Source organism: Lichenostomus cassidix, chromosome Z (genome assembly GCF_008360975.1).
Source record: "Lichenostomus cassidix isolate B80296 chromosome Z, HeHo_3.0, whole genome shotgun sequence".
NCBI lineage: Eukaryota > Metazoa > Chordata > Aves > Passeriformes > Meliphagidae > Lichenostomus > Lichenostomus cassidix.
Window position 1 is genome coordinate 48,222,233 of NC_139511.1, and position 71,508 is coordinate 48,293,740.

Here is a 71,508-nt window from a genome sequence, read left to right on the forward strand (position 1 = left end):
TGCACCCAACTGCTTTTGATACTAGAAATGTGTATGAGAATACTGTCATTGTTTAAAATATATTTCAGCCTATCTTTGACTGCAGTATGGTCATTCTGTTTCTCTGGCTTTCAGTCAGAGAATGGAGCAATCCTTAGGACTGCAGCACACACTTGTGTCCTGCATGAAGTACATGTTTGGCTTTGATCTCTTGGCTGAGATTCTTCTTCCATTTAAGACCAGAAATGAATTGCCCAATAAAAGCCACATTAAATTTTTACTTCTTTTAAAAACCCACACATCTTCTTGCTTCACCCTTATTCTGTAGCTATTAATTATTAATGGATTAACTTGGGGCAATGTTATACAAGCTCTTAAGCTGTACTTAAGAGCTTGTGAGCAATGACAGATTAGGATCAGTATATGTGATAAAAGAATGAAAAGTTAAGTGAAAAGATTTCATTTTCTGGCTGACTGCTCCTAACCTTTTTCTAGAGGACAACCTGTATTAAGTAATTTTGCTTTCTATACTTGATTTAACTTTCAAATATTTCCATGCTGTCTTAGTTCAACCCACCCAAATGAGCAGTGCAAAAGAGCACATTAAAATGCATTTAGCTTTAAGAAAAATAAAACAACCTCTAAGCCAAAGAGACTCCCCTTTTATTTTATATTAGTGATTAATTTCTGGACAAAAGGTATTGTTTCTTACTTGAATAGAACAGTCTTTAATAGGTGTGTGTAAAATATACATCAGGTATATTAGTGGGTCTTGGAACTCACATGTTCATGTGTGAGTGCTGATTTCCTGGTATGTTTCTGCAAGGGTATATCAATAAGTTCTGAAATGCACTTCTGTTTATTTATGTTGATAAATGCCTTTTATTAGACTTTGAAATTAGAATTGGCAAGAATTTAGAATAGTATTTCCATTGAAAGAAAATGGACATGTGGACTTCTGTTTAATTTAAGAGCTGATAGTATTATTTTTAATATAAAAAAGGAACCAGAAACTCCACATCAATTAAAACAGTTGAGAAAATGGTAGACTTATGGGAACTGACTCAAACTATCTGCTGAGAAGGCCTCCAGCTTGGAGTAGGCAACTGTTAATCAGCAGCTCTCTTTGACCTGTCTACAACTCTAAAAGTTCTTTATCTTAACACTTTGAAATCTCAGTGAACTTGGCTCCCCATAATGCCTGTGTTATCCCGTTTTTGCTGCTGTTGCCCTTTTCAGTATATTACAGAAATATCTCTTGGAAGAGAAAACTAGGTATAGGACCCCCTTGGGGTGAGTTACTTAAGGATGAAACTGCTATTGTGAAGAATTAAATTGTCACATTAAGGACAAACTTTCATTTCCTGTGATTTGTTGAAGTTGCCTGAGTGGTAACAGGAGAGAGAAATTAGTATTCTCTGTGCTATCACTTTGAAAGAAGATAAACTTTCAGTTTTCTAGGTAAGAAATGCTTTTGACTAAAATATACCATTGCAGAGTGGTCAGCTCTCGTATGACAGGAAACAAAGCACACTTACAGCGGAAGAACAAGTTTCTGCCCTTATTACTACAGTCACAGTTTATTGTATTTGTACAGGCATTGTTATTTTGTATTAGCAGTAGTTACTTATAAAAGCCAATATTCTATTTAGGCTACGTGACAAAGAGCAGAAGAGAAAAGTTTTATATAACTTTGATTTAGTGCTGTGACAAAAGTTAGCATTTACTTACTTGAACTGATGTGTACTTCAGTCCTTAGCTGTTTCTTGCTGTTATGTGTGACTGGAGGAATCAGCACTATGCCAAGATGCACTCTTCTAAGTACATAAATTGGTGTTGGACATGAAGGACATGTCCCTTCTGTTCTAAATGCAAAGAGAGGAAGAAAACCTACCTGCTGCAATTTGTTCCAGCTGAGCAGGAGCCTTAATTAGGTGTTACAGCAGCATATTTTGGAAGAAAAGCCGTAAATTACAGATCAAAACAAGCAGGAGGAAGAAGTCATCAATTCATCCAAAAGAAGAAGAAAAAAAAAGATTTATAAGTAAAACAGGCTGTGCTCTATTCTCATTCTCATGCTGTATTTGGCATAAAAATAGGCAAAGACAGCTGGTGGAATTGATTTTTTTCCAGAAGTACCCATGGAAAACTCATTAATTGTTTCCTGTTTTGTATTTTTGACTCAGACCTATATAAAAAGTCCACAGTAATGCTACAAAACAAATATGCATGGAGTCTGATGAAAATTAATTAATTTTCACCTGCATATCAAAAGTGCAGCACTAAAGAATATTAATTTCCTTAGATTTGACCTGTGACAATGAGAGTGGCTAGCTTGCTTATGTTTTTGGTTTGGCTAATACTGGTTTCAAGTCTAGAAGCTTTTTGTGAGGATACTTACGAGCAAATTTACTGGCCTTCTAAGATCTCCATACTGACAGTCAGCACACATTGCACGAGTGACTTTAAAGATGATACAAGTCTACTCACTTAAAAGCAAAAGAAACTGAGTTTTGAAGTTACAGAAAAAGTAGAAATCATTTTCAGTGTGCTATTACTCATTCATAAGAAAGCAATGAGTAAAATTCAAGTTGCATATTATGTATAGAAGTACCTTAAATTATATGAAGCGGTATTCTAGTTAGAAAATTGAATGTAAAAGATAACTGTATGTTTTCATAGTTGCTAGCCACTTAACCACATTGAGTTCGATAATGTTGACTGCTGTTCTTATATACATTAGCTCCTACAGTGCTCGATTGTGAAATCCTGCCACAGCACACTAACCGTATTTAATAGGCTCTCCTTGTGATGCTTCATTAGTTTGTTTTTTTTTAATTTATTCTTCTTCATTCTGCCCCTGCCCTCCCATAGCAATTATCAGAACAAAGCATTTGTAAAGATTTTAAAAATTACAGGTTTTAAACTAGGACATGCTAATTCCTGTGCATGGTGGGACATTCTGCCAACACATAGAGCCTGACTCTCTTCTATGCCACTGCTTCAAAGTCTCCCAGATACAAATATTTATCGGTAAATACCATATGAATAGTGGGGAAGGGGCAGTTCTGGACATTTTTTCTCATTTAAAACAACTCCATACAAATTCTATAGCATAAGGTAAAAACAAAAGATCGGACTTCACTGGACAGTGAAGCCTTTCACTTTTGTGAAGGCAATGGCCTGAAATGCAATCCTTAAGAGCAAAAGAAAGCCTGTGCCCTTACAGAGGAAACTACAGTGGATTTGGCAGTGTTTTACACTTGCTCGCACAATGTACAATGTACACATTTTACACAACTGTAGATCAAGATGGAAAGACTTACAATTCAAATTTGAAATCGTGCTTTTTAACAAATCCAGTAACACCACAGAGGACTGATTTCCTGGCTTTATTCCAATGATACTTTCCTGACAGACATTGGCTGAATGTTGTGCTTACACTTTCAATTTCATAAAACTCTTCATTATATACCAAAAAGCTGCCAATAGTTTTTACTACAGAGTGAAATAAAAACTATATTGGAATTCATTAAGTTTACTTAGTTCAGCTAGTGCTGTAAGCAGTAGGATTATGTATTTTTATTGGAAGTATTCTTTCATCCATTTATAGGTATGTGTATAATATATCATAGTACAGCATCGGAAAACAGAGGTTCCTAATAGACCTCCTGTTGTTGTGTAAAATCAGTTTGTAACTGTGCATCACTGTACGTGAGTCACATGAGAAGGGAATATTGTCCTTCCAGCTCTTTTTTTAAAGTTGAAATTTAGCTTGCACTAACATTTGAACTTGAATTGCAGCAGACTCAGTTTTATTCCAGAAAGCTCATTTGATATAGAGCAAGAACTATTTTTCTGTTTGTTTTTATTGTTTTACAGTAAGCTCACATGGGTTCACTGATCTTACTTTTTAAAATATTCTTACCAATATTCTAGGTTATTAAACAAAACCCACATCGTGTTTATGAATGTAAAACATGGAAAGGTCTTTGGACAGTATGCAATGTCTGTGCCTTAAACATTCAGCACCTATTTCCAGGTACTTCCCTGTGTGAGGATAATTATGTGGCTTACCACAAAAACCTGTTAAATACTGCAATTTTCTCTCAATGGACTCAACAATTTAGTTAATTTTGAGACATGAACCTAGAGTCATCTTGCATACACTTTGTAAATGTTCTGAAATTTCTCTATGCATATGGAAGTCTAACAGAATATGTTTGTAAATTCCCTTCAGCACTGTGTGATATAAAACTTAAAATTATAGGATATGTGTGTCTTTGACATTTTCTGTAGCTCTGTCAGAAGTATTGATAGTGCAACCTATATAAAGAACTATTTTTCACTTGTGTACCTAGCAAATGAAGAAATTCATGTAGTTGTAGAACAGATTTTAATGAGAACTCTCTCCATGTAATGTCATCCATAATAAGCACATAGTGACTTTTATAGAATATGTTGCTATTGTTCAAAATATATGCCTCAGTCTGAACAAATGAGCTAGAGTCAAATCAGAAATGCAGATATAATTTTATTACCAAAAACATAACTGCAGTGTTATGTCTAGCACAATACAATCAGACTTTAGCCTTCCATACGCTGTTGGAAGGCTGGTTTGAATCAAAAGCCCCAGGAAAATGGACCTGAGGAAGTTACATGCTGCTCAAAATAATTAAGAAATAGCTCTAGTTACAGAGATTTTTCTCCAAGTCAACAGCCATTTGCAGATATTTAACCATAGTTAATGACATTAGAGAAAGCAGTCCCTAAAACTGTGAAAAATGTAAAAGTAACATGGTTGGAGCTTCCCAGGTGAGGCTGTGAAACCATTGAGGGTAGTATTAGACAATTATTGCCTTGTTATTTCTGGTAGCATTTAATACAGCAGGTGAGAGATTTCTAGTATAAAATGAAGTTGGCACAATAAAAGACTGCTTTGTTACACAGTTTCGTAAAAAGTACTATTTAAAGTGGATTGCTGCCTGTGAATTATAATAGAAATTACCATTCTAACCTGCACAAGCAGTGGAATGAGATCTCTGATGCGATGTCAGGTAGTTAGTTATCATTCCTAAATTTAGTCTGTTCCTGGGATTGGTGGTCTTTGGCCTGCATGAGAAGGAAACAAATTCAGGAATATCAGTATCCAAATACCAGGAAGCTATAGTTCAGTTCTCTAGAGTTTGGCAAGTTTTCTTCACCAGTTATGAAAGGATAATATGAAATCTGAATTCAGCTTAGAGATTTGTAGTATCTCCTATCGACCTGTATGTCTGTCTGGATCTCACATTTCAGTGTCAAACCTCTTCTAGAAAGTATCTGTAAGCTTCTTTTCTGTGGGGGAAAAAACCTTACATTGTGAATTTTGTGTGACATTTTCAAATCTTTTTAAGGAAGAACGTAAGTGGAATCAAGGAAGACAACAACAGAAGACAGCACTGTCAGGTTGTGTATCTTTATCCAGAACAAAAGGTCTATGTATCTAATAACTGCACCTTTAATATGTGTAGAAAATATTGTTTCCTTGCACATTAACAAGTACAAAGAATATTTCACAGTGATTGTTACTTTGAAGTGATTTGGATGATCCAGGACTGGTATTTTTATTTCTCTCTACTTCAGGAATTTACTTTATTCCAGTTGTATGCTAAACCTGAAGAGAAGATAGACATCATACACTGTATCATTTGCAGTGTGAAATAAGGTCCTATGACTGCCTTAATTTCTTTATCATGTAACATTTTCTTTCCTGCTTTGAAGCATTGTTGATTTTGATATATATACAGAAACTGATCTCCATGGACTACAATGAAATGTTTTCACCTTACAGAACTTTTTGATTATAAAATAAGAATAAATTTGAAAAGTGTTTTTGAAACAACTGATCAATTCAAATGTTTTATTGATGTAAATGCTGATGTTTGTTTTCCATTTTTTTATAAAGGCAACATTACTGAGCGCTAGAGCGTATAGGAGACTAAAGCAGAACTGTGGGGACTCCAGAGCAAACTGTGATGGTGTACTTTTACAATGTGAGAGTCTTGAATATTATTTGCCCACATTATGAAATAAATACAGTGTTTCCTCATTTATAATAAAATAGTTAATATAGTTAATGCTGTCAAAAAATGACAGATTTTCTGGCATCCTCTAGACACAAAAAGCACAACAGAAAAGACACTGAATATCCTGTTAGGGAGCTATAAATTTGTTGGATCCACAGTCATTTAGTAGGTCCGTCTTCAAGAAATTACAGCAGTAAGAAATGCGTTTAGTGGTTTGTCTTTTAAAAATTATACACAGTTGGTTTTTTTATGTTCATCCCAGACAGATACATTTAAATTTTGTAAGCAGCAATATATACATAGCAATTCATGGTAAATTGCATTTTCAGTGCATTCATTTTGAATGTCTATCGATGTGAGTGCTCCCATCTGAACTGATATTAGAATATCCTGTCCATAGGAACAGTATAGCAAATCAATGTGTTTACTATTAATGTAGTGGTTGCTAGAAACAGTGATTAATGTAGTGGTTGCTAGAAACAGTGATTTACTGCATATTGTGTGCTAGACCCACAGAATTCTTTGTAATAATTATGACAACTATGATATCCAAAAGCAACTTTGATGCATCTAGGTCTAACTGCAGTGGAATAACTAAATTGCTATTAATTTGCTTAACTGAGCTTCTACATGTTGTGGTTTTGGGGTTTTTTTTTTTTAAGATCTATAAAAAAAGATTAAGTCAATGTCAAAAAAAGGCATTTAGAGGTTGGAAGAACAGGTCTCCAGACTGCATGCATTTCATTCTTCCTTAAGCCCTGGCTTGTGAGATACAAGTTTTCACTCTTCATCATTAGAAAACACACATATTTATAAATGTGCACTGATCAAGCTGAGATCCAAAACTGCGGAAAGATGCACTGTCTGTGTATAGCTGGAGAGTCAGTAGGACAGAGGACTACAGTTCAACAGGAGACTCCAGGCAGCAAAATTACTTTCTTGCTGGAAGCATCCAAGTGGATATTGTATATCTGTTAACTGTTCAGGTTCCGCTCACTAGGTTCAACCCACACTGACTTTAGTGACATTCAGATGTACTTACCTACAGAAGAAAAAGAAACAAAAGTAAAGTCAAGAAGACCAAAGAAAAGGGATTGGGAAGTCTAAAAATATCTTTCTCGAATGGCTGCCCCTCCCCAGAATAGCCATTTTTCAGGCATGCCACCTCACAACACTAAACTGAGACTTCAGCCTCATTTTCCTGAGACTTAAGCATTTTTTTACAGGAAATTTTAGACATCCCTCATGTAACTGGTCAGTCTGTAGTCAGATATCCAATGGATCATGATTCTAAACTACTACTCCAATGCGAAGAAAGCATTGCTCAATGGCACTGGAGCTTGCAATTATAAATCTTGTGTTTAATGGCCTCTGAGCAAAAGCCAGTGTTCAGTTTTTATTTCAAATCACTGTCTTCCACCTGATTTTTTTCTACGGTGAACATCTGTGAGTACCTGTGAAGAAATCCCAAACAATCTTTCGGACTTCTTCAGTGGTGGAAGAAGAAGCAGAAACTTGTTTTTAGAGTTACAGGTAGTTTTCTATACTGAGATGATACTGCTAACACGAGAGATCCTCAAATGTACATTAATCAAACACTCACAAAAGCATTCATAAGAGAGAATGGTACCACAAAGTATGAAACACATCTTGAGTTCAGGAAATAGCACAGAACTGAACATGGTACTTGCACTAAAATAAATCACTGTCACACAAAATCCCAACAGAAAATGTTTTCCTATGCTAATATGTAAGTACACTCTGAGAGGAGGAACATGGATTCAGTTTTGCTAGAATACAAGTGGAATTTCCCAAGAATTCAAAGAGAAAAGAACTTTCTTCCCAAGATCCATTAGGAATACAGGGATTGGTCTGGTAAACCAGTAGATCAAAGAGCACTCATGGTCTTTGTATGGAAACCAATACAAGAGAAAAAGGCCTGCCTCCACTCACAACATTCAACTATAATGCTGGATTTCAGAGGATCTCAGAAATTCTCCCAGGAACATTGATTCTAGGACACGTACATGTCACACTCCATCTGCTCTCCCAATAGTGAGCTGAGAAATAAGGACAAATGACTCTACTGCTGAGTGTTTTGAGCCAACTTGAGGAAAAGGGTAATATAATTCACTTTAGTTGTCACATGGATGAAACCCTTAGCATGTCTATCTAACTATAAAGAACAGAAGGCAAGCAATATCAAGATGCAGAAGAAGCCTGCCCTCTACTCTTCTCAAAAGGTAGCTAAATTACTTTCACTGTGTCATTTCTACCAGTTCTCTATACTTTGGAAAAAGACCAGAAGTTGATTCCTCTCTCACAGAGTGGAAGTATGGAAATAAAACAAAAAAAGTGAATTAGTTTGTGGCTCTCAGTGTAACCAGCTATCCCAGACTATGACTGCTATTAAGAATTCAACATTTCTTTACAATTGCATCTCATCACCTTTTCCAGCTCACCTGACTTTTAATGAATATTTCACTGAATTGTAACTCAATCAGAAAAATTAAAAATCAAGCTATAAGAAGCTTGCTGGCAGTCACAGGGGAAAGCAAAACAGGGAGTAGGCAGAGGGGGACAGCAAAACACATGTGTCTCGGCTGCCTCCATGGCTACACCATACCCACCAGGGAATGGATAGTAACTCATAAAAACTCTATGTGCTGTCACCACCCTTCCCAACTTCAGCATAGCAGCAGGAGTAACTGGCAACCCATTCCATGCTATCTTTAGATCTCCATCTTTGGGGACCCTTTTAGGCAGCGAAATTCAATTAAGCCTACACATCAGCTGGTGACAAAGGAAAAGATTTTTTTTAATGATGAAATGGTTGGACATAGTTAGAACAAAGTATCAACATGGTATTACTGTTATTGAGTACAGCCTTCAGTGCATTTTCATTGACTAAAAGCCCTATAAAGAGCAGTAACCAATTTAAGATCTCATGGGAGGTTTGGGGTATGCAACTGTATTAACTGCAAATCTGATTCAGACCCAACCAGGGGCCTCTGACACAACTTCCATCGGAACAGTCTGGACCAACTCTGGAGACAGAGAGGGCCTGAGTCCTTCCAAATTAATCTTTAGAAAACTGCAATTCACAGGTGCAGCCCTTACTCAGCACAGAAGACTCAGGACACATTTACAGGAGGTGCTGGAGCATGTAACTCCTCAGGGAAGGGCGTCCAGGACTGGCCTCAGAACTGGAAAGCAGTATCAGTGTGGCAATCAAGAGACTGCAGAAAGGCTGACCTTGTGCACAAAAGGTTGCTCCTCAGTATATGGAGCTTGAGAGTTGTTGAAACTGGTCTAAAAGACAAAGCTGGAGCTGTGCTATACCCTGTTAGCTTGCACTTGTGTCCTATACTCTGTCCTGTGCTCCATCACACAGCACATGCTGGTCACATCACACAGCAGCCCTGCAGGTTTCTCACCAAGATGCACAGAAAAAGGCAGCATCAAAATACAGCAGGAGGCTGAGAGGCACAATGATTGCCAGGAGTGATGACTGACATGTTATAGTGATTTTGTAGAGCCCATCTGAGGTACTCCTGGCATCAGAAAACATGTTGGAATTTGGCTTGGCTGACCCAAATTCCATGGGTTTTCCTCATCTCTGTTCTCAGGAATGATTGGTTCTCAGGGTTTCCTAGTTACAATGCTTGGAACCATCAGAGAATGCTCAAGGAAGCCCAAATTGCAGTAAGAACCTCAGTCGCTACTGGGTTGACACATCTGCTCTGCACTGGAAAGACACCCTGCTCCTAGAACTGCTTACCTTTGCTGCTTCTGCACACATAACTGATGGGACTTCAGTGAAATGAAGCCCAAGGGAACAGAATTACCTCTGTAATCAAATGTAGCAATTAGCACATTTGTGAGTACCCAATCCCCCTCAGGTGAACCAGCACTTGCCAAGGGCCTTTCACACCACCACACACAAGTGCACAGAGTGCTGCTGCCACCCAGTGCTCCCTGGCATCAAGGGCATTTAATGAGGGCTGTGACATGTTCTCACCTCCGCTGTGCCCCAGGCAATATGCAGCAGAGGGGCCCAGGATGCCAGGCAGCAAAGGCAAGAGAAGGGGAAGGGTATGGTTGATGGCAAGTTGACCATGAGCCAGCAGTGCCCTGGCAGCCAGGAGAGCCAACCCTGTCCTGGGAGGCATCAGGCACAGCATTGCCAGCCTGGCAAGGGAGGGGATTGTCCTGCTCTGCTCTGCACTGGGGCAGCCTCACCTCCAGTGCTGGGGCAGCTTTGGGTGCCACAATAGGAGAGAGATATAAAGCTGTTGGAGAGAGTCAAAGGGAGGGAGAGGATAGTGAAGAGCCTTCAGAAAGGTGAAGCCATATGAGGAGCAACTGAGGTCACTTGGTCTGCTCAGCCTGGAGGAGACTGAAGGGAGACCTCATTGCACTCTACAACTTCCTCACGAGGGGAAGGGAAGGGGCAGACATTGATCTCTTCTCTGTGGTGACCAGTGGCAGTAGCCAAGAGAATGGCCTGGAGTTGTGTCAGGGGAGGGTTAGGCTGGGTATTAGAAAAAGGTTCTTCACCCAGAGGGTGGTTGGGCACTGGAAGAAGCTCCCCAGGGAAGTTGTCACAGCACCAGCTTGGCAGAGTTCAAGAGGCATTTGGACAATGCTCTCAGGCACATGGTGTGATCCTTGGGGGTATCCTGTGCAGGGCCCGGAGCTGGACTTGACGATCCTTTTGGGTGCTTTCCAACTCAGTACATTCTGTGATTCTGGGAACAGGCCCAGCTCCCTCAGCCTTCCTGCCTATGAGATGCTCCAGTCCCTTGGTCACCTCTCTTGCCCTCCCCCGGACCTGCCTCTGGAGCTCCCATGTCTCTCTTGTCCTTAGGAGCCCACACTGGATCCAGCACTTCAGGTGAGGCCTCAGGATCAGAGGGACAGGATCACCTCCTTCTACCTGCTGGGAATAGTCTTCCTAATGCCCCCCAGCACACCACTGCCCACAAGGGCACATTCCTGGCTCAGAGAAGCTCGCTGCCCGCCCGGCCTGTGTCGGCAGAGCGCTCTGCGGTGCCGCGGCGGGTGCTCCGGCCTGCTCCCGCCCTCACAGCCGGCAAGCGCCGCAGCCTGCCGGGGAGCGGCGCCCCGGCGCGCTCTACGGCACGGCAGCGCGGCACTGTCGCGCGGCAGCGGCGCGGCCGCCAATGGGGAGCGGCGCTGGGCGCAGGGAGCCGTCAGGCGCGGGCGGGCCGCACGTGTGCGGTGAGAGCGGCGCGGCGGAGCGGGGGGACAGGGGGGACAGGGGAGACAGGGGAGACAGGGGGACAGGGGGACAGGGGGAGACAGGGGGATAGGGGGACAGGGGAGACAGGGGGACAGGGGGACAGGGGGATAGGGGGACAGGGTGACACAGGGGGACATGGGGACAGCGGTACAGGGGGCACAGGGGGACAGGGGAGACAGGGAGACAGGGGAGACAGGGGGACAGGGGGACAGGGGACAGGGGGACAGGGGGGACAGGGAGACAGGGGGACAGGGGGGACAGGGGGGACAGGGGGACAGGGGGGACAGGGGGACAGGGGGGGACAGGGGGAACCGAGGGGACCCTGCGGAGTGCGGGGGCCGTGGGGAGCGCGGGCTGGCCTGGCCGGGCCGGGCCGAGCCTCCCTGCCTGTGCGCGGCGCCTGGTACCCCACCGTGCGCTGGGAGGTTTAACTTCGCCGTGGGTGTTAACCAGGAGGCCCAGGCTGTCTTTTCCTCAGAGGGAGCCGCGGCGGTCCAGTAATGCTGTCTCTTGCTCTGTTTGCAGTGTTGCCGCGATGGAAAACAAGGGTAAAAGAAAGTTCGTGGGGAAGAGTGGAAAAGGACCTCGTGGGAAAGTGCCGCCCGGGAAAAGGAAGTTTAAAAAAGATAATGGTAAGAAGGTGAAGAGTCGCCAATAGGAGCCCTGGCTGAATAGTTATGGTTGTGTAGTGGCATGCTTGGAGTTCTTTTTTTTCTCCCTTGGTAAATTGGTGTCTTGAAACAACTAGTTTGGCAGATGAGAAACGAGAAGTGTGTGTTACCTCTGCGGACTTTGGTAAGATTTTGGTAGTCTTCTCTCCTGCAAGATTCTCACAGAGGTGCTGATGAATTAAGGACTGGATGAGCAGTTGGTGAGGTAGATTGAAAACTGGCTGAAGGGCTGAGTCCAGAGACTGGGATACTCTTTGGAGGCCACTGAATAGCAGTGGAGCCCAGCAGCCAGTACAAGATCCAGTTCCATTCAACAGCTTCATGGACAACCTGGATGGTGGAGCAAAGTGCAGCATCTTCAGATTTACAGGTGACACAGAAGTGCAAGGAGTGGCAGATGCACCAGAGGGTTGTGCTGCCCTCCAGGGAAATGTCAGCAGGTGGGACAAATGGGCTGGCAGAAGCCTGGTGAAGTTCATCAGGGAGCAAAGGGCCAAGTGCTGCAGCTTGAGGAGAGCAGCCCCATGCACTCAAGCATGCTGGGGAGAGCCCAGGGGCTCCTGGTGAGTAGAGCTGACCATGAGCCAGCAATGTACTTGGGTGGCTAATTGGATCCTAGGCCACATTTGGAGCAGTGCTGCCAGCAGATTAAGGTCTGTGATCCTTTCCCTCTCTTCAGCCCTTGTGAGGCTTCACCTGAAGTGCTGTGTCCCAGCATGGCTCCACAGTGCAATAGAGATATGGACATACTGCAGAAATCTCATGAAGGGCTGCACAGATGGTGAAGGGACCAGAGCATCTCTTCTAGTAGGAAAGGCTGAGACATCTGGGACAGTTCAGCCTGGAGAAGACAAGGCTGAGAGGGATTTTCTCAATGTGTACAGGTATCCGAAGGGAGAGTTCAAAGACAGAGCCAGGCTCTTTCCAGGTGTGCACAGTGACAGGACCAGAAAATGGTGGGCACGAACTAAAATGTAGGAGGTTCCCTCTCAACATCAGGAGAGACTTCTTGTCTCTGAGGGTGACTCTGCATGGGCACAGGTTGCCCAGGGAGATGGTGAAGTTTCCCACATTGGAGATAGTCAGAAGCCACCCAGATATGGTACTGGGCAACCAGCTTTGAGTGGCCCTGTGTGAGCAGGAGGGTTGGACTAGATGACTTCAAGAGGTGCCTTCCAACCACAGTCATTCTATGACTCTGTCTTGCATTCAAAATTGTTCTGACTGTGTGAGCCACTACCTTACTGAAATCCATTGAACAGGTTGCATTGCAAGCCTTTCAGCTCTATTTGATTCACCTAAAATATTCTCAGTTAAGAATTTGAAGTTGTTAACCTTTTGATTCTAGACTTTGCTTTCCCAGTTCAGGAAAAAATTATTTGAGAAGTGAAGCTAGGTGGGAACCTGCTGTGAGTTAGGACTGAGAACATGCCTTTCACTCTTTGCTGTCTTAGAACAGATGATGTTGAAACAGCTCTGATCATAAACTATGAAAAGATGATTCAGGGATTGCTGACTTTGGTATCAGGAGTGGTAAAATTCTTAATATAGAATAATAATTTTTATGTCTGAGCTGTTACACTGCTGCCCAAAAAATGAGGCCTGGGCAAAACTTCCCTAGAGAAAACTAACACTCCCAGTGATTGCAGTGAAAACACTGGCTTTGAGAAGCACATAAGAGTTATTGGTAAATATAGAATTGTTATTACAAAATAGTTTAATTCTTGTTAAAGTATTTTTTTTTTAATTTTGAAGCCATGAGAGCTTTATGATAGCATTCTAATTTCTTTTGTGTTGGTTCATAGATTCAGGTCCACCAAAGAAAGTCTTTAACAAAGGAGATGAAGAGGGAAAGCCTAAATCTGTTTCCAAGAAATTTGTTAAAGGACAGTTAAGACCTGGAAAAGCTACTGTCAAACAATTCAAGAATAAACAGCAACCAGAAAAGTTTGCAAAGAAGAGAAAACTCCAGGATGGTGAAGATGGAGGTGAGCAAGTTTTTAAGCCTGGATATCCATGGAAACCAGGTTTTGGGAAACACATCTAGATCTTCCTCTTTGCCCCTGCTTTCCAAACTGGCTGAATAACTCCAGGTTTACTTCCTGTTTAATCTTTGCTGTGGGAAAAATTACTTTGCTTGACTAAGGTTGAGGCTGAAGTAATGAGAATCAGCAGTTTGGAATTTTCTTGGAAATAGAAAGACACAGCAAATTTAAAAATTGTCATGGCATTCTAAAGCTCTGTTTATTTTAATGGCAGTGTTAAGTGGTTAGCTAGAAACTGGCAATTTTAACATATGATTTGAAAATATAGAGCTTCTCATAGTCTGTTTTGGAAATACAATTGACCGTTCTAAAAGTACTTGTTATAAACTTGGAAATAGAAATTCATGAAACAAAGTTGATTATCCTTCACATTATTTAATTTCTGTGGTCCAGATTATCTGGTCATAGCCTTTAATTTAAAAAAAACCCCAAGCATCATTGGTGTTAAAACGGGTTTTACATTTTGCAGCTTTTTTCCCCCTGTTGTTTATACAGAAAGCCTGAATAGTTGTCTGGTTTTGTCACGTTTAAATGGATTGTTCAAATCAATTTCTATTGCATGATATCTTCATCTTGTTACTTCCTCTGCTGTAAAGCAAAGTTATGTGGGGACAGTTAATCAGTATTGTAAAACGAGAAGTGAAATCTTAAGTGGGGGGTTCTGAAGTTCTGCAGAAAAATGTAATGTGTTTGAAAAACAGTAGATGATCCTGAGTGTTTTATTATTGCTGTTCTTGCATGTTTGCAGAATGGCTTCACATGAAATATGCACTGAATGTCTGGAAATCTAATAACAACAGAATATTCTTACCAGGCTTATTTAAAAAAAGGGAAACCCACAGCAAACCTTTAAATGTTGTTTATAAGAGTAAATGAAAGCCTCTATGTATTGCATTGCTCTCAAAACATGACAAATTTTGCTTGTCACTGTTGCTTTAGGAGGGTGATATAAAAAAATCAATATTATGCTTTGTAAAAGGAAAGCATGGGTTTTTGAATGGGTAAGACAGTTAAGTGCATGCTGCTAAATATCAATGAGCAGTGCTTTAAGCTCTAAAAATTTAAGGCTGTGTCTTTAATGCTCCCTTTAGAAGTATAGTTAGCATGACTTGCTTCTGTGAGGCCATGTAATACCAGATAATGTCAAGGTATGAATAACACTAAAATGTAAAACTTGACGTTTTTCCATAATTTGTGGCACTTCTATACTGTTATTTCACCCAAGTTTGTTGTGTGGCACTGTACAGTGGTTGTATAGTAAAATCCCATGCTTAAGGAATTTGACTGAGTGAAAAGATTAGGTGTGTAAAAAGGCTTTAATTTTTCCCCCTTTTTTTGTTTTTTGAGTTTTCAGGTATTTTTTTCTGAGTTAAGGCTCTCCTTTTGAAAGAGGGTAAAGGTATGCATGAGTAAAGGGTGAACTAAATAGAATTATTTGGGCAATCATAGGCTGCTAAGTACATCTTCAGTCAGTTTTCAAGCTATTATGAGATTTGTGATGCATCCTTTGACAGCTTTAATGGAAGTTAATTGTTTGCCTTCTTCCAATAGTCTAGAAGTGGTGATTGCTAGCTTAGCATACTTACTCAATATTTATGGTTTCATGTTAGCTTGCTGGGTAACTGCCGGCAAAAGTCCTAAGTTGTTAGGAATTCAAGTCATAGAGCTGCCACACTTCATCCTGATCAAGAATTCTATTGCTTCTCTTTTATTGACTATAGAAAATGTATTTATTTTTGTCCTAAGGGTCAGATTCTAAGAAGCCAAAATGGAGTGACTTCAAAAAGAAAAGGAAAGAGTTAAAGCAAACAAGACAAATCAATGATAAAAGCAATTATGACATAATTGTAAAATCAAAACAAATATGGGAAAGTGTGAGAAGGTAATGATTTTCTTTTCTCAGTTGAACTTTAGTCATAAATTGACGGAATACTGTCATTCTCCTCTTGTAATTATATAAAACTGTATTTCCAAACTGAATCTCTTTGGGTGAACAGTAACATTGCATGCAATTTTGTAGGCAGTTCAAACAGAATATGGTGACCCATGATCCTAGGAATGTCTGGATTAAGCTTGTATTTTAGGCTAAAATGTTGATGTTATGAATGTTTAAGGAGTTGTCTTACTTTTTTTTTTTTTTAAACCCTGAAGTACAGAACACGTACTAATTCACCCTGATCCTGTCATGGGATTACTTTATGAGTTTTTTGTGGAGGTTCATCATCTCTCTCTAAAAGTGTAATTCTAGAACTGGTGCCCTATGTCAGCAAGAAAAGTTAAACTTGCTTGTTCTAAGTGTTTGTGCTTTGCAAATTTGGCTGTAAGATGCTTGCAGATCTTTGGACCTGTAAGCAAAGTGACTGCAAATTTCAGTTTTTGTTACAAATAATATTGTTACTCAAAAAAAGAATAAGGTTAAAATGTGGAATTCTGGTTTGATTCTGTTCCAGGAACTGAAACAGCTTAATTTCATCTGTGTACAGGCTTAATGAGCAACAGTGTCCATTTGGATTGGCAGAGAAGCCAACCTGGTTTTATTTTGTACTGTCTTCCTTCTTAATTTATAGATGTGAGTGAATCATACTACAAAAAAGCTGCTTTCTCAATTAAAATTGTTTTACTGGTTTGGTTTTTTTTTGCTTTCAGGAAGAAATGCGATAAGGAGAAACGAGAAAAGCTGATGCATGAGCTACAGAAGCTTCTTCATGGGAAGATTAAAAATGTAAGAAAAACTAATGGTATAGTGCACAAAATCTTTAAAGAACGGTGAAACTGTGAGTAAAAAGCATAAAAACAGGGCTGAAAGACTGCATTTGGCACCTGTATTTTAGGACAGTAGTCCTAGGGTGCTTTGTCTGTCAGTTGGCTATTTTAAAAGGCTGTCTGATTTGTCAGGCAGCTTTAGTCCAGTGAAAATTGTTGTTAGCTGGGGTTCAGGAGCTCAGAGGTTTGATTAATTACAATCATTGCTTTGTAGTTTTCTAGGGAAGTTAGTGTCCTAATGGTTAACTATAATAAACAGTCTTTCTGCTTTATTCTTGAAATGTATAAATTTGCAGTGAAGAAAATTTTGAAATTTTAGTATTCCATGCTGAAGTGGAACATATCACACTCACTCTGAAATTACAAAGAACAGGGAAACAAAAGAGATACCATTTAATGGTTTTATTTCAGTATGAAAAACCTTAGTTCATGTCCTGAATTGTCAGCACCTGCAAGTATTGTCTGTGTTTTCTGTGATAGAGTACCTGTAAAGGGGTAAAAACTCTTAAGTCTTGGTTTGTTGTAAACAGGTAACTGCTTTTCTGATTTTATAATTGGCATTACATGTGGCATGAAACTATACCAGAGAGCACACACATTAAAATAATTATGGTGCATAATGCCTTTTGAATGGCCTAGAGTAATGAAATATCTGTGTCCCTTAGCTGGCGTTTGCACATGATTCAACTCGAGTGATCCAGTGCTTTATTCAGTATGGCAATGAGAAGCAAAGGCAAGAGACATTTGAAGAATTGAAAGGTACTTCCATTTTACCTATATGCATCTGTATTGTGGTTAGGATGCATTTGAACAAACCATACTGCTTTCTCTTGAATATTTTTACTTTTTTTGTCTGAACTGATGCATCATTTCTAGTGAACTCTTCAAACTTACTAAAATAATGACATGATGTTTTGTAGAGTTAATGTAGTAAAAAATAAACCAGCTGAATGCTTTTCCCTTCTTCTAGACAGCCTAGTGGAGTTGAGCAAGTCAAAATATTCCAGAAATATTGTGAAGAAGTTTCTTATGTATGGGTGAGTATGAAGTGAATTTGCTTATCAGTGTTGTGTTGTTTGATTTCCAGTGTGAATGCTGCTTCTTAATCTGTAGTGGATCAATCATGAATAAAAACTGTGTGTCTCTGGAAACATCTGTATAATACAGTTAAGACAGGGGAGTACTAACAGTATTCTTCCTTTTGCAAGAAGTAAAGCTAAGGAAAACATGACAAAAAAAAGTCAAATGTATGCTCAGAGTTGATATCTGCTGTATAATAAGAAACTGACTTTTAAAAATTTCCTTTGCTAAGTCTTTCAGGATGGCATCCTTAATTCTTAGAATTTATTTGCTCTTTTCTTTCCCTTGAAATGCCTTATAATTTCTCCGTATTCCTGCCTTTCTTTACATATTTTCCTAAGTGCCATAAGGCTGATCCAGATGCATAAATTTTGTGGTTTCTATGATAAAACTTGTTACTTAAATGTATTTCTAAAAATAATACTATCAATATGAGAGCTTATCTCTAAAAGTTTTAACTCTTGCTGGTTTTATTTCCCTGTAAAACAGGACAAAAGCACAAGTTGCAGAGATAATAAAAAGTTTTAAAGGCCATGTGAAAAAAATGCTCCGTCATGCTGAAGCATCTGCTGTAGTGGAATATGCATATAATGACAAAGCCATTCTGGAGCAGAGGAATATGCTGACAGAAGAGCTATATGGGAACACATTCCAGGTTTACAAGGTGGTGTTTCAGTACTTTGTTTAAGGTAGTTTAGCCCCTAAGGTGTTTAGTAATGCTTCACTAATACAGTAATGTCTTAGTAATACCTTAGTAATGTCTTACCTACTATTTATTTTGATTTCATTTCTTTCTGTCAGCTGTCCAAAGTTAGGCTAGTGTAGCCTGTTTGAATGCAATGATTACTTGCACCTTTCTAGTCTAGGTGAAATTGGTTTTTTTCAGTTTGAGCTATGTAAAAGATACTGTGTTTATGTCTGAGCTGGTTCTGCTCATCAAAGACAACTTGTTATTATATTGTTCCCGTTGTCACAGTATCATAGAGCCTAGGCTGAAACTGTGCTTGCTGAGGTAGGATTAGGTGTAATTCTCCATTAATACTGTTGACGACTCTTACATCTCATGAGAACTGAGTGTGGGCAGAATGAGCTTGTATCCACATACAGGGTTCCATTTAGGCTTAATTTTTCTCTTTGTTTTCTTTTCCCATGGATACTGTAGGACTTGAGTCCAAACTCCATTGAAGCCATTTATATGTAAATCCTCAGCAGACATTTGGATCCTTTTAAAAAAGTAGAACCTCCATTCTTTTGAATTCTGATTTTTCGTCTTGCTGCCTTGGAATGTTGGTATCTATTAGAGTCAGGAATTTTTCTGCGATGTGTAATACTGTTTTATACAATTACTAATGTGACTTCAGTGACTTTTTCACCTGTTGTGCAACACAGCATACTTTTACCCAAGATTTCTGTTAAAATTCTCTTGAGAAATTAACAGCTCATTTCTGAGCCTGCATTTTCTTAACAGGTTATTTTAAGTTTTAGTTAGGCATTTCGCAGCACTGAGTAATTGAGAGGCATGTTTGCTGGGATTGTGAGCTGTAATTTGTAGTGAGAGTCAAACAGCCCATGAAATCAGGTGTGGTGTTAGTTTCCATCATTCTGGTATTTTTGGCATAAGTGCTTTAAGTAGCCATACATCGTGCCAAACTAAGACTCAGCACAAAGTATGTTTATAACAAATTGCAATGTAGTCTTTAAAAAGTGGCTGGGGTGGTTTAAAAAAATTTCTAATTTTAACTGTCTAGTCAGACTGTTCTTCTAACAGCAAATTATTTTACAAGAGTTACCAGTGTAATTCTCTGATTAAGATACCAGGAAGTACTTCTCTGTCTAAGGTATATATGGTATATATGCCTCTTCTGTGCTGTTCTTGAACAGCAATTTCCTGGACCTTTGTTAACTCCTCAGTTCATTGACTTGTTGTGCTGCCCTCTGACGTATGCATAAAGAAGGATTTGTGCTTAGATCAGGAGCACTTTAACACAATGCTGATTTTGTGTATTTTGGCTTGTATCTGACAGTGTCATGAAGAGCTGATATAATTGACAAAAAGCAGCTCTGACCATAGAAATGTTTTTTGTTTGCTAATGAGGGATATATGATCTGTAGAAACTGAATTTACAGCTTCTGCCACACTCAAGAAAGGTAGCTTTTTATTTTTAAAATTGTAAAAATTGTTAGTTTTGCAGAAAATTAATTTTGGTTTTGATATTATTAATGAAATTTGATTGAAAAAGTTCTAAGCAGGATAATATTCTGTTAACTTTTGATACCTACTCATAAAATTAAACCTCTGATTGTGCATTCATTTTAGACACCAGCTGCCCCAACGCTGGATAAAGTGCTGGAAGCTCAACCTGAAAAGACTGAGGCCATCTTAGATGAAATGAAGCAGATTCTTACACCAATGGCGCAAAAGTAAGGACAAAAACTAGTTGATGGTGTGACAATCTAGCACAAACCAGTTTGTTTCTGATGTATAAACAAGTTCATACAATGGTGATAATGATGCTCTTTTAAGCTGTATCATTGCTGTGCTGAATAGTCTATGGTTTTGTCCCAGGTGTCATAATGAGTATCTTAATTTTGAACTCTACTTCTATGAATTAAAATGTCCTATCTCCCAGTCAGACAATTGGTAGAAATGTTGCACTGTGGTGTGTTTCCATAATGCGTTATTAGATACTCTTCTCCAGTGGTCTTTATGAGAAAACAGGTTCTATAATCTGTAAGTTTTGGTAAAATCTTCCACACACTGTGAATTTTAAACATCTAATCCTGAATGAGTGGGTTTTTTGCATACCATGCTGCCTGACTTTTTAAAATAAAAATGAGGTATTGCTAGTTTATGTTAAAATGATTGTTTGTGGGGAACCTGTTGCTTATTTTCATCTGTCTAAATACAGAGAGGCGGTGATAAAGCACTCACTGGTACATAAAGTATTTTTGGACTTTTTCACTTATGCTCTTCCGAAACAAAGATCTGTAAGTATGCTTATTTTGGTTTTTCTCTTCTTTTGCCTTTCAGTGGAATGTTTTTTTTTTTCTTCTTGTGAAAATTTTGTAAGTTAACTAGATAAAAAATACACATCTTTTACTGATAGAGTTTTACACATCTGGTGATTCTAGATAGATGATAGAAGAGTAGCATTGTGTGGAGATTTACAGTCACAATGAACTTTCACACTAGTGCTTGTGATACCTGAATTAAAAAAAAATCTAATGAGATGACTTTGAGGTTTCTTCTCTTCCTTAGAATGATTCTCCTTAGTAGCTGGGGAATAAAATGAGGGTCATTTCTTACAGTAGTTAGCTTTCTAGTGTGTAGTTTTTTAACAGCTTGTAGTGATTGTCCAAAATATCTTGACTGAAATACGAGATTGGCCCTTCTGTCAGCAGCCAAAACTTTGTCTGCCATGTATTAAATTCCAGTTTTAAGATTATGTCAGACATTCTTGTATTTAGGCCTAAATCTGTCTGTGTGATGTGACATGGTTTAAGCTGGTATCATGTTTGACTTCACCTGTCTTCAAGCTGTGTCCATTAGCCTTGCCCTGGTTCTGCAGCTCAGAACTACCTCACTTTGAGTCAGGCAGAGCCATCTAAACTTGCTGCTCTTACCTGTTTCTGCCAGACTGGACTCCTGAATACTTCTTTGTTACTGTTAATGAACCCAAAGCTAGGGATAAGGATGTGTACTATTTGTGGCTTATTCTGAGTCCAGATCTTGCCTAATTGAACATTCCTGTGCGTGGTTTCATGTAATGCTATGTCTGAGAATGCTTTTGGATTTTCAAGCTTGTGTGACTCGGGAAAAAGGCCGTATCTCCTTGCTTGGCTTTCTGTGCAGATGTGGTAGTATATGGACATTCTCTTTGGGGTTTGGAAACCCCTTCTGCAGATCTGTTCCTGCCTGTGCTTATAGCTAGTGACACCAATTGTGTTGTGACGAGCACTTTCTAAATAATTGGTGAAATGCTTGGAGCCTTTGGTTAGAGAGCGAGAAGAACTAGGGACAGAAGAGGGATAGGTGGGAGCTGCACATCAAGGAAATCTGTTGGTAGTAACAGAAGTATCTAGTAACCCAAGATGAGGTTGTTTGATTTGGTTTGTGTTTTTTCTTTGGCTGATAGTATTATTTGTCAGATGGCTTCAGAATACTTCATTCCTTTGATATAAAGACAGCTTTTGGCTAAAACTTGTAATATCTGATTTATAACATAACCTGGTGCTTAAGACTTTTTAGTTCTTCTTACTTTCTGGCTAGTATTCTGGATGTACATATGAATATGCATCACCTTCAAAGATTTCTTCCTAAATAATGGTTGTCTTTGTCTCTAATTTCTTCTCAGTTCTGAGTACCCTTTCTTGAATTTTCTGTAATAGGGCAGCTGACAAGCATCAATACAGTTGTGATTTCATGGCATGATTATGATGAACAGTGTAGCTTTAAAGAGAGAAAGCTCGTGTCATTTACAGTCTCCTCTTGAGGCAGTTTTTCATAGCTCAAGGAAATGAGCATGGTTCTGTAGAGCCAATGGTGCAATATAGTATTGTGGACAGACAAAAAATCCTTTCAGGTGCTCACTAGCCTGCCTTGAGATTTCTCAAGCCTTTTCTTTTACCTTTTCTGCTCTGTCACCTTTTCTTCCCCAGGAAATGATAGAAGCTATCAGAGAGGCTGTCATCTACCTGGCACACACTCATGATGGAGCCCGAGTGGCCATGCACTGTTTGTGGCATGGCACTCCCAAGGTAATGTTTGGTTTCCCTCTATGTAGTCCTCTGTGTCTGCCCACGTAGGTCCTTCTGCTTGCGCACGTTTTCATGCAGTTAACAATTAGAGGGCAAGGTTAAAAACCGGCCTCTCTTTATCTATTGGCAAACTTGAGCAGTAGTTTTTTGTAAATCAAATGCTTTCATTAGAACTCTTATAGTGGAAGCATCTCCTTTTATTTTTAGCGGAGAGATTTTGGCAGTGACACATAGAGCTTTTCCATTGTAAGGTTATTGGCATTTCATGTGTCCCATGGATTTCTTAATACAAGTGAAACTGGCAGCAGGGAGAGGACGGTAAAGAAGTAATAATGTGAAACCATGTTTGGCTTTGGAATGACAAGACTTACAGCATTTTATAGGAAGTGTGTTTTAGTTTCATCTGCTCATACAGTGTCCAGCAATACTTCAGGTGTAATGTGTGTCATCACCTCTTGGAAATACTGTAATGCCTCCTATGTTTTTCTGTATTAAAAAATTTAAAAAATAACATTAAAATAGTCTAGTTGTTAAAAAATGCAGAAAAAAATAAATTCCTGGGATCTAAAGAAGACTGAGCAGTGATACCAAGGGCCAAAAGTACAGGGAGGGAACTTTCTGACAAAATATTCTTGCTAGTAGTAGGGGTTTAAAACAAGCTGGAGTTTCAGGTCCTGTTGAGTATGTTTCTTTCCAAATGAAGAGATGAAATGCATTCTTCTTTAATTAATGGACAAAATATGAGTGAACAAATGTGGTTGTTTGGGTTTTTTTGTTTGTTGTGGTTTTTTCCAAGTTTTTTTGATATCTCCCATTGGTGGTCTGGACTTGTATATATACCACAGGATCTCTCTGTAATTGAGTCACAATTCAGGTTTAACTTTCCACGCTGGTTCTAGGTGTAGACTAACAGAATAAGTGTGAGTCTTTGGTAGACAGCCTTTGCTTTAGTAAGCAAACTGGAGGTTATCTTTTTGTATGGTGTAAATAGCAATTTAGTTACTCAGAATCACTGGTATTCTAGTTTCATTTGAGTTTCCTCTTTTCTTTGGGATAGGACAGAAAAGTCATTGTGAAAACTATGAAGACGTATATTGAAAAAATAGCAACGGTGAGTGTTCATTAACCATTTGTTTCATCATCTCTGAAACAAGTGATTTGATAGAGGGTAATTTGAATGTTTTTTGGTACTGGAAAAAACTTCATGATCTTAATAAAACTAGTCTTAAAACAGGAGTGGTGTATTGGATAATAGAAAATAATTGTACTATATTGAATACTTAAGTGAAGCAAGCAGTTCATTATTATCCCTTGGTTTTCTTTCTACTTTTTCTTTTGTTGATCCCAGCTTTATATTGCATCTTCATATTGCTCATTGGTTAGTTCTCCTTGGTTGAGAGTAAAACAGCCTGTAAAAAGAAGAAGAAAAATCAAGAATTGTTGGAGATGTCATTGGAAAGGCTCTTTGAACAGGCATATTTCTTGGGAGATGCCCAATATTTTTTTCAAGTCAGGAAGCTTCAAAATAAATTAATGCTGGAATGACATACAGTGGAAGAAGTATGTTTTATTTTTTAATGAATGTGTGTTTGGAATCTGCAGCACCAGCAGAGTAACAGTTGCAACCACATTTCATGGAGGCGGGCAAAACTGCAGCTGAAAAGAAGAGCTTTTTAAACTTCCCTTCCTTGATTGTGTTTTTTTTATTTGCTAGCAGTTATTGTGGTCTCAATCAGTGGCCTGTGATTTTTGATCATATCCTGGGTATGCATCCCCTATATATATATATATGTATAAATTACATCCTTTATTACTGTAATTGCATACATTATAAAACCTACACAGAAATAGAAAACTTGAAAGGGTGAGATAAAAATAACTACAGGTTGTTTTTATTTATTTATTAATGGTGCCAAAAATATTTTCTTTCTGCACTACAATGGATTGTCTTGTGCAGTCCACTTTGAGGACCACTGGTCTAGGTTATGTTTCTCTCCATAATCTTCTAGTATCAGAATAAATTAATTGTTCCATTTTATAAATAGTATATATTATATGGAAATGTTAGACAGTAGGTAAATAATAGCTTACACAGCACTGGAGCACTGAAGGTCTGGCTTCACTTTGATGTAGAGTCTCACTGACATACAAGTGAATTTGGTTGTGTCCTTTGAGTGTGCTGGAGACTTGATCTCCTACAGCACAGTAGAGACTGCATGGCTCATTGCAGAGACATAATCTCCAAAAACATTGTATGTGACTTGGTTCAGTTTTAAGCAAATCTCAATAAAGTCTGTATGTAATGTTCCTGTAGGGAAAATACTATGATTCCAAATGTTGATTATACCTAGGAATAGGTTAATAGCTTGATTGTGATAAAACAGTATATCTACTTGAAATGGAAGATCTAGCTTTGTTTTAAAAACTTATTTATCTTAACAAGCCTTGCTTTTAGAAAGAACCTAAATGTTGGACTTCTCTCATTCTGTGATAGTAGTCAGAATTTGCTTGTGCTTCATGTTGCGTTATGTTTGAGATAAACCCTCAGAAATACTGATTCTAAGTCAGTTATAAAACTTGACTGCATGCGGTTTCTGATGTCTCACCTTTGCAGGGTGAGTTTTCTCATCTGGTCTTGCTGGCAGCATTTGATTGTATTGATGACACCAAACTTGTGAAGCAGTTAATTATATCAGTAAGTAATTTAATTTTTCCTAAAATAGTGTATTAAATCATTTCAGTGTGTTTGTCAGTGTATAGGAGGATGAAAGTGTGAATCCATCTGCTTTTTTAGACTATTTCAATACTTTCCATCTTTTCTGTATTTATATATCATGATTAATTTTTTTCTTTTCATAGCAGACCATAGCACTTTCATATGTTGTTTTAATTATTTATTTGAATAAGTTTTTCAGCTAGGTTCAGTGCTTGCTGATATTTTCCCTTTTAGTACATGTTCATTCTGGATAATGCGTAACTGGAGTCTCTTTAAAGTTGATGTCTTTTATCACAGAAGTTTGAGCTCTACTAGTATTTTAAAATATTAAATTGGTGGAAAACTTTAGAATGACAATGCTACCTTATGGATTTTACAAGCAAAAATATTTGAATCTTTTAAGCAGAGAAATTAACATTGTTATACATGTTGTAATCTGCTTGCAGTAGTACTCATGCTATAGCTTTTAAGGGCTGACTGGTTAGGGAAGTGGCAGGGAGATAAAGATGGGGCAAATACTCTACATGTGGAGGAGGAATATGAGGAGGAATAATAGGAACAATTCTTCCCTTGAGCAACTTCCTATTGGGGGAATTGGGATTTTGTACCCAAGTGTGGAGATTTGGCCTGTAGACTGTGCCTCTCTAGTGGGTGTGCAGTGATGAGAGCATCTTGGTGTTTAGGTGCTTTCATTCCTCAAGTATCTCAGCTGTGATTGCAGCTGGGTTTTATTTGCTGAGCGCAGTCTGGAATGTAGCAACCTCTGGGAAAGGTCTAAGGAAATAACTTCTGACATACCAGACCTGTCTTAGTATGAGATAGTTGACCTCTTCCTGTACTATCTTACAAGCACTCTACTGTCTGAAGAGTTTATTGGTTCAGGTACTATGTCTTTAGCTGAGCTTCCAAGGTGTCATGTGCAGAATCATCTGAGATCAGGAATTAATCCATCACCAAATATAATGGAATGATTACTGTTTAGTCATCCCACCATGTCAGTCTGGACAGAAGAGTAAAGGAGAACAAGAAGTGGCCTTCACACATACACAATTGGCCCATCAGGGTTTATGTGACGTCAAGAGCAAGGAAAGGATGACAGGAAAAGGAAAAAAAAAATATCAAAACCTATCAGCTCCTCAGATAGTGAATGATACCTAGTTTCAGATAATGAGGTGGAGGCATCTAAAATCAAGCGTTGAAGCATTCTCTTTACAAGAAACCAATATTTAAAATTATCCCAAGAGCAGTTAGATTTCCAAAGTACCTTATACAGATGATCATTCTGTCTATAATAAAATTTAGCTTTCGGAAGGTAAAACACCTAGTAAAACTCAAGGGGGAGAAAAAGCAAGGAGGTCTTTGTTGTTGTTTTGGGGGGAGCTTTTTTTTGAAGTATTGCAAAATTCATCATTTATGTGGATTGGCAGTATGGCTGAGAATTAGTAGGTAAAGGAACGTTTTAAGCTCTTTATATGCTCTCAAGGAAGTCCTTCTCATCATCTCTCATGTCCACGGCGTCTTAGTCCTGGACCAAAGTTTGTGTGTGGTGCTGTGAAACTGTGTATGTGATTGGAGCTGTACATAGAGTGCTTGGCATGCTTAAGTATTCAGGCAGATTTTAGCACAAAATCCCTCTCTTTCTTGAGGACTCCAAAAGGATGGGTACATTACCAATGAGAGATAGCATGTCTGTATCATTTAGAGCTTCTCACAGTCCTAATACTGACAGTGAACAAGAGCTGCTATTTCATTAATGTTTTGCTGTGGTTCGTTTACTCTCACAGGAAATAAAGGCTTCTTTGCCCGATATAATAAACAATAAATATGGAAAGAAGGTCTTATTGTACTTGCTAAGTCCCAGAGATCCTGCACATTTTGTTCCAGAAATCATCACACTTCTGCAACAGGGAGATGGAAATGCCTATAGGTAACTCAGATGGACATTAAATTGTTTTCCCTAAAGAATTCATGCAACTTTCTGTCATGATTTAATTTCAGCTTTTCTTCATAATAAATCTGAGTAGTGTAAATATATTTAAAAAATGCATAAGCATTATGAGATATGTTAATCTGTCCTGATTTTTTTCATGTTTTTTTTGGTTAAATTTCATATATGAGGATTGGTAACCAGCAATGTACTGGAGATCAACAGTTTACCCCTTTTGTGAAGGGCAAATATTGTGACACGTTCTGTGTGTAAGCTCACGTATCAAATTCAGTGAAGAAGAAAATTTGTAATATGCATTACTGGTGCTTTGGGTAGCATAAAAGTATATCACAAAATCTAGCAATAAAAAGTGGATATTGCTAATCTGATTTCATTCCTGGTATTGACCTTGATGCTTATCAGCTTTTGAAGAATGGGCAGTTTTAGATTACTAGTAAGCTATAGAAATACATCTCCATAACTGAGCTAACAAAATGAAAAAAAATGGTAAGTATCACTAACAAGGAGAAACTCTATGAGGTTTAGAGGCAGTCAGTTTTAAACACTTTATCATTCCATGTATTCTTACATTCTGTGTCCAACGTGTTTAATCATACATTAAACAGAGGGAACAATAACACCCATATTTTAATCTTGCACTAATTTATGTCTCACATGGCACATACGATGTGAAATTTCTTGTTACTTGATGTGCATACAGTGCAAATCTTCTGCAGTAATGTGCTGTCTCTTTCACCAGTAAGAAGAATACTGATCTCCGTCGCCATGAACTCCTGGAAGCCATTTCCTCACCTTTGCTAGAATATTTGCAAGAACATACCCAAGAAGTAGTGATAGACAAAGCTACCTTTGTCTTGGTTGCTGATATTTTAAGAACAGCTCTTGGTGATATCCAGCCTGCACTAGATGCAATTGCCAATTTAGCAGCAGAAGAGCTGGTTCCAGGTGGCCGTGATGGACAGGTAATGTACGGAAGACAATGTGCTGAGATCTTGCAGATCTTATATATATATATTACTAAGATGAGGTCTGGTCTTGTATTCCTTTATGTAAGAGATCAGCATACTGCCCTGATAGTACTCGTACATTAGATGTGATCCTGTTTTCTGATTTCAAGATTTCATAGTTTATTATTAGTGTATCTGGAGGGATGGTGGCTTGAGCCAGCATTTCATATGAGTTTTGGGGCAAGGTGCTTAATGATCTTGAATCGTCAGAACTGCTTTAAACACTTAGTGGGAAGGTAGCTGTTACACAGTTTCTCTTTCAATGTTATCAGTGTGCAATCAAGCACTTAGCAAAGTTTTATAGGTCATTTGACTGTTTACACTGAGAGGGATGGGATCTCTTAGCTTTCAGGTGTGCATATCTCCGTGCAAGGAAGGATCTTAGATAAGAGCTATATTTAAGATAGACATCCTCCAGATTTCCATACTTGTGGTTTATAACCGCTGTCTTTCCTCTTCTTTGATACACATTTTACAAAATTTTACCTGAATTACTTGTGTTTTCTCTGACTTTCTGGTGAATTTTCACTTGTGGAAATGTGAAAGATCCAGAAGCTTTGGCAGAGGCGGCCAGACCAGGAAATTTTGCTTACTAAGAACAAAGTCCAGCGGATGAAATGTTGATTGATATATTTTATATTAATGAAAGTTAAATGTTACACAGAAGATGGTGAAAATTAAACTGGTGAATTTGAATGAGTAGCCAGAAACTTAAATCAAACTTGTTGATATTTGCATAGGTTATGACTTGGTGAATCAGTGTGATGTGGTGTCTGATGGCAGAGTGAATAAATCAAGCAGAAGTATTTATGGCCAGACATGCAACTACATCTTGAAACAACATCACTAAATAATTTTGTTTTGGTTTGTCTATTCCCTTTAAAGCTTCACATTGCAGAACATCCGGCAGGCCATCTGGTTTTGAAGTGGTTAATAGAGCAAGATGAAAAAATGAGAGAGAGTGGAAAACAAGGTATGTTGGAAATACACCTTTATTTGATCAGGTTGAATTCAGAGTAATTGGCTATCTGACGTCAAATAAGATTGTTGCATTTATTTCTTTGAATATACTAGTATATGGAAAATTTAACATTATTGTTTCTATCTTTTTGCTGTTCTGACATGCTATACAAACTGCATGCCAAGGGTATGTTTGCTTTTTTTGCAGTGCAAGGAGTGGTTGGGTTTTTTTCTCAGGGCTTTAATGTGTATTTGGGACAGAGTTCATTTCTGTGCTCAAAATGTCTTGATAGCTTTGCTAAATTACGTAGTAGTTTAAGGATAATAATAGAAACAGTAAAGTCTTTCTTACAGGAACCCCTGTTTCATTAATGCTTGTAAGCCAAGCTGTAATCTTTACTGTGTTCATTAATGCTGTTGAGCTAATGCTTTGTAACTGTTATTACAATAATTTGTGCACAAAAATAGGGCATCTTTGCTAGTTTATGTTCCATAAGGCAGATATTGGGCACAGATGTTCTCATCTTAATTTAGCTTTTAAACTTAGGTTATTACATAACTGTAAAATCTTTTGTTTGTATCACCCTATCCTAATAGTGATTACTTTTTCTCATACAAAAAGCTCAAAAATTAAAGCAGGTTGGTTGCAAAGTGTAATCTGAGGCAACTTCTCTGTGTGTAGTGGGTTTTATTCTATGTAGAATATTCAGATCTTGTTTAACTTTCTATTTCTTTTCTTGCTACATTCAGCCAGCATTTCCTTTAAAAATGTTAGTTGTGCTTTATTAAGTGTTTCTGAAAGTAGGCTGTGTTCTGGCTTCTCAAGTAGATGATTGAAAATGTACAAAGGAAAAGTTATATGAGTGTCTTTCAGAGACTTGCCTGTCTGAAATAGTGATAGTAGTTTGGATTTATTTCTGTAAATTGTACAATTTCCAGTTCAATCACATGCTGTTCACTTTGATTTCCTCCAAAAAGTACCATTCAGAATTGTTGCTCTGAGTTTATTTAATTGGCATTAAGAGCCAATTGTTATCACATGGGGAACAAGTTGTATACAATCTGACCTGTCTTCAGGTGGAATTAAGATCTAAAGTGACAGTGAAAAATAGCTTTGGTGTTTGTTTGGAGGCTGGAGTTTGTTGGGGTTGCCTGGGGTTTTTTTGCATTGTTTACTGGTAAGTTCGCTCAGCATGCAAATTTTAAGAACATGCAAGTTCTTACAACTTTACAAGTTTACTTGTAATTCAGTTCTTTAAATTCCGCTGGGGCCTTGAAGTCAGCCTAAGTTCTCTGTTTTGCATATGTCATTAGTGTAATGAATCTGAAGTCAACTTAGGCTTTCAAAGCCACTGAAGAAATAGAGCCCTGGAGCATCAGTACAGTTGAAAAGGACAATATTTTTGTATCAGTAAAGGATTAGCTCTGAAACTTTAAGTAACTTCGGTTCAAATTCTTTTTCTTCAGTTGTAGTCAGATGTTTAAAAATGTAAAATTTTTCAACAGAGGTGTGTACTTACTTAGTATATTACATACAATGATCTTTTCAACCAGAATGATTCTGTGATTCTTGCCAAGTTCTATCTTTAGACTGGATGCCTTCTCTAAGATACTAATAGCCTTCCATACCATTTTTTGAAAAACAAACAATTTTTCATACTTTGTACTAGTAAACTGTCACACAGTGCTGCTGTTGTCTAACAAATTCCAAGCAGTACTTGGAAGTTGAATATCTATAAAGGTCTGCATTGCATTGAACAGTGCAATGTTCCTCCTCTTTTGAGGGAGCAAACTTTGTGAATACTTGAGGACCAAAAACTATTTGATAAAATTGCAACTTCAGAGAACTTTACTCAGGCTTTTTGTAGAAACAAATTGTCTCATTATTTTCTTCCCCTGCTTCTTTCTCATATTTTACAGTTTGCTTTGGAAGAACACTGGTGGAACGTGTTGGTATTGAGAATCTGAAGACCTGGGCAGAAGTAAATCGAGGTGCCATTATTCTTTGTTGGTATGTAAGGCATGTGGCTGCTTCTTACAGCCATGATTACATTGTTAATTTCTTGGTTACAATAAGGAAACATCAGTTGAAATTTCTGCCAACAAAATTCAATGTGTGCTATCTTTAGTGCAGCTGGCGAGTCTCCAATGAAACAGGAAAATGGAAAAATTCAAACCAGAGTTTTCACAGATTGTTCCTTGAGCTCCATCTTTTCTAGTGTTAGGAAGCCGCTCAATATCACAAAATCTGAATATTAAAAACAAGATTATTTTTAAAATTATGCCTACCTTGTTTTGTTTTACAAGCACAGAACCTTCAAAAGCAGTCCACAAATAGCTACATTAAAATAATTAACTCTAAAATACCTGGGACTGGTGGCAGCACACAAAAATGTGGAAGTTGTTTTGTTTTGTTTGTTTTGGTAAATTACCGCTTTGTGTTGATGCCTGAATTGCAAAGCCTGACAAATTCTCATACTGAAGTAGAGAAGTTTTTGGTAGAGACCACATGTAAGAATAGACTTTGCAAAGGCCTGTAATGAGCTGACTTACTCATGACTTTGAAGCAGTGGACCATGCACCTAGTGAGATCAAAAACACTCCACAGGAATCAGATTATTGTTAACATTTTGTTTTATCAAATGTGAACTACTGTGTTAATCATCGCTGCTTTTGCTTTGTAGCTACCTGTCAGTACCAGGTCATAGAAACCCAAGGTTTTGTCCTATCACCCGAAGTATCTGGTCTTTGTTCTGGAGCTTCTGTGTCAGCCTTTCCCTGCTTGCACTTGATAAAAACTTCCACTGAACCAAAATCAGCAAACAATTCAAACAGGCAACATCCTTTTGAAAAGTAAATCCCCTGATCTCTTTTTTCTGCTCCACTTTTCTCTCTCCTAAAGTTACTTTAGACTCCTTGCTGTTTGCTTTCCGTCTCTGGTCTTTACCAGTTTAGGGTAGGGCTGCTTTGATGTTCATGCTCTTTTGCAAGGTGAATCAAAAGCCATTTTCACTTGTGTTAGTTAATCTGAGTTTAATTCTGAATTTGTTTAGTCATTATCATTCAGATCACTAGTAAGAAGAGTTGGTAGTAGAAGAGAGTTGCAATCCAGATACAAAACCAGGTCACACAACATCTTACTAGTCAAGTGTATCTGGCTGTTAAGATTGTTCAGCTGCCAAAATGATAATGCTCTTTCTTTCCCTCTTGTAACAGGCGTTTAGAATTCAACAGATGCATCTAATGCCTTTAAGTTATCTGATCTGTGCACAGATGTACAGTGAAGTTTTGTTAGAAAGTCTTTATTCACTGACGCTGTATTAATGCTTGGTCGTTCTTCCTTTAAGTCAAAGCGGAACAGATTCATTTAACGTGTGGTTTAGCTGATGTGTGTAATAAGTTGTTGAGACTGTCCAAATAAAGTTGCAAAGTAAATTAATAGATTTTCCCCCCATATTTAACACTTTAATAACTGTTACTGTGATTACTGTGACAAGAGTCTTTTAATAGATGTTGAAGTTGTAGAAATAAAACAGGAAATTAGTAATTGCTTATTAGAAGAAACTAGCACAGTAGTGGTGTATTTTGTGGAAAAGTCTCTGAGAAATGGCAGTCTTTCTCCTTCTCTGCTATTACTTATGTCGCTACAAGGTGGGGCCTTGACAAGTGTCCTTTGTTACCAAGCAGGGGATCATACCTTGCAGACTGCCAGTATTTTCACACATACCGAAAATTACCTAACAGGAAAGAGAGAAAAAGGTATATTTTAGGAGTCTTTGTTTGTTTGATGGAATTCTGTTGGTAGATTTTTGGTTTATTTCTCTTAAATCTAAATCCTTTGGAGAGTAAACTTCTCCTGATGATTTTTTTGGCATGATGTCCTTTTGTCTAGGCAGCTGAGAGCACACAATCATAACCATCTCCTTTTGGTCCATTTCTTCTGACACCTGCTTCCCTCACTTACATATAGTAATTAATTGTATTTTTGTGTAACTGCATGCACTGAAGTAAAGAGATTAACTAAAACATACAGCTCTAAATGATTAATTTAGTCTGGTATAAAGTAATTGCAGGGGGATTTTTACATAAAATAATTGTTGAGTTTTTAAAAACCTTCTTGTTTAAAAAACCCAGATACTTCTTTTGTCGTAGAGTTTCAGATCCCTCAGAGAGAGGTAATTTTCAGATAATGCCAGATCCTCCTAAAGCCATGATTGATTTTTGTTTTGTTGTTGGCTTTTGGATGCCATCTGTCACATATGTGCAGATCTGAAAATCAGAATTACTCAGTGAGTCTGTTTGAAGATTTTTGGCTATTTAGTCATTTAAGCTTATTTGTCAGTTTTAAGCAATCACTGTATGTGCTTGGCTTCTCAGTAACCTGGTATCCTCTGGACCTTCTCCTTTCCTTCCCCTATGTGCTTTTAATTTGATTTTTATAAAAATACCTGGGGCCTGGTTCTGATGTAGTACTATTTTGAAGAGCCCTAAGGTAATGAGAGGAGCCTCTGCAAATTCACAGTCCAGACTAGTGTATTAAGCGTTGTAAGTACTTGAATGTCATAGATGCTGGTCTATTTAAGTTCCTATATATGACCTCTCCTGTATATTTTTTTAATTTGTAAATGATGTGTTACATCAGGGTTGAAAATGGGTAAGAACATAGTTCATCAAATTTGTTACTGACTTCCTTTATTTCTGTATTCTGTGGAAGTTACATGTTATATCCACAGAAAGTGTAGGTATTGGCTTTCTAGACCTTATGAGAAGTTACGGAATAATAATTTAAAAATACCCCACTATGTTCACTATGTTGGTCTTTTGGCTGTGTTATCAAATGTGCAGGTGTTCCATATTAAGAGTGGTGTCTTGACATACCTGTGGTTGCTATGAGTTTGAAAGCAGCTTTACATGTATAGGTATTACCAGTTGACATTCATTTTTAGAAATACGTAAAATGCAGTATAAAATACATAAAAGCAAAGTGGCTTGCTCCTTTGTGTTCTCCTTGTCTCTGGTGATGAATGAAACATACATAACTCTCCATGTTAATTGCCAGTGTGCTCAGTACATCCTTTGTCAGGATTCTTGACTTTCTTGGTTTTATCAGGGGTACACGACTCATAGAAGAGATGAAAAAGTATCACCCTTAGCTGTGTTGAATTCAGTTTTAAAGAAGACCTCTTGATTAAATGGTGCTGTTACAGGTAAAAGTGTAACACAGTTCGCTGCTAAATGTTGTTAGTCATAGTCATGGAAATAAATCTGGGAACTGAGTAGCTGAAAGTAGTGGCGTTGCCACATGGGCATCCAGTACTTTTCTGCCTATGGTGTTGCCATCCAGCACAGGAGTTGGAGTCCTAAAGGAACCAAAATTTAAATCTCATTTTAAGCTACATTAATTCCTTTGTGTCTTAGTTCAGTTTGCCATGTCCAATCCTTGTTTAAAAAGTAGGTAAGAAACAAACTTTTAGGTAGATGCAGATTTGGGAGCTGTTTGGAAGAATCCTGGAGATTGTAAGGACTTGCAGTATTGTGCAGCCTGCTTCACATCAGCACATGGGTGTTAAAATTTGATTCCAGTCTTAGTTTATTTGTGTGTCAAACTTGTAATTCTGACCTGGTTTCCACACCATGGCTGTAGAAGACAATTTTTTAAACAGTTTTGACTCATCATTTTGAAGTAGCAAATGAGGTCTGCCATTAACTCTACAGATCTTGTATTTCAATTCAAGAACATTTAACTGAAGAAAGGGAGAAGGACAGTCACTACTAAGCTGATAGTATTTTACAGCTTATGATGAATTTCTTTGTTTCTGAGGAAGAGAATTTAATCTGGGAAATCTGGTTTGTTTCCCAAAAGTAGTATCTAAAAGAAGAACAGAACTGGTAAGGCTCCATAGTCCTGCACTATATGGAACATGCAAGTATAATGGTGAAGGTACTTGATGTATATTAGATGTACTTCACTGCATTCACTTTAAGGACCCCCTGTGACAAGAGAGGTATCTGCAGCTGGAGTGAGTTCAATGAAGGGTGACCTGAAGGAGAGGCTGTGGGGCCCAGGCTGTTTCAGCTGGGATAAGGGGTAGCTTGTGGGCTTTCAGCAAGCATCCCTGGCTCTAGTGGAATGAATGAAGGAGAGCTGGTCCCTTCACAGCAGTGCATGCATGAGTAGAGAGCAAGAGGCAGTGGCACAAGCTGAAACACAAGAGGCAGAAGCTCGAAGTAAGGAGAAGCCTTTTGCCCGTGATGGTGCAGCAGTGGGACTGGACCCAGGGAATGTGGATTGTCTTCAGCCTGGCATGTTTCAAGCCCAGACTGGGTGAAAGAAACCCTGAACAGCTGGGTCTGACCCAGTGTTTGAACATGCTCTGAATGGAGATCAGCAGTTCCCTGCAGATTGATTTATTCTCTGTTGGTTGTGTTCTGACTTGGTTTTTCATACCTTCTGGAGTGTTTTATGTCTTTTTGATAATAGGAGTATGTGGTAGCAACTAGCTTGAACTATATTCTTCCTAAATAGTTACTGTTTCCCTATATGGACAGCTCCTTTTTCTTTGATATGCATGCTGACCTTTGGCATCCTTCATTTTTTTTTCCTGTGTCTTGCAGCCTTCTCCGGAGCACTGATGAAAAGGTGGCAAGCACAGTCAAAAAAGGACTGAAAAAGCTCATCCCAAAGCTGAAGCAGAATAAAAATGTAAAAGGAATGGAAGCATTACTGGAGAAATTGACTTCCTAGTGTAAATGAACCTAAAATTATTATTTACATCAATGCAATCAACTGAGATTTGATAAGATTTTGCACCATGGTTGTTTTAAGAAACAGTGTATGCATTTGTATATTAAATAATTTCTAAAACATCTTGTCATTGTACTCATTCTGTTCTATGCAGTAGAAAATTCTTCTCAGAGATGGAAATCTCAAGATTTAAGAGCTAGTGGAAAGTTCTGAACACATAATTAAGGAGTTCAATCCTTCCTGATAACTTCCACAAAAATGTTTTAAGTCTTGTTAAAATTTACATACATGTTGTCATAGTTACCATAGAAATACAGGCATCTGTTGTGGACATACTGCATATGGGAAAATATATTTGTCTTAATCCCCTTCCCTCCTGGTTCCCACAAAAAAACCAAAACAAAACAGGAAGACTACTCAAGTCCCTTTCTTACCCTGTGGTGGAGGCTATCATCTCTAGGAACTAACAAGAATAGAATGAAAAGTGTCTCTGACTTTTTTCAGTGAGCAGCTGACTGTTTCAGTGGACCACAGTTTGATTTTGTTTCATTCAACTCTTCTAAGTACACACTTTCAAGCCCTAATATACCCAAGGTTTTTTTTTCCTTGTTGTAATGGCGGGGGGATTAATTTACTTCTGCATGGTATCAAATCCGTATCCTATTGATTTTTCTCGTACCTTATTTTGATCTAGAAAAATGAAGCCAATATTTTATTTTCTCCATTTAGAGCAAAATCCAAAACTTCCTTCATAGGGCATTCATAGAACATTGACCATGCTGGTGCTCAATGCCATGCTGATAGACTGATCCAAGCAGAGAACCAGGTTGATTAAATCTCCAGGTGCTGGAGTCACTCTTTACTGTTGCTTAGCTTGACAAGATGAGGCACCATTTGTAAAGGCAGATAGTTAGGCATTACTTCTAAGATAACAGCTTCCTCAACATGAACTGCAATGCAGCTACCAGTGGTTGGTTGCCAGTGGTTAAGTAAACTGGTTTATGTTCCCATGTTTCAGTTTATTATTCACCTTCTCTAGCTTTGACTAAATTTCATTGCTCCTGTATGTCTCTGCACAATTTTAAACATTAGATTATTGCCCTCAATAACATGAAAATTGAGAAGAGCTCTATCAGATTTTTTTCACCTCTTTGGTTTGCTCTACCATGAATTAGAGCTACAAAGTTGATCAAGGGATTGGACCATCTCTCTAATGTGGAGAGGCTGGGGGGACTGGGCCTGCTCAGCCTTCAGAAGAGAGAACTGAGTCAGGACCTCCAGTGTGTGTGAGTGTCTGAAGGGAGGGTGCCAGGTGATGGATTCAAGCTCTCCTCAGTGGTGCCAAGCAGTAGGACAAGAGGCAGTGGGCAGAAACTGATGCACAGGAAGTTCCACCAGAACACGAGGATGAACTTCTTTGTGCAGTGGAAGAGGTTGCCCAGAGAGGTTGTGGAGTCTCCCCTCCCTGGAGGTATTCCAGAACTCTCTGGACACAATCCTGTGCCATTTGCTGTAGGATCCCCTTGCTTGAGCAAGAAAGGTTGGACCAAATGACCCACTGGGGTCCCTTCCAAACCAATGCATTCTGTGATTTGGTACTTCTGTAATTATTCAGCAAAAATCTGTTGCATATTTTGTTCAGGTTGGCTTTTTTGGCAGTAACTTAGACTTCCTTAACAGTTCACTACCATTTAAATTCACTGTCTGTTGCTAATTAAAACGATCTGGTTTATTGTCACAAAAGAAAATCCTGTTACAGAGACTAGTGAGCTGCAATCTTCAGTAACTGAGAGGATGTGTTTACAAGCTGGAACACTTAATGCCAGGGCCAGTCAGGTCTAATTGGGATTAACCTTTAAGTATTTACAGCTACTCATAAGCTTAGGTGGAATTAGAGGGGAGCACAGTCAAAAAAGTATCAGTAAACGTGCAAACAAACAAGTAATGGTAGAATCCCTTTTCTTAACTATAATGTGTATGCACTGCCCAAAGTAGCCTAAGTAAACTACAAATTAAACTGGCTTTATGATTTATTTGTTTTTATGAATTTGTATGAGTACCTTGCAATTTTTTGTGAACTAACAATTATTGCACCCAGACAGGACCAGTGAGAAGCAAGAGATTACTTACTAAGATGAAACAGTGCATTTCACTGCTTTAAACCATTTGTACTTACACATCTAGAGAATGTACTTAATTCCAGCATCTGATTGGCAGTGGCATTAAGTGTTCCTGCTTGTAAACACATCCTCTCAGTTACTGAAGATTGCAGCTCATTAGTTTCTGTAACAGGATTTTCTTTTGTGACAATAAAACAGATCGTTTTAATTAGCAGCAGATAATGAATTTAAACTGTAGTGAACTGTTTCTAAAGAAGTCTCAGTTTCTGCCAAAAACCCAACCTGAGTGAAATATGCAACAGATTTGTGAGTGAATAATTAGTGGTAAAATGAAATGGGGAGCAGAAAAAAAGCTGGTACAGCCCTTCTCCATTTTTGGGTTATGAAGGGGAACTAATACAGAGAGTTTGACACAGACATACTTCCAATCAAGAGGATTACAAGGAGCAATGAAAATAAGTCATAGCTAGAGAAGGTGCTAACAAACTGAATAGCAAAAAGCCATGTAAAATGTGTGCTTACATGAATCTGATCTGATGCTTTGATTGTGTGCTTTAATTATGGTTGCTTTAGCTGGGTGTGTACCAGGCAGTTTATTTACATTTTTGAGTCTGCATACATCATTGATTTTAAGTTATGTGTAGTAATTTGGAGCAACTGTTAGTTTTCCCTACCACAAGTTGAGAAATGCTACTTGTCATTAAGTAGACATCAGCTGAGGTTATGCTATAGTTGCCACTATTTTCCTACCAGAGATAGAACATAAATTTTACTGTTAAGGTGTGTCTTTAATGTCAGTTGGAAACAAATTCTGAAATAGCCTAAATTTTAGAAGAAGAGGAAAAGGAAATTATGTGGAGTACCAAAGGTGGTTTCAGTGGCTTAAGGTACATCAAGGAGTGATCTGATTTTTCCCAGTGAAGAAGCTGGTTGGATGCAGTGCCATATCTGTTCTAGTCTGCCATGGGTCTCTGTGGCTCTGTAAAGGCTGAGAAGTGAATTTTTGAAAGGTTCTGAAAGAATAGTGGGTTTTTTTTAAATTTGGGCGGTTTTAAAGTGTGTCCTTTTAATTTTGTTTGATATGGATTTAGCAAGTTCTTTTGCCTACTTTATATTATTCAAAATACTTGAATTATTTCCAGCACCTTAATATAGCTAGTAGTAGTACTAATATAGTAGTAATTTTTTTATTGCCAAGAAGACAGTGCACAGGCAGCAAATAAATTTTTTTTGTCTGCTACTTGCTCAGAAGAAAGGCTGTGACAGAAATTATGGAGCATTTGTTTTAAAGCCCTTGTCCCGAGGTGAAATGCCTGTCCCTTGTGATCAGCCAAAGCCAACACATCTCACCTTACTTGGAGGGTGAGACACCGTTGTGAGTGAAAAGGTGGTAATGATTGGGTTTTTTTGTCCTTAGAAGACAGAGGACTCATTTCCTTGGGTCCTTATTGATGTATATTAGTGTGTAACAGGGTATCTTCCACAACCTTGGAAATATGGACATGCAGACTGGTACTGTTGCACCTTAGCTCTGAGTTTAAGGTACAGAAGAACCAGCCTTCTCCTTTGCTCCTGACAGCAGGATCTACCATGAGCAAGTGGTGTTATGCTTTGCCACGGACTCCACCAACACACCTTTTCTTCAAAAGCAAAAAAAGCACACAATGGCTCTGAGTTTTTTCTGTGTGCAGAATTGAGGAAAAAGTGGGATCATCAGAAAATGCAGGATGTTTGACTTAGATAGAAATAAAGGGAGAATGTTTGGGGACAGTATACACATTGTAGGCAGACTGTGACCCATAAGGTGTGAGATTTTCTTTCTTAGTCCTGTCCATCTCTTGTCTAGTTGGATTGTAGACTGTCAGAATGGACACAAGGCCATGTCCACATATGCACACCACTTGGTAGTTACACAGTTCTACCATGTGTTCTCTTTATTCCTGTGTCATGTCTAAAAAAATAAATTGCAATAATCATATATTTAATGTAGTGATTTTTTTGTTTCTTACACCTTTAAGACAGATTAATGCAAGAGTTCATTGCATTAATCAAGACACATTTCCTTCTGATTTCTTGTGAGAAATCTGTACTGCCCATTAGACATCTGGCATTGTCAAGTTCAAGATCATTGCCAAAAACCCATCCATTGTGACTCAGTATGTACAACATTGCTCAGCTGCTTTGTGAAAACACAGAAGTTCATTTATTCTTAATTATATTATTCTTCCATCAGTTTCCCCATTTTCTGCTTGGGATTTAAAACATTTGCATTGAGTTGCTCCCTTACATGCTCCATTATGTAAGTTACACTTTTTTTCTCCGCTAATAAGTTTTTTGTTGCTTAAAGATCATTCTGTTGTTTTGTGTGTCTTGTTCTAACATCCTGGACTTTTAGGATATGAAGTCCTTGTTAAGATCTACAAATGGTAAATACCTTGTATTAACCTCTAATACAGGACCTCTGGGTATAGAGGCACAGACAAGAAGGTGCTGGAAGTATTGAATTAAAAAGTCATCAAAAAGTTTTTATCTGTTTCTAAAATATACGAATAAAGATATGAATAAGATACTTGTGGGGGAAAAAACCAACCAAACCAAAACAACCAACCATCACCACCATTACTAAAAAAACCCAGCAAAAAGAAAAAAACAAACCAGGGTTTGTCATTTTAAATATGGACTCAATTATAACCATTTCTGAGGAATTTTTTTTTTTAATGTAGAAAAGAATAATAAGGTAATATGAGAATTGGTTCAGTATGTTGTGGTTGTTAAAGTTTCTGCTCCCAGGCTGTGGTTAGATGAACATCAGCTGCTACAGCACTTGCTAGGAAGTCATCTTCACAGTGTGGTGATAGCACCAGTTTTCCAGGCAGTCATTCTTATGGTTGAAATGCTTTCAGAGGTTGTTTTACAAATTGATGCCACCCGTTTTTCTGTGTAGGCATTTTCAGTTTTCAAGGGCTTTTTCCTGTTTACCTGATCAGATTATTTATAGCCTCTTTCAAATTCTGTATCTTTTGATAGTGGACAGTGAAAAAAATAGGCAGTACCAATTAAAGAGGTTTGAGATATGTCTGAATTATTTCTCTTCAAAAGAATTAAAAATGGTTGAACTTTTACATTATTGTAAACACTCCACCCTTGGTAACAAGACTTCGGGCTTTTTGTAGACTCCCTGAGGAAGATGCAGCACAGCTAGCTAACATGGCAGGCAACAGGCACCATGTATTTTTAAGGAAAAGGGGGATCTGGCAGCCTGTAACCTCTGAGTGGCAGCAGTGAACAATGTTCCATGCCAAGAGCAGTTCTTCCCACAAGGAGATCTACCCAGATACCTTGCCCTGCCCTAAAGAGGACCCCCCTGTCACAGCGGAAGGTGCTGTCACAACCCAGCTGTGATTTCCTGAATTTTCCTGAGCTTCTGGAACTTCCTGGTTTTGAAGGGTCTTTTGCTTGTTTGTTGTGTTGTCTGTTGTCATGTGTCACCATTGTTATCCCTGTCTCCCCCTCAGCCCCTTCCAGACTTGGTGAAGGAAAAAATGAATATTGTGGCCTGAAGAACAGTTATTCAGTGGCAGCAAAAGACTGGCTTTAAAGCATGGTACTTGTTATCTGGTTATTAATGATGTCAAATTCTTTTCTTATAAATGAAGCAAATCCACCTCAGGAGTTAGAATGACCATATGGAGTAATTTTATAGAGTAAAACTAGTCTCTGGCAAGTTTTATTTAAAAACCTTGATAATTTCTATCTCAGGGCTTGTAGAAAGCTTTAATTTTTCTCAGCATATTTCCATTAATTTACCTAAGTACATAAAAAACTTCTACCTTTGACCTTTCCCTGTTTTAGGCCTAGATAAAGGACTGGATTACAGTCAAAAGGCATGTAATTATTATTCTACCAAATAATGAAGTCAATAGAGGTTTTGCAATACTAGATAAGCATATTTTTGCATGACATAAAACCAGAATAGTCTAAATAGTTGAAGCTAATTTTTAAGCGAGGTGACAATTTTTATTTCTTAGTCTTATGGATAGTAATTACATCTCATCAAAAACCTTGAGGTATTACTAGTTCATATTTTAAAAATTCTAGTTACTTTACTTAAAATATTTAAAGACTGGATATTGCTATTTGCCTTAGAAACCTGGGAATAGTACCAGATGCCTATTAATCTGTGGTGCACTGTAGCTGCCCCTTTAAATGATATCTTTGTGAATGAGAAAAGCAAACAGCTGCTGAACTGCACTGAAAAAGTGATGTTCTTCTCAGACAGGATTTGTGCAGGAGCATATTCTAACTGGAATTCTTTCCACTGTCTCATGTAGGGATAGACTACATTTCTACTAGCCCCACCCATATTTAAAAAAAAATTTCTCTTCCTCTTTCTTTCTTTTTTTTGTTTTAATTTTTACTTTTCTTTTTCAACCCCTTTTCCCCCCAGTTATTCCGAGGCCTAAATTAAGTAGAAGAAACAACGCTTGGTTCTCCTCAAATGAAGCCAGGCCATCCAGATAAACTGACTGTTTCTGTATCTTACAGAGACAGCATGTTTGCTAACTCTGTAATGAAACATAATGAGAGAATATATTTTCCTTCTCCCTCTGGGTCTCATTTATATCTGCAATTAGTTAAAATAGAAGACTTTACCATGGCCGCATTTAGAGAGATTTCTGATTTCTCAGTGGTTTGAGAATCCTCCACCCTATTTCCCCAAAACCTTAGTTATGCCAAATTAGCATCTCATAAAACAAGGCTGTCTTCTTTAATAGTATTGCCCATCTTTGTTGTGTTTAAGCATGTTTTCCCTTGATGTGTTATTTCGAAACCTTTTGATTTCCAAAGCCCTATGGAATTCAATTAACCAAGACAGTCATGCCTCTCCTGCATTGTTTTTGGATGTCATCATGTCTACCACTTGGCTGTTTCCTTTGAGTAATTTAGGGACAGTGATGCTTCTGAAAGTCTTAGAGGATGTGGCACAATAAATTAACCAAGTTCTCTGCGGGAGACGTGTCAAAAAAAAAGGCAAAAAATCTTCATCCTCTTTCAAAACCAGCTGATACAGGTTTGCACAGCCCTCTGCAGGTTCTCAACAGACTGTTCTGTGGGAGTATGGATTTGTCCCTTCCTCTGAGCTGACTGGAGCTCCACTTTGTGTGGTAGGAGCAGGAGAGAACTTTGTGGGAGGACTTTGCTAGTACCCATCTACATGGGTAGTGTAGAAAGTGCTGGCGCTGACAGAGCCTTGGGCAAACCAGGCACCGTCTGCTTCCTGTAATAGTACCTCAAATTTAGGCATAGTCTTTCCAATTGAAATGCATAGACTTATGCTTGTCACCCCAAAATAAGATAAAGGCAGAAAGCTGCGTAAGAAAATCCAGAGAAGAAAATGATAAATCTTTGGGGAAAAAGCCCTACCAAGTACTAACTTCTAATTTTCTGGAAAGCGCTTTACTCCACTAAACACCCATTCACCTCCTCAATGCAGCAGGGCATTGCAGGGGTGACAGGTATTGCAAAGCAAAACCCAGCAATTTTGTGAAGTCTTATACTTAGTTTCACCACCAGATGTGTGTCCTCTGGACTGCACACTTCTAGCATGTACCTTGTGCCAGCTCTAGTGCTAGTCAGAGCTCTTGGCTCTGAGCTTGGTCATGAGTCAAGTCAGAATCCATCCCACTTCCCCAGAGAGTCACATTTGTGTGCTGAGTAAGCGCACAGAGCAGTCAAGATGATGCCAAAGTTGCCGTCTATGACATGGTGAGGCTGGGATGGTGGAGGGATGAGGGGGCAAAGTGTGTTGAGAAAAAAGAGAGTAGAGCAGCTGCTGGGTAAGCTGAGCTGCCCAAAGTGTGATGGCCTTGGTGCTCAGCGCACCCAGATGGGACCTGGTGGTACTGGTCACAATGTCTTCTGCTTCTGAGGGAACAGAAATCATTCTCCTCTGTGACTGGCAGCATTTTGTCATATAGCTATGAGTCTGTGGGGTACTCTAAGTAAGAGTTTTACCTTCTTGTGGCTGTAGTATATGAAAACTGGCTCTGGATTCCCTCCAAACTAAAGCTGCCAACTAAATATTGCTTGGGCTGGAGGAGGTTGGGTGTTTGGGAAGCCTTTGCTGCTTGGTCAGGGTACTTTCATAGCTCTTTATTGAAGCAGGGCCTGAGACACACTCCTTTCCACCCAGCTAAGTGCTGGAAACACCAAGCTGTATGGTCTATCTTTTATTGTCACCTTGTGGACCACCATTTACCTGGTGCAAAGTGGAAGAAATTCAAGTAGAGGGGTGCAGGAGACCCTCTCCAAGCTGCATTTGAGCAGCTGGAGCAGTACTGTGGGATCTGTGCATTGAAATCTTATTGAACAGATAAAGCATTTGTCAAGGACATTCAATTCTGACTCCTGATTAAGACTCCTTTTCTTCTGCTCATATTTGGTGTGGAAAACCTATTTGGTTACATGTCTTAAAAAATGTCTACTTGAACACGTCCTTCAGGTGAGGCAAGTGGTGTGGAAAACAAAACTTGTGATCTTTGTCAGGTCTGAGGATGTGACCAAGTCCAGTCTCAGAAGAGTTAGTGCTCAGGCTCTGTTTTTCTGTAGGTGGCAAGAGGCTACTGATCCTGCCATGCAAGGCTGAGCAGCTGAATCCTATCTGCATGGTCATGCAAGTATGGATTCCTTCAGCAAAGAAATTGATTTACAGTGTCCCATATCTTCAAAAGTTCAGTAATCACCAGATTTTAAATAATTTTAATGGATCTAATGCAATTTGCCTGTTAAAAATCATGTATAATTGTTTTCTTGCATACTTGTAACCTGTCACCTCACTGAACCGCAGTAAGGGTTTCCTGTGGTTCCTGGAAGCCTCTTGTCCTGTTGCTGTGCAGAAGGGCTATGCAAATTCCCTAGAGCCAATGCAAAGAAGCTATTCTTTGTGAGTGCCAGGATTGTGCCTGCTGCATTGTGTGCAGTCCAGAACAGCAAACATCTATCACATTGAACTCCCAGGGCTCAGCTGTGCCTTAAAGACATGGTTTAGCTTTTAACAGAGCTGATCAGCACACAGTGTTCTGACTGTCATTCCTAAAGAATAAAATGACAGATGGGCTTATGATACATTTGTCTGGAGGTAGAGAATGAGAAGAGCAAGTTGGTTACTAATTACCTTCCCACCATTGGAAGGAAAAATGTCCCCATGCTTGACACAATTCACATGGACATGTCAAAATTAATGAACTTTTTCACCCTCAGCTGTCCCAGAGTGAGCTTCACACCATTGTGTCCCATGTGGCCCTGAGATTTGAATGCAGCCATTTGCATTCAGCAGGGCAGCACAGACACAACGTGAGAGTTCAAGAGTTTTAAAATGCATCTCTGTCATCAGGATGCCTTGGAATGGGAGTGCTGCTGAGTAACAGCCATGGGTCACATCTGTGCATTCTTACCACTGCTCCTTTTCGTTACAATTTTTTTCTTTAAGGCCTTTGTATCCAGTTATCAATAAAATAATTTTTCTTTCAGATCTGTTATTCTGATTACTATTTCTAAATTGGTATGACCGTTCTTATGTAAAAAGAATATTCCTGATAGTCTCTGAAGTAATACATAAAACTGCAATTCCATTTAATTATTTTTGGTTTTATTTGTTATTTAAGTTTTGGGGTAAGTTTAGACACATGAGAAATCCCATCCAGCTGTGCAAGAAGACACAGTAATCTTACGAGATAAAGTAGTCCTGGGAGTGAGCTAAAGTATCAGGATTGTGTCCCTAATGGTTGTATATACCAGACAAATTATCTTGATTTTAAATTATATTTAAAATTGGTTACAGTTAAGTGCTGATAAGATCCTTCATATGAGCAGTCTTTATGATTTACTACCCATTACATATTTCATCTGATTATTTTTTAAATACTGCTTTAACACTTATGTCCCATGACATGTCTATTGTTCTAAGAATTCTATAAGTAAATACATTAAATACTGCAAAATAAATTATCACTTAATCCTATACCTAGAAAGGATTTGGTTTGGACATGTTTTCAGAATTGATCAATGAGATTCATCAAGTCAGACTCCAGAATTCTTCACTAGTTCTCGTCATATTGAAAGATGATTATAGAGGTACTGGTGGGGAGAATGCTAAAAGCAGTGCATTGCTTGACTAGGCATGAAAATAGGAATCATTTGCAGGGCTGCATTTGAAAAATAAAATTGGAACAGTGAAGAATAACTTTCTGGCAATGGAAAGAGAGGCTGAAATCTTAAGAAGTATAGCTGCTGCTACTATTTAGGTAAGTGGTCTAGGCCATTTTCCTGGATTTGAAAGCTGGTGTAAAACCAATTTAAGTGATGCAGTCAGTATATTGGGTATTCTATTTGTTTAATTGTTGAGATTGCCTTGACAGCCATAAGGTGGCTGACCCTTAATGACAGCAATTTGTTTTCCTTTTGTACAATTATGGTGGGTCTTTATTGTCAATCTAATCAATAGCGGAGGGTTAGATCTTCATGTGGGACTAATTCAGTGTTTCTGTGTGTTTAATCTGAAGAAGGTAATTTCAGAGAGTTGATGAGCACTTAAGTGCTGCATACAGTCTATCTGAGTTAAAAAAAAATCTGTTGCTGTAATCTGAGACTTTTTAGTTTTGAAATCAACCCCCTTCAAAACAGATTTCACTATCTACTTTTGTTACTTTTGGTCTTTTTAGTTTATCTTTTCACTGATCTGTTTTTTTTCTTTCTCCTCCTGCTTCTTGGTTGCCTCCCAGTATCCAAAGCACAAACTATGATTGCTGTGACAAAGGCTGGGTTGCACCTTCTCCACAGCACTCAGATATTTTCCTCATGGCTCTCCGTGTGAAGTCGACCTTCCCTCTTTCTTTCCTGAGAGCTGTGTACTCGTAGGCCTTCAGCTTGCTGTAATAGTCTGAGAATTTGTTGTAGAGGATGGAGATGGGCATGCCATTCAGTATTATTCCAAAAGCAATGCAGAGGAAAGCAAACAGGCGACCAAGGTGAGTTTCTGGACACATATCTCCATATCCCACTGTAGAGATGCTCACCTACAGGCAAACCAACAGGCAGCTTATTAGCTGAGAAGAAATGCATAAACAGATATATTCACTGCTCAGGGACAATTTCAAGGTTTACACTTTTGTACTTTGCATTGTAAGTCTGAAATACTCTGTTCTGCTTTTTTTTTTTTTTAAACCATCTATTTTATGCAAAATATCCCCAATTAAAAAAAAACCCAACCCTCTCATGTAGTAAAGAAAGACAATGGTTTAACATCATTCAGGAGGATTTTTAGATTTTTGCCTTCCAGAGGAGATTCCCAAACAATTTCCAGCCAGCCTGTCCAGAAGGTGAATTTTCTTGGCTGTAGTGGCTCCCTGACCATCAAAATCCATTAATAGCTGCAGCCCTGCTTCCTCATCATGTCACTTGGAACAGATGCTCTGTTTCTAAATCCAGTGTGCTGATAAAGTCCTGTATTTGGGACTTATTCTGTGGGTTGTATTTTGAGTTTTACCTATGTATGTCATATGTATTTTAGGAATGAATGAAAAACACATTAAAATCTTCAGCTATTTATGAAATGAATTTTCATAATATTTGCATTATAGGAAGACGTGATCCAGGACTTTGAAATTTCTAGATAAAATCCCCTTTAATGATTATATACTTACAAGGAACTGTAGCCTGGAAGTTTTTGCTTGCAGTGAATGGTTGCAACACATATAGTTATAGTGCTAAATAAATACCCAGGTGGGTAATTTTTGCTGAATTCCCTTTTGATGAAGGATTTGGGGGTTGTTAAAAATGTTTTGACTTTGGTTGTTGGTTTGTCTGGGTTTTTTTGGTGAGAGTGATGTTGTTTAGTATATTTATTTTACGTGACTCTGTCCATTTGGCCATCTCATGGTGTGCATAGCTTCATAGACATTTTTCTTCTCGGCTAACATAATTTTCTCTTTTTAGCCAGTGGTTATATGAGGGAACTGTGTCATGGACGTGGTGCTATACCAAGTACTGAAATACTGCCATTGTAAAATTCAGAAAAAAATTCATTGGTGTTTGATTGTGCAGATGCTACATATGAAGGATGTACTCCCAAACAGTCAGCATAAGATAACTCCTGGTTTGCATACTTCCACTGCACTCATCTTGATATTTTATAATTTTTATACTTAGTAAATGTAAATTACTTTTCTCTGGCAGGTAAAACTTGCAGTTTTCTGTCACCTATCACTTTCTAGTCTGTACAAGGGATCTTTTTCAGCCAGTGAATTTTATTTAATTTTTTTTCACAGTGTCTCTACACACCGTGTGTATCTGTTAAACAGTAATCTAAAACTCTGGCAGAAATAAGCCACAGACAGCAGGACTTTCACTGTGACGCTTTTGTGGCTTTAGCACTGAAATAAGCCTTCAGAAGGTCACCGTGTACAGTTTGCCATCCTCTAACATGCTAAATAGAATGATATTTCAAATGAAAAAGCATTAGGGTACATGAGACAGCACTGGGTGAGCACATTTTTAGGATGCACCTGGTGCTTCCTGTGGAATAAAAAGGATTAGTCATTTGGTTTAATGGAAATTAAGTCACTGGATTTGAATGATAATACAGGATAAATATCTCCAAAAATAAATACTGAGATGAAGGCAAGATGTTTATCTCTACCAGCCAGGACAAAAACATTATCCTCTGGTAAGGTTCCATACAATTGGAATAGTCTTATACATTGCCTATAACAGTTAACTTCTTCTTCTACGTGTGTTAGATGGTGAATGCTGTTGGATTTTTATAAAATTTGAATGATCTATATATTTTAATTTATAGTCTTAAAGAATGAATAGGCTTTGAAAAGTGTTTTGTACTTTGAAATTGCAATGCCCATGATACAGTTCCTGTTTTGAAGACATTTTCTCAGCTAAATAGGCCTTTTTCACCTAATCATATAAGTTTCTTAGGAATATCTACATTATTACAGGGTCACTAGTTTGCGAAAATGATCCCTCAAAATTCTGCATACAACCTGTGTGTTCAGGAAAACAAAATATTAGGCTAATGTCCTTATTCTAGCAATGTATGAATCACCAATGTTTCCATACAGCCTGTGTGTATCACTTATGGATGATCTTTGAAAGTCACATTACAGGTCACATTTCCTTTATTCACTGATTTTCCCATCCTTCCATGGCCCAGGTTAAGGGATATTCAGCACAATTACATATATGCATGTGCACATATAAATGCATGCATCTATGCTTGTCTCTAAGGCTGTTTTTTCTGCCATGTGCGGAATCACTGCAAACATGTGGTAAACCACCACACCTCACTGGCCATTACTGTACCAGAAGTGCAGACTGTGGGCTCCAGTCTGCACTTCTGGTACAGTTCTGGGTTGGCCAGGAGAAGTGACCTTGGCTGGGTTGGGATTACTGTCCTGTGGGCCCCATATGCAGCTTGGTGCATCCAGTGTCTGTGCTGATCAGCCAGCATGCGAGAGTCCAACTCCTATCCAGTCCATTTGCATGGGCTTCTTTCTCCAGTGAAGTGAGTGGGACAGAGCCAGACCCAGAGCCAGGGGTCAGAAGTGCTCCTGGAGCCCCACATAAAAATGGACAATGGAGGCCAGCATCAGCTGCAGCAAAACAAAGTGCATGTGACAATAGGTTAAGACAAGATGTGGGTCCCGTGCCTTTCCTAAGCATCTGCAATGTCTAGCTACTCCCTGGTTTCCTCTAGGATGCTACAGATACACACATCTTCTGCAGCACAACAGAACACAATTTCTTGTGTAAAACAACTGTTGGTGCTCACAGATTTTTAACGGCCAGAGTTCTGGGACAGCTTTCACTTTTAAAGTTTGAGTGATCTGACTGTACTTAATAGACTATTTCTTATCATCTTACAGTTGTGTGATGGGTCACAGAAGATCCACAGATAGAATAAGAATGAAAACCCTGTGTCCATCTTTAACTAGATAGCCTAATGCATATTTTCCCCCTGCTTTTTTGGCGACACTGAAAATGGCATTAAATGGGGAAATGCTTTCATTTCCTGTCTCTTTGCCCACTTCTTCTTTAAAAGTGAAAATACTTTCTGCATTTGGAGATACAGAATATTCAACACTGCCTGACTGACTAAGCCTTGATTTAAGCTTACAGAAAGGTGAATGAGTGCATGTATGTGTGTGTGTGTGTGTGAGTGTGGGCTTATGTCCTGTAAGCTCAGAATTCAGAGCAGATGTTCACGGATCTGAGCCTGTTGTTTTCAAGACCGTCAGCAACTTCAGCAAGGAAGGGGAGGGGAAGGAAGGGAGGGTCTCTAGCTACCCCACAAGGTAAGACGTGTTTACTTACGGCAGCCCACCACCAGGCATGGGGAATGCTGGTGAAGTTGGTACTGGAGACATCATGCTCCACTGTGTAGACCATGGCAGAGAAGGCAAAGATCCCCATTGCAATGAAGAGCAGAAGGCAGCCCACCTGCTGGTAGCACTGGCGCAAGGTAAAGCCAAAGGCACGCAGCCCTGTGGAGTGGCGGGCCAGCTTGAGGATACGGAAGATGCGCATGAGGCGCATGATGCGGAGCACTTGTCCTACCTTGCCCACCCGTCCCACCTTCTCGATATCGTGCTCATGCTGGGAGCCCCGGCCCCGGGGCTGGTCGTCGTCAGTAAAGCATTCGAGCAGCAGCTGCAGATAGAGGGGCAGGATGGCAATGAGGTCTACTGCATTGAGGGCACTGCTGGCAAAGCGGCGCAGGTCTGGGGTGGAGACCAAGCGCAGCAGATACTCCAGTGTGAAGAATGCGATGCACAAGGTCTCAACGTGCTCCAAGACAGGCCGGCTATCCCCAGTCTTCCAGTCTACCTGCTGCATCTCCTCCACTGTGTTGAGTGCCAGGGCCACCACGGAGATGAGCACAAAGAAGCTGGAGGCCACAGCCATGACTTTGGCAGTGACAGACGAGAAAGGCTTCTCCATGAGGTTCCAGAGGCGCCAACGCTGGGGACCGTAGTAGCGCATGTGGTGGAAGAGCTGCTCATTCTCCTCAGCCTCTGCCTGGGAGCGCAGCTCCCGCTGGACCTTCAGCTGCTCACTCAGCTCGTCCCGGCGCTCCTCGAAGCAGATGCGGCAGCAGCGGGGTGTGTATTTGAGACGCACACCCCAGTAGCTCAGCTCCTCCAGGAAGCTACGGGGGCACAGCTCGTCCCGCACCCGCAGCACCCCCGAGGCATAGAAATTGTACACCAGCTGGAAGACAGATGGGTCCCGGTCAAAGAAATACTCATCGACCTGGGCAGCGTAATCATCACACAGGCCCAGCTGGCAACGACGGTCAGTGGAGGTGGCCAGGCGGCCCAGGCGGGTCTTGGGATAGGTGGCCACTGCCTGGTAGGTGAGGCGGTAACTTTGGCCACCGACATTGATGTTCAGCATGGATGGAGCAGATGCTGTGCCTGGGGCTCTAGAGGAAGGAATGAATGATGATTCCTTTTTTTCCCCCTTAAATGCATCTTCATGTGGCCATTTTCTTTCTTCTTTCTCTTCATCTTCCTCATCTTCATCATCCATATAATAGCTGTAATTCCTCTCATGTCCCCATAGCTGTAGGGGCTGAGTGTTCAAGGGAGCAGTAGCAGAGGAACCTCTCCGCTTGTCTACATGCATGACTTCTTCATCCTTCCCCTTGCTGGGCTGTGGGAGGACATTTGGTGCTTCCATCTCTCTGCCTTTATGCTTCAGGGAAGGAAACTCTTGCTGCCTGTTAAACTGCAACATAATATTATTCCTTACTCTTCTCCCCTCTGTGCATTCACCTGATCAAGCAATTAACACCAGTCCTTTCCAACACTGCAGAAGCTGACAACCCAGTTTTCTTCTTTCTTTATCTCAGCAGTATTACACAGAGCAGTGGTTCTGCATATTTCTCCCTGCCAGCCACCACTCCAGTTGTTGTGAAAGCTGTGTGGGATATAGACACATGAAGACTGCTGTTGACCGTTTTAATCTTGCTGACAGCAAAGATCCGAGTGCTTAGAGGAGGGGATTTAAGGGCTATTATCCTGTTCCAGCCTCGTTTCCCTCAGGCTGTGACGTGAATGATTATGGATCCATAAATCTATGAAAAATCAGTAGGGAGGAAAAAACCCTAAAGTATTGCTAATAAAACCCATACATTTTTCTATTTCATCTCTGTATGGATTAAAAATAATCTCAAATAAAAATATATGAGAGGTAGAAAGAGAGAGAGATAACATTACACATTTCTTTCGTCCTCATGAGCATAGCATGGCTTGGTTTTCCTTAATGAAAATAATGAATAATTGATATGCAGATAAAGGGTAGGAACTCACTAGAGTAGCTCTTAAAATGTTTTCAGAAGGTGAGCAAATAAAACTAATTTCATTTTATTCCCAGTTAGAATACCTCCATTTGGTTAAGAGCTGAAGGAACTTGCAGTCTGTGCCTGAAGCTTTGGCTGTGCTCTTGAAGAGCAGGTCTAATGCTCCACAGGGCTCAGTGGAAGCAAAGGGCAAGGAGTGTGAAGGGATTTCCAGCTTCAAATTCTTCACGAGCTGCTGAGAAACAGCATAAAGCTACTCTTGTTTCTCTTGCTGATCATGTTAGAGTAGTATAAAGCTGCCATGGGTAACTAGTGGGACAGGAGAGATGCTTTCCCTGTGTTTGGATGGAGGTTTCATCATCAGCTCTGGCTGAGCTGGCACCAGCAATTCCTGTAACAATGAGCATCCCAAAAACCAGGTTACTTCCCCTTGTCACTGGAGCACTTCACCTAAGCTGGAGCTCCTGTAAAGTGGGGTATGCACACAACAAAATGTTGGTTCCTTCTGCTTTCTCTTAGCACCTAACTAACAACTTCTAAGCAATAGCTCATTATTCCCACCTGTATCCAGGCTGGTGCAGGAGGGAACAAGGCTCTGGAAAACTAGTAGCTTTGGCACCACCCGCACTGGTCTAGAAGGTCTCCCTCCCTGTAGTCTGTCTTCCACTTGTAGCTCCCTACCCTTTCACATAAGGTGCTGGGACCCCCTGCAGCAGTGTTTTCGCTTTGTTGTCCTCAAGCTCCTGTTCTTCTGTCACTGGTCTCATGTTCTTGCACCTGCAGGCCCCAACAGTGTTGTTTTGGTGATGTTCCATGTGAAGCAATTGCTGTTGCTATGAGAATCACTTTTTTTTTCTGTTTCCCTACCTCCAGATGTAGCTTTAATATATGTATTTGCTATTTCTTTACAAACTGGAAGATACCATAGCTGAGCATTTTGCAGTACGCTTGTTCTCAGGTTGTGTTATGGTGAGTGGATCATGCTGAACTGTTCAAGGTTTCTTCAAGTCACACTATTTAAGGCCTGAATTATTTGCAATTCATATTTAACTCTGCTTGAAAGTGAATTTGTCTTCACTGCCCATTCTCTTTCTTGGTGCTAACAAGGCAACGCCCCTGTCAATAGGGATTGTCAGTACTTCTTTGGAGATACCAACCTACTTTGCTTTGAACATTAAAACATAGCATGGTGAGTCCTGTATAGCAACCTTAATGCAAATTCTTGTCCAGTTTCAAGGCTGTTTCTTTATCCTAAGCAAATAAATTCAGACATAAGTAAAAGGGTAGTTTGCAATGCCATCATTTTTGTGCCAAAAATTCTTGAATATTTCTTAATCAAGATCGAGGGTAGACGATAACCATAGTCCTCATGCTAGCCTCTGTTGTAGCATTTCATTTTGCTTTTTGTCAGACTCCCTGGCCTCACTTCTGAGAAGTACCCAGTAAGGCTTATTGCTCACTGTTCAAAAGATCTTTTCTAACACCATACTGCAGTACCAGGAGCTTCTACAGAGTGAACATGACTGTCAGGAACCAGCTCTTCATGCACATGGACTCAGACCTTGGACATAATTTCTAGGCAAAGTAAGGATGATCTCTAGCTTTGCTCTGCTCGGACTAACCGCTTTGACCTAAATATTCTTGGGAACAGAGCTCTGGGGCACCTGCTACACTCTGCTCAAACTTGTCTCCAACTGACAGCATAGGTAAAACACCATTGCTTAACTTATGATCTTTATTTCAGGGTGGGAGTTGATTCTGAGGTTCTAGATCCTCAGCCTAGATAGATAAGAAAATGAAGTGACCAGAAAGGACCCACTGTTTTCCCTTATCTTATTCAGTGTGCTGCTTTTCTTCACAATGTCATTAGCAGGAATTGCACAACATCTTCTTATATGGGAAAGAGCAGACTATGGGCTGCTTAAAGGGCTAGCTGGTAACATATCTTGGGATTTTTTTTTTTTAAGTTATTTGTGTCCCTTTTCAAGAGCTGTCTTTTAAGAGTGCAGGAGGAGCCAAACACACAGTGTCAAAAGCCAAGCCAATGGGGCAAAAAGTTAGCTTGGCTGAGCAGTGAACTTGGAAAAGGAAAGTGTAGAACACTGGAAGCAAGATGATATTTGACGGTGACAGAGATGCTGCTCATCTCTGTGGAGAGAAAATCTGTGCGGCCAAAACTCAGAATTCAAGCTGCCCAGGATAAGCTGTGAAGGACAGCAAAAAAAAGAGTTTTTGGGTTTTATATGTTATCAGCAAAAAAGGGATCAGAAATAACATCAGTCCATTGCTTGATGAGGTCCAAATAGGATTGCAGAAACAGCAGAGAGTGATGCCACCTTCACCTCTGTCTTCAACACCAATGATGGACTGAGATCCTTGGGGTCCAGTGCTGGAAGTCTGTCACTTGGGGAATAATAGATTCCCAGGCACTCCTGAAATTGAGACTTGCTGTTTCAGTTGGATGCACACAGGTATATGTGGCCAGATGTGATTCATTCCATGAAAAAACTGGCTGATGTGGTTGGCAGGACCTCTCTCTGTTACCTTTCATTTGTCTTGTGAGTCTGGAGATGTCTCAATCAGCTGGAACCTGGCAACATTTGTCCCAGTTTCCAAGAAGGATAAGAAGAAAACTAGACATTTGAGGCCTGTCATTTTCCCTGCAGCACCTGGTAAAATTATAGAGAAGATTTTTCTAGAGTTACTGAAAAGCATTTGAGAGAGAAATGCAGTTATTTGTCACAGTCAGCAGGGGTGCACAAGGGAAGAGTCCTGTTTGACCAATTCCATTTTCTTCTATGTTGAAGTCACCCATCTAGGTGACCAAGGGAAGCTAGTAGATGTGGATTGTTTTTTATTTTAGCAGAGCTTTTGGTACTGTCTGCCACAGAACCTTGCTGGCCAAACCTCCTGGCATACAGCTTGAGTCTGTAATACGTTGTGTGAACAAGTGGCTCATGGGTCGTCAAAGGGTTTTGGTGAATGGTGTTATATCAGGCTAGCAACCAGGAACCAGAGGTTCCTCAAGGCTTCATTTGAGGGTCAGTGCTCTGTAATGTTTTATAAATTATCTGGATGCAGGACTCAAATGCACCTTAAGTAAGCATGGTGATGATACTACACTAGGAAGAGTTGTGGACTCCTTTCAGGGTAGAGAGGTTCTGCAGAGAGATACGGTCAAATTAGAGATTTTGGCAACTACCAGCCATAAGAAAGTAATCAAGATCAGTTGCAAGATTCTCCTCCTGGGATGGAGTAATCCTGGATGTACATGCAAACTGGAGGATGAGAGACTTGGGGAAAGAGATCTGGGAGTTTGGGTTGGTGGCAAGCTGAACATGAGTCAGCAGTGCCCTGGCAGCCAGGAGAGCCAACCCTGTCCTGGGGGGCATCAGGCACAGCATTGCCAGCCAGGCAAGGGAGAGGATTGTCCTGCTCTGCTCTGCACTGGGGTGGCCTCACCTTGAGTGCTGGGGGCAGTTTTGGGTGCCACAATTCAAGGATTATATTGAACTATTAGAGTGGCTGGAGGTGCGTGAACAAGGTGGTGAAAGTTCTCAATGGCAAGACTCAGGCAACTCGGTTTCCTCAGCTTGGAGAAAAGAAGGCTGAGGTTGCCTCAGGGCAACCAACAAGTTCCTCAAGGTGGGCAGTGGAGGAAGAGGTGCTGATCTCCACTCTCTGGTAGCTGGTGATAGAACACGAGGAAACGGAATGAAGTTGCATCAGGAGAACTTCAGTCTGGACATTAGGAAAAGGCTTTTCATGGAGATGGTCAGTGACTGACTCATGCTCCCCTGGGAAGAGGTCAGAGCACCAAGACTGTCAGAATCCAAGGACTATCTGGACAACACTATTAGTCATCGGGTTCAGTTTCAGGTAGTCTTGCAAAGAGCAAGGATTTGGACTCAGTGATTCTTATGAATCCCTTCCAACTTGAGATACTGTATGATTGCATGATTCCATGGATAGAAGAAAAATGTGGAAACTTAGCAGTCAGTAACATTGGAGAATGCTGTCCAATCAACCAGATGGTGCTCTGGATACCAGCTTCCTGAGAACAAGGTTTTCCCAAGGGAAAACTGTAATTAAAATGGAAGACAGTCATAAGAAGACAGGTCTTCGCAAACCTTCATTTTTAGGAGTGCTGACTTCTCCCAGGATGGGGACTAGGTAGTAGTACATGCTCTTCCACTGAGCAAGTCATCTTCAGAATTGAGTATATGTGCTTTTTCTTGGTTTAAAAAGAAGAGAATTTTTAAATTAAAATTACTTTAAAGAATTTATATGATCCTGAAAGACCTCAGTGGATTAGTTCCTACCTCACTAAGAAACTGTTCATAGATTAGTAGTTTTTTAAGGTCAGAAAAGGCCTGCAAGATCATTTGTTCTGACCTACTTGAACAATGACCCCAAAACTTCATTCAGTAATTTTGCCATCATGTATGTTTCAAAGGGTCCAGCCAGGCTCTTTCCTTAACATCCAGTAACCTCGAAAGCTATGTTGGCCATGTGGAAAATACTGCTAATGGTGATTATTAAAAACGTAATAATTAATAATGTCCTGTTTATCATTTTAAGGCACTCAAGAAGCATAACATAGCTGAAGGTAGACTGACTAACTGCAGTGTCTGCTAAAACTGTAAAGGGTGGCTCAGCAAGTAAGAGAATTAAGATTCTGTTCTGTCTGCCTCTCCACCTACCAGTACTTTTTAAAGAGAGATTCTCAAAAAAATGAAAATAATTTTTTTTTTTTAAATCCTGAACTAGAGCATTTTCAAAATACAAAATCTGTTTAGAGCTGAAGCAACATTCACTCTATGCTTTGTCTCCACTCAGTTCAATTACTTAGATTCACATACAAATAGGTGACAAAGAGGATCCTTTCTGCTCTGTAATTTCAGATGTCTTTGCACCCTACCGCCCTGAAAGACTTTCTCAGCCATCATAAAACCACGCTAGTGCTGAACAATGCTTGCCTGCTCATTGCTTATTCTATTTCTGCTGTTTGGTCTTCTTTTTCCCCCACTTGCCAACCCTGCTGCTGCAGCCACACAGACGATGCTTAGGAAAGACGAGTAAGTGGGAAGAGAGGGTAATTGAGGGGTGGGATAATCAGCATCACCAAGTCTACCTCTTCCTGCTTCCAGGGAAGAGCCACATGCCTGTGCAATCCCTTGCTTTCATGCATCAGCATTGCCTTCACCTGGAGGGGGAAAGAACACAGAGAGCACTGGCTACAGACACAGACAAGAGGCAAAGGGACAGACTGAGGTTGTCATCTTGTCACCTGAGCATTTAGGCTTGTCGGCAAGGTCAGCAGCAGTGATGTGTGTCCAAGGGGAGTACCAGCTGACTGCAGCAGCATATCTTAGCCCAGAAACCCAGGACAAAAAACATGTGCTCCCACTGCTGTTGTGTATCAATGTGTCCTTGTCGGTATCTATTTCCACCTCTGCCACTCTGCGCTGTCTCTTTCGTCTCCCAGTGAACTTCTGCTTATTGTTGTAAATAACATTTTTTAAAAACAGATAAAACCACAATGTTTATGTGCTTCAGCAAGTCAATGCATTACAGCAGCAAACACACAAGAAAATTTAACAAAAATAACAGTACCATATTCCTCTCGCTTAGTGAGTTCATAACCCTGTTTTACAGATGGGATGATGAAGAACAAAGCTATTTAACCTGGAAACAAGTAAAAAAAGAAAAAAAATTGTATTATCTTTATTTCATATTGCTGAGCTTTCTGCTGGGCCTTACTTACTCTGTGCAGTGGCTCATTCATAAACATTAGCAGCTCTTCAGACACAGGCAGCGGGTGCAAGCCCTGCAGTGAACACAAACAAAAAGAAAAAGCACATAACAGCAGCAGCAAGAATAAATTCTACTAAATTCGGGAGTGGGAATGAATATCAACTATATGTAGAGAAACGAGTAATATGCTGGAAGCAGAGACCAAGTCATGACAGTAATGTATTGCTAAAGGTATGGGAGGAGTGACTTGTGCAATCAACAGGTTTTATGTTCTCTGAGCATTACAGATTTATGGGAATAAGCACTTCTCTTGCTGACAGAGTTGCCAGTTTTGCTTTGAGAATCTTTTTCATATTGCTGAAAGGAAGTATGGGTATGTTTATGCAGTGTTTGCACTTCCTCTCTCTCCCAGGAATTTATGCTGGTGGGTTTTTTAATTTGTTTTCCTGTTTCCTTATGGATGACAGAGGCTCTTTTGACAGGTAGTATGCAGTGATACAGTGCTTTTTTTTTTTCTTATGTGAGAGGACATTGCAAAACAATAATGCCATTGAAGCTATTAAAAACCATCTAAAATCAACAGCAATAGTTGCAAAGCGGAAGCCACCAATGAAAGTGTGCCCTGAGGAACAGCAGTCCTCAAGCCTGCAAAGCCCTTCCTGGCACACTAAGCAGCACGACATGCATTCCCCTTTCAGATTTCAGGATCATTGGAGGGCTGGACATCAATCTGTCCCATGAATTGCAAAGAGCCTACAGAGTTTGTAAACTGTATCATTCTGGTTCTGTTCCACTCACCACCTCCTCCTTTTTACCCTGTTCACATCCCAGCCCTAGCAAGAACCAGCCACCAGGGACAAAAATCTCAAAGTGATGTAGTTTATGATTGAAAAATCAGGGTCTTGAAAAACAACAACCAAACAAAAACGTCCAACCAGCTCCCTTCTGCCCCACCCCACCTTGCCCAGAAAAAAAAAAAAAGAGAGAGAAAAAAGGTGGTGCAAAATAAAGAGGTACATTTAACCTTGGATTCCTTTTGGTGGTATAATGGTGAGTTGTGCTGGACTCAGCTACAGAGCAAAATGATAGATACAGGTGTCATGGCCTCTGGATAGAAATTTTTTTTTGATTTATGTGTTCTGTTACACACTGTGCTGAAAACCGATGGTTCCTTACTTAGGCTTTATTGAAACCAGCTAGCAACAGGGAAAAAAAACTAACTTGTTCATGTACTTTGCTTGTAACAGGATCACACAGACTTGGAAAGTATTTAATGCAAGGCATATATCCAGGAATAGTCTTTTCCAAGTTCTGTCCGTTAGCAAACATATCCATTGTAATAACTTTCTCTGTGGTTCCTTCTTGTTTCCTTGGGTGTCACTGCCCCTCCTGAGCCTTTCTTATACCAGCACTACCAGTGATAGTAAATTTGCACGTATTACCTGCCTCCTGAACATTCACTTGCTACTTTGCTGCTGAATTACTCTTGTGTGCAAGTCTAATGCTACGCTACATCCCAAATCTGAGAGAGAGCAGCTTGGCATCTGCCAGGTCGTCCACCTCAGTGTACTCAGAAGCATATCCAGCTTCTCACCAGCACTACCTTTGAGGAGGGGAAAAGGGGTGCCACACACCCTGAAGTGAATTTTCACTGAAGTGAAGTGACCCCATACTTTAAACTCTGTGATCCATGGTGTATTTTTAAGGCTGTGCAGTTGTGAAATTTTGTTTGCTTCATGCTTGTGCATGTCACAGCTCTCCCTCTCCCTCTCCCTCTCCCTCTCCCTCTCCCTCTCCCTCTCCCTCTCCCTCTCCCTCTCCCTCTCCTTCTCCCTCTCCCTCCCAGTTTGAGACTGCAGCTGCATGGCCTCAGCTTTTCTGACACTTATTTCTTGCTTCCTTCTCTGTCCCTATTGTGCTTGTGCTCTACTGCCTTGCTCCCATCTGTCCACCTGCTCTACAGCAGCATGTCTTCCTATAAAATCAGTGGCACCAGCATTCCTCTGAGTCAGATATTTTATATACCTCATGAATAGTTCTCTTCCCACAGCATGCTTGAGGGCTCATCTCTTGACTTCATTATGGAAGTTTAATGCTCTATCATGGTGAAGTTCAAAAAATGCAACCTGTAAATTGAAATGCTGCAAAATTATTAAAGTTTGCTTACACACAAGAAAGATTGACTAAAAATCAACCTGCTCCTTGAACTTTTCAGAGGAAATTAGATAACTTTGTGCGGTGGAAGAAATGATTTAATTCATTATTGAGATGCTTCATTCAGAGCTAATTGTGATTTTAAATACTGGGGTATATTTTCCAAACACTAACACAGATTTATAATAAAGGTCTCTGTTTACAAAATTGCATACCAAAGAACAAATCAGTTCAGGGGCAGAAAAAGCTTTTGCAAGCCTGGATTTTAGCCAGTTTTTGTGTATGGATGTTTGCATACACACATATTTTACGCATATGTGTGAAAATCTGTCAGCAAGATTACTATCCTTATCCCAGCCATGTGCCATTTGCAAACCACTTTAATACAGTGAACGTTTTTGGGCATGTCATGAATATACAGTTTAGTGATGTTAACAGGTTATCTTTTATTTTCCTGCTCTGGTCATACACTGCACTGCAGTGGTTTAATTTACAGGCTTTTCTAGAGACGAATATTTGAATTCCCAACTCTATACTTCTCTGCTAATGCAGTGCAATACCCAAAACCTCTTTTTCTTTGTTGTTCTCAGAAATTGTCATTGTTTGGAGAGTGAAGAAGACAGAGAAAGGATCTTTTGCTGATATCGCCTCTGAAGAAATAATGAATGCACCTTTGAAAATATTCCTTTGATTTTGACTTATGGTAAAAAACAAATTCATTCCATACGCTACCCTCAAAGGTTGGCAAGAGAAAGAAATAGGTAAAGCTGCAAAACTGTAGGTTTTTGAATGTGACAGAGTAACAAGTGGGTGTTTAAGCTAATCATTACCTTTGTCAAATACTACATAGTAAATAATCCTAAAAATTGGAAAATACCCTGTGCTCTACTGTTTTAAAAAAGGGTCACAAATCCCTATTTTTTAATTATGGATGTTAATTTTGCGATAATGGCAGGTTAATTGTGTGGTGCTTTATGTCAAACTGGAGTTGCAGTGTTATCTGAGACCTCTGTACATAAGATGGTCTCTTCAGACCTGCTTGAAAGACAGTATTTAGAAAATATCCTCCAGAAACATGATGCCATTGCTATTGTGAATAACCATCGCAGAAATAAAGCATCTAGATAGCTTAAAATGCATTATCAGCAGACTTGCAGTTTATCCTGCTAAGTAGCCTTAGAAGAGTAAAAGGTATTAATGATAAGTGACGCACCGTAACATTAATTTCATCAGTGAGTGACTTCAGGAAATCAGAAGAAAAAGTCAGGGATAGATGAGCTTTTCTCTGATCCAAATATAAGTGAGTGGCATAAGTGGTGAGACATGGTTGCCCAAACTATATGGGCTTCATTGCAGCTCAAACTGGGCTTGCTGAAGCTGATGTTCAAAATGTAAGAGCATCCTTACTCATCTGGTGTGAGGATGGCTTAACACTGAGCTACCATGAATCAAAAAGGTAGGGACAGAGGGAGGAAGGACAGAAGGAAGGAAGGAAGGAAGGAAGGAAGGAAGGAAGGAAGGAAGGAAGGAAGGAAGGAAGGAAGGAAGGAAGGAAGGAAGGAAGGAAGGAAAGGAAGGAAGGAAGGAAGGAAGGAAGGAAGGAAGGACGGAAGGAAGGAAGGAAGGAAGGAAGGAAGGAAGGAAGGAAGGAAGGAAGGAAGGAAGGAAGGAAGGAAGGAAGGAAGGAAGGAAGGAAGGAAGGAAGTTGGCATGGCAGTGGGTGACCTGAGGCAGCAAAAAGAGGAGTGAGAAATGTAGCTGGGGAAGTATCCAGTTCATTCACAGTTGAAGGAGATTTGGGAGAAACAATCCATGCATAATTAGCTGATAATGGCTAATGTAGGTTCTTGGCAGTGTAGCAAACAGTGATTTGCCTAAATTGTTAGCACCCCTGTTTTAAATCTATTTGAGGAGCTGGAAAGCACAGTAAAAGTGTAATTATGCTGCACGTTAAATTTTTTTATATGATTTTTTTTGCCCCTTACAGGACCAAGGGGGTGGAGTTAATGGCCAGGAGGTCCCTTCCAGCATGATCCCTGGCTTATGATTAGTCAGTCATTTGTGATATTTTCCTGCCTCAGAGACCATATGGTCCAGTAGTCATTTTCTTGTCCTGTCACTCATTGATTTCCTTAATATGTTCAAAACATACTTCTTTCTCAATAACTTGCTAAAACCGTCCGCTAGGACAAGTGGGTCCTGAAGGACAATTCTCTGTCACCATTCTGCTTCACTAACTGTGTTAGGTTATGTCTTATTTCATCAACTGTCCTCCATCCAGTGTTTTACTTTGTTACTAGCTTAATTCTCTGCTGGCTTGTCCCTGTAGTTTTTACATGTGTGTATCTTCACAGCAAAATTTGGCTCAATGGGGTCAAGGGGTTCAATAATCTTCTAGACATAATTTAGCTATGGAAAGTGTGGGATGCCATTGTAGAGGGAGGGAAGTGTGAAATGGTAAGGGAGCAGTGGCTGCAGATCAGAAGGGCCAGAGGAAGCAAGGAAAGAGGGAGACTTTATGTAAAAAATCACATGCAGGGGTAGTAAGCTTTAAACATTTAAAAGGGAGTCAGACAGACAAGGCAACGGTGGGAGATTACACCAAGTTTCTCTAAGACTCCAGAGACTTATGAAGAGGGTGTTTAAGCACAGCATTCTTTTGTTTGATGAAAAAAGAAATTATCCACTTTGTGATTCTATGGTGTAAAGGCAGCAAGTTGCACTCAGGATTTTAGCTACTCCTGGGGCCAGTGTAAACAAGCATACCTCCACTAACACAAACACATCACCATCAGGGGCAGCTTCAGTATCTCTGTGATGCCTGATGGGTCTTTGTCTTTTCTTTTTATACCCTTTTTATACATTTTATACCCTTTCCCATTCCTGGTACCCTTCACTCCCTGTACCTTAGCCCTACATGCTATAACCCTTGTACTCTGATATTTAGCCTAGTTCGGAGTTCTTTGGGTAAGACAAAACATCCCTACTATCTCAGAGCTAGAGGCTCCAACCTTGAATGGATCCTCCTCTCTGGAACATGTTTTTGTAAACTAGATTGCAGCCTCATTTAGGGGGTAGATAATTAGAATACGGGGACAATTACTTCATTTGTTAAGTTTCTTACTGGGGGATTTTAGGTATATATGCTATTTCGTTAGGTCCATAAAATTGTATACACGTTGTACCTGGGTGTGGTCCCCAGTGTGATTCCACCTTTGATGAGGCTGCACCTGGGATCCTGTTAAAACCAAGGTAATACCCATTTTTCCCTATCCTGCTGTGTCTGCCTCCTATTTTTACCAGCTTTTAAGGCATCATATGAAGTAGAGAGCAAAACCAGGAAGAAATCTTGGATTGCTGTCTTTCCTGGTTGGAAACAGCAAGGAAACTACACCTGGTGACGAAGAGCTGCTCGGGCTCCGTGCAGCAGGGGCACAGTAGTGGAGGGAGCACAGGAATGATAATTTATGCTAAGGGATACTGAGGTACTGAGCACTGAAGAACACGGAAGATGATGAAGAAGCAGCAAAACACATCCTTACTAAAGAATCTCAGGGAACACAAAAAGCAATGTGGTTCAGACAATTAATTAAGACTGGAGTTGTTTATGGCAAGAGGTGAAGTAACTAATGCACATGTGGGAGAAGTCTTACAGTGGGAGTGAAATGGTTGTGATCCTGTGATAACCAGTAATTGCAGCTCATCAGTTACCTCACGTTTTCTAGGACTGTGGTGGGTTTTGTAGACCTTGAGGAGAAAGCCTAATTTTTAAAGGATGAGGGATATTTAAAGAGAAAGCTGCTCTCTGAAATGTTTTCCTACTATTTGCTTGTCTGAACTTTAACAGAGGTGGTTGCCAGAACTATTTTTATTGTTCCTGGCTCTTCCTCTGTGTCTCCCCACTGAGATGAACCGACATGTTCACACACAGTCTGCTGAAGGCAAGACAGTGCATGGTAGTCATGAAGCATCACAGGGCAGCTCTGAACTTGCCACATATGTATTGGACTTCACATAAAGTACTTTTCTTGGAATTAGATCACCATTTAGCACTGTTGGTTAAGGCACTGGCAGTTCAGATATTCCCACTGCTTTGCCTCACTCCAGCTCCTGCTCCTGTCTGCTGCTGGTGGCCACGGCCTGTCCTGAAGCTTATGGTGTTCCATTGCAAACAGTGACTTGCATACATTTGGGGGGAGTATATGTTACCCCATGGCTACCCTGAGAATAAGAGGGGACCTGGGCATACCAACCAATGTCCTGGGTTGCTGTTTCCCTTGTGCTCAGAGTTCTGAACTGCATTTTGTTTTACTTTGCCATGAACTATGCTTTAAGCTAAATCTTGTTCTGAAATTAACCCACCAATACATCTTCAGCTCATGGATTCCTTGCACTTTGTCTTATTCAGTTTTTTCTGCTTTTCTTTTTCTGCTCAGATGTGAGCAATTGCATATCCATCCTAGACTGGCATAAGTCTGGAGGGACAAAACTGTAATGAGCACAGAGAAGACATTATAGCCAATTTGTTAAGTGAAGCAGCATATGAGGAATGCCATTTACTTGATGGCAGCCTTATTTATAAATTAAAGAAATACGTACACATAATACATTTAATATATTATGATGGCATACATCAGTCCACCTAATTTAAGTGTCCAAGTTACAAGGCACTAAGGGGGGAGTGTGGGGCACTAGGGCCTGTGGCATGAACAGAGAGGTACCTGGCTCCCACTAACACCAGCATCTCCCTCCAGCAGCAAACATGTGGGACTTGCACATTGCAAGTGCAAGCAACCTTCTGCTTCCCAGGGCCATGGCATCACCAACCCACCCTGCCTGGAATGCTGCTCTCAGGCTTCCCTGGGAGGCTGTGGCCTAGTGCTGGAGAATGACATGTTACAGTTTATGACTTAAACATTTTCATGAAGGACTTTCCCCTATTATAGCAAAATCATATTACAAAACCTGCAGAGAAGACCACCACGCCCTGAATAGGCCTTCTGACTGAGACCCTGGACTGCCCATGGATTAACATAACACAAAACTCAGCTCTGGGAAGAATACATTCACAGAGGGATCAATCTTAGCACCTTTGTGGTGGAGACCACAGCCCCAGGGATATCAGCTGCCAGGCTCACACAGACCTGACACCAAATAGTAATGGGAGGAGAGGTTTTGGGTGTGTGGTGAGAAAGCCTCTGGTCAGAGGCAGTGAATGCTCACCCTCTGCTGTGCAGGGGAGCCAAGCTGCAGGGACCCCTTCACCCCAGGAAAAGCTTATCCACAGGAGGGACAGCCGAGGGGCTGTCATGGCCCATCAAAGGCCCCCAAATTGTCCCCAAACCTTACACCAGAGATGATGCAACAAACCCACAGTGTTGCAAGGGACAGTGCTAAACTTGCCCTCCCTAGGGGAGGCACCTGGGCATTCCCACCTGGCCCAAATATATATTAATCCACTACATTCTCTACTTTTCAGTGGCAGTGGGGATGGGGGACCCTCACCACCGAGAAGAACAAATGGAGGGGAGCAACGAGATGTTGTTGGAAAAGGGCGATATGTTTCTACCTAACCCCTGTCACTTTCTCCCCTGTCCCCCCTATGCCCCCAAGCACAACCCTTTTTCTATTTCTTTATTTTCCCTTTCTTTTTCTTTGCCTCTTTTACTATTAAATAAAATACATAATTTTTTGGCACCAACATCTAACCTAGTTTGGTTTTAATCACATTTTTTGGGTATATGTCGAACCTTATTGGGTTTGATCTGCTTTATTTGAAGAGACTTAGTTTCCTCTGCTCTTCTGTGTTTAAATGGGATCATGACACCTAGCCTGGATGCCTGGATTCCCAAGTATCCCTCGAGGTGGGAAGGGATAGCTCAATCCCTAGCTTGGTGCAAGGGGAGGACCACAGAAGCAGACAGATTAGACTGGTGGAATTTACCAACTAATTCAGGTGCTCAGCATCAGGTTCTAATGGAAAGCAGGTGGGTTAAACTGGTCCTTGAGCCTCAGCTGAATTTCAAGCACATGGAGTCCATCCTTGATTTGATTTAGACAAGCTGAATTGGCACCCACACATTTTCAGCTGTGGTAGCAGAAGCAGGTCTGCTGCAAGCTTCATCCTCTGTCTGAAAAAAATCACTGTAAATCATTATGGTACTGTGCATACTAGAAGGGAATGCAGCTTTAGCTGCAGTTTTAACAAGTTGTAGTCATGACAAATCTGGGATGGTAGATTTTTAGTCCATTTGAGATTAACTGGTGCCTTCATATTCAGACAGTGTTAGACCTAAGACACGCATACTAAGACATATATTAATAGATGTTAATAGGTCACTGACAGAGAAATCCCTTTTTATCCTTTTGTCTATGTAAGCTTCCAGTGGAGTTCCACCTCAAATGATAGAAATGATAGAAAAAAATTCCAGTGGAGAAAGCATTTAAGCATTCAGCATTGCATGCTGTCTCTAGTTTGAAGTGAGTACTATGCGTTCAGACTGCAGATAAAGCACCCTGGGAGCTGTAGAGGGTACTTGCATGAGCAATGCAAAGAGGATCTGGATGGCTTGTACATGCTGATGATGATGACTGAGGAATGAAAATGGGGTTTTGTGGGGTTTTTTCCTGTTGTTGTGACTGGATGCCATGGTGATTGGAAGTACAAATAGGCAGATGGTTTAGATGGATAGAAACATTGGCTCTTTATGGCATCAAATATCAGTTCAGCTGAAAAATTCTCTGAATTTCAGTGTCATTCCCAGCCCATTTATCTGCCTATGAGAACCACAATTTTATTTTTAATGAACCAGACTTGGTCTCCTGGGGAGTGGCAATACCTTGGGGTTTTAAAGCATTTCCAGGGCCAACACCATAATGTCAGAACCCCAATATATTTTGGGAAGGAGCAATCTCCTAATAAGAGACTTTAAGGATTAAATCTTTCTTAGAGTAGTTTGGAACTGCAAGGTTTGGGGATTTGCTGACAGAATCTCAGCAAAGTGCTAGATAGAAATATTACACTTGTCATTTTCCATCAGTAATGCCCTAAAGGGAAATTCCATTTATCAGGCCTGTTCACAGGAGAGTTCATGTCCTGTCTAATGAAAAAAAAACCTATAAAAAAAAAAGAAAAGAAGTTTCTGTATTTTAATTTGTTGTGTTAGCCATAAAGTTAAATTGTTTTAATTGTTTACTGTGTTTCTGAGAGCTGGAGTACCTTAGGTAATTAATTACCCTGGAGTTATTGCTGCTGTCTGTGTGATAAGTGTAATATTCAGCATGTTGATGAGACCAGACACAGCCTTGGTCCCTGCCTTCCTGAATTCAGCAAGGCGATTAAAATGCAAGACCTTGCAGTTTCCCCAGCTGCGAGCAGCATGTGAAAGCACAGCTGTAGTCACGGATAGGTAGGAAACAGACAGCTTTGCACATGACTTGGCACAGCTCAGTTGAGGGACAGGTCTGCCTGCTGGCAATGCAGCTGAGCAAAGGCTGAGCCAGGTCACCAGGTGGTGCAAGGCTGAAGGTGTCCTAGCACACTGGGCTCAGAAATCCAAATTGTTCTGTTACTAATCCCCTCCTGTCAGCTTCTGTGGAGTAATGCACAGCCTGAAGCTGTGGCCTTCTGTGGCTAACCTTGTGTGCTGTGCATGACACCGTATAGTGTGGGGCATCCCTTGGTTAGTTGGGGTCAGCTGTCCTTCTGCACACCCAACCTGCTCTCTGATGGTGTGGTGTGAGGAACAGAAAAGGCCCTGACGTTATCTAGGTGCCACTCAGCAATAATGAAAACGTCTCCATGTTATCAACACTCTTTTCAGCAAAAATCCAAAACACAGGCCTATACTAGCTTCTGTGAAGAAAAGCAACTCCAGCCTGAAACCAGATAATCTGTGAAGCCCCTCACCCAAAAGAGGCTGTGTATGCTGAAATATTCATGGCTTACAAATGAGACGCAGAATAAAGCATGAAGGACCAGTGTGAAGGAAGACAACTGCACTTAAGTCACAAAGTATTTTGTCAAAGTGTTCTGTCAAAATATCATTATATGATGTCCTTAAATTCTCCCTAGGCACCCACAGATGGCTACTGCCAGGGAGCAGACAGTGGGTGAGATAGATCTCTGATATGCCCTGGCACAATTGGTATTTTCTCCTCATGTGATGACCTTGTCCATCTGCTATAACTGTTGTCTGTAATCTGTCCACTGACATGAAGTTATGAGGGCAGAACAGTCTTGGTATTCTGTATTTATAAAACCAAGGGAATTTGATCAGATGTTTGGTATTCCCAGGCATGAGACAGTACAAATAAAAGTGTTGAGAGAAATGATAAGTGGATATGTGTTGCTGCACACACATTCTTCTGTAGCTGGTACTCATACAGTGGAGCCAGCTCCATTTCTGCCTAAATGACTCTCAAATGCACAGTGTGTTTGGGTCCCATACTCAGCAACAGTGCTGTGGGAAGTGTTTCAAAGGATTAGTTTAAAGAAAAAGCAGAGCATCTTCCTTTTATAAGCCTGCACAACTTAATTTTTTGCTAAGGCTGGTAATCTGCTGCTACTACTGGTTGAGAAAAGGTGAGGGAAATACTTTACCTTTTTGCCTTTGCCTTTGCCTTTGCCTTTGCCTTTGCCTTCTTTGCTTTTGCCTTTGTCTTTGCCTTCTTTGCCTTTGCCTTTGCCTTTGCCTTTGCCTTTGCCTTTGCCTTTGCCTTTGCCTTTGCCTTTGCCTTTGCCTTTGCCTTTGCCTTTGCCTTTGCCTTTGCCTTTGCCTTTGCCTTTGCCGCCTTTGCCGCCTTTGCCTTTGCCTTTTTTGCCTTTGCCTTTGCCTTCTTTGCCTTTGCCTTTGCCTTTGCCTTTGCCTTTGCCTTCTTTGCCTTTGCCTTCTTTGCCTTTGCCTTTGCCTTTGCCTTTGCCTTTGCCTTTGCCTTTGCCTTTGCCTTTGCCTTTGCCTTTGCCTTTGCCTTTGCCTTTGCCTTTGCCTTTGCCTTTGCCTTTGCCTGATAAAGCTGATTTACACCCAAGGGTTGCTCCCTGGCTCAGAAGGGATATTCTGCTGGCACATCTGGAATCAGAACTACAGAATGTAATTGTGATAATGTGACTTGTCTTTCTTATGGCATTTTTCACCTGTTGCATTGAGAACACAGGTCTCCCAAATGGTTTTAAAACACTCAAGTGCCTAGGTAAAACACCTCCAGGTGTGTAAAACCTAAACCATGCAGCAGTCCAGAAAAATGAAGCACAGCATCTTGCATTATCCTACTGTGCCATCCTGTCAGTTGCTATGTGTACCACCAATTCAACAGCCAAGCTGGAGTACCCTCGTAGGAGCTGGCTATCATGAAACTCCAGATGGCCCTTCCTCCTTCTTGCAGCACATAACCTAAATATGTAACAACTCATTCACCATCACACTGGGAATCTGTTACTAGAGTGACACAATTGCTGGGGAAACAAAAGGCAGTTTGGGGACTTTTGCATAATGTTCCCCTCTGAATTTCTGACTTTAAAAAAAAAAAAAATTCAGCATGTCTCATGGTATGAAATAAGTAATTCACAGGAGGATGTGCCTTCATCCCTCTACACCTTAAAAATAACAAAAGTCTCTGCCCAGGAAGGAAATTTTCTCTAGTGGAAAGAGACAGTTTATCAGCCCACCCTCCTGCCATAAGGTCATCTTTATACACTGAATGCTATTAAATATCAAAATAAGCTTCAGATTTCTTGGCTGATGAGATACTGGAGCAAAGGCAGATGGTATTTCAAAAAGCAAAACTGAAAAATGTAGAGTGATCAGTGCCTCCCACCTCAGGTGCACACTTGTCATGTGTTTGCCTCAGGGTAAGAGGGAGTCAGAAGTACTTTCAATTTACTGTATTTGATTTCACTTCTGAGAGTAACAATCTGTTTAGGGACTCAAACTGTGATGCTGGAAGTGTGTCAGATTTGGGGCTTGCATTCATGAAGGATTTGGAGATGAGAACAATACAATACTCATCCTAGCAGTGTACTCACAATAGCCTGCTACAATTATCTGTTTGGCACAGGATTTCAAATGCGGTAATTCTTGAGGTAAAATGTTTCATGAACAATTCATTTGCTTAGGCCAAAATGTGAAGTTCCCACTGTAATTTGGAATCAGGAGAGCAGATAATGACAGGGCCTGTAGGGCATAAGATAACACAAAGAATCTTTATGGCTGGAATAGTGCTGAGCAATCTTCAGACAAATCATTAAAGATGAATGATAAATTGGTTGAAGAGAACAAGAATTCCAGTAAAAGTTGATGTATCTGCCAGAGGAGTTCAGCTGACATCTTTTCCTCAAGTGTACTGTCACTCGAGAAAGGAATTTTTTGGCTATGAATCACAGAATCATTTAGGTTGGAAAAGACCTCTAAGGTCAGGTCTAACCTTTGACTGATCATCACCTTGTCAACTAGCAGGTGGAAAGTCCTTGAAACTGTGTACATTGTTTTAACTCCCTTGAGAACTGGATGGACATGAGGAATTTGAAATTACCAGGCTTTCTTAATCTGTAGTATCCAAGTTTGAATCAACCGTTCCATGGACAAGAGGTTAGTACTGGGATTACAACACCCTTTACAGCCTTTTTCTCTCAGGGCAGATAAATGACTGAGAGTTGCTCAATCTGGTTTCTGTGAGGTATAAAAATATGATGCCATTAGATCTCATTAATGAGCTGCTGAGAGCCACACTCCGCAGTAACCAACACCTCCGTTTTCCCAGGCAGTAAATCAGCACTACTCCATTAAGTTTAAAGGGCTCCAGCTAATTTACAGCAACCAAGGATATCATGCAGTAAACTTAGTCTCCCACAGTGTACGGGTTGCTTCATTCATCACAGAATCACAGCTGTCTCCAGCTGGCAGAGAGCACCTATTCAGATACTTAACACTGCACAGTAAAGCAGGAAATTAATAACAACATGAGGCCCTTGTGGGACTGTGTGGTGCAGGTACGTTTTCTGAGCATCATATGGAATTTGACCAGGATGCTTGTCATTCAGCCAACTGTGCTTGGGGATGGGGTGAACGAGATTAAAATCTCTGTAGGATCTTCAGTTATATA

The 71,508-nt window shown here is 40.1% G+C and overlaps 2 protein-coding genes and 1 long non-coding RNA gene across 5 annotated transcripts; 1 reads left to right on the top strand and 2 right to left on the bottom strand.

The window, feature by feature from the left end:
* Positions 1-4,498: 4,498 nt before the first annotated feature.
* LOC146424838 (uncharacterized) lies at positions 4,499-6,489 on the bottom strand. Its single transcript, XR_014846915.1, has 2 exons — positions 5,248-6,489; positions 4,499-5,091 (listed from the first exon to the last, which is right to left on the bottom strand). It is a non-coding gene; the product is annotated as an uncharacterized LOC146424838 (long non-coding RNA).
* A 4,700-nt stretch (positions 6,490-11,189) lies between these two features.
* Positions 11,190-36,128, top strand: PUM3 (pumilio RNA binding family member 3). Of its 3 annotated transcripts, none has more exons than XM_085042010.1 (18): positions 11,190-11,291; positions 11,839-11,945; positions 13,790-13,972; positions 15,776-15,911; positions 16,676-16,751; positions 17,458-17,551; positions 17,763-17,829; positions 18,362-18,536; positions 20,190-20,293; positions 20,782-20,860; positions 22,532-22,630; positions 23,688-23,741; positions 25,245-25,325; positions 27,131-27,273; positions 28,034-28,256; positions 29,187-29,274; positions 31,182-31,272; positions 35,877-36,128. In XM_085042010.1, the coding sequence occupies exons 2-18, from the start codon at positions 11,849-11,851 to the stop codon at positions 36,004-36,006; spliced, it is 1,920 nt and encodes a 639-aa protein (XP_084898136.1). In that variant the 5' UTR covers positions 11,190-11,291; positions 11,839-11,848; the 3' UTR covers positions 36,007-36,128. The 3 variants fall into 3 exon arrangements, with proteins under 3 accessions (XP_084898136.1, XP_084898135.1, XP_084898134.1); XM_085042009.1 differs by having other exon boundaries at positions 11,206-11,291; positions 13,796-13,972; XM_085042008.1 differs by lacking the exon at positions 11,190-11,291 and having other exon boundaries at positions 11,730-11,945; positions 13,796-13,972.
* Positions 36,129-46,169: 10,041 nt separating this feature from the next.
* Positions 46,170-52,126, bottom strand: KCNV2 (potassium voltage-gated channel modifier subfamily V member 2). Its single transcript, XM_085042529.1, has 2 exons — positions 50,508-52,126; positions 46,170-47,200 (listed from the first exon to the last, which is right to left on the bottom strand). Exons 1-2 carry the CDS (start codon positions 51,930-51,932, stop codon positions 46,922-46,924), a joined length of 1,704 nt encoding a protein of 567 aa, XP_084898655.1. The 5' UTR covers positions 51,933-52,126; the 3' UTR covers positions 46,170-46,921.
* Positions 52,127-71,508: the final 19,382 nt, after the last annotated feature.

Excerpts from the sequence above, each read along its gene's own strand:
- PUM3 (XM_085042010.1), top strand. The coding sequence starts at position 11,849 with ATGGAAAACAAGGGTAAAAGAAAGTTCGTGGGGAAGAGTGGAAAAGGA. Across the intron at positions 15,912-16,675 it reads ATATGGGAAAGTGTGAGAAG|GAAGAAATGCGATAAGGAGA; the intron begins GTAATGATTTTC and ends TTTTGCTTTCAG. Across the intron at positions 18,537-20,189 it reads ACACATTCCAGGTTTACAAG|ACACCAGCTGCCCCAACGCT; the intron begins GTGGTGTTTCAG and ends CATTCATTTTAG.
- KCNV2 (XM_085042529.1), bottom strand. The coding sequence starts at position 51,932 with ATGTTGCAGTTTAACAGGCAGCAAGAGTTTCCTTCCCTGAAGCATAAA. Across the intron at positions 47,201-50,507 it reads ATGCCTGGTGGTGGGCTGCC|GTGAGCATCTCTACAGTGGG; the intron begins GTAAGTAAACAC and ends GTTTGCCTGTAG.